The 72,089-nt window shown below is 44.8% G+C and overlaps 1 non-coding gene across 1 annotated transcript; it reads left to right on the top strand.

Moving 5' to 3' along the window:
* The first annotated feature begins 59,297 nt into the window (after positions 1-59,297).
* LOC135363940 (U6 spliceosomal RNA) lies at positions 59,298-59,399 on the top strand. The gene has a single exon (XR_010410385.1). It is a non-coding gene; the product is annotated as a U6 spliceosomal RNA (small nuclear RNA).
* Positions 59,400-72,089: the final 12,690 nt, after the last annotated feature.

Raw genomic sequence — 72,089 nt, 5'->3', positions numbered from 1 at the left:
AGCACAGGGCACTTCATGCAGGCATGGTATGGCCACCTGCTTGCCCAGTGCCCCAGGGCCCACTCGGTCTCGGTTGGTCCGCACCACCTGGATTCCCCCCAAGACCAAGGTGCCTTGGTCTGCTCTGTCTCTCTCAGGGGCTGTGGCTGAGGTCACATGCAGGGCTGGCTCCTACTGTGGGCCCCAGACGGGGGGTCCCCCCCCTCTGCCCCGGGGGCTATGCCTGCCCTGCCGGTTCCTCCACCTACACTGACCCAGGGCAGCTGTGAGTGAGTACCCTCCCCTGTCTGTGTATCGGGGGCTCCCCCTGTGTCTCAGCCTCTGGGCTCTCCGGGGAGGAGTCAAGCCGCTGAGTCCCAAACGACCCAGGCCAAAACAGCAGGGCCCAGAGGCGAGTAGTGGAAGCCCTTTGCTTGGGCTTCCCAGCTAGGGTGTTCGAGGGCTCCAGTCCCTGACTCTGTCCCAGGAAAGGGAGGGTGAGAAAGCAAACCCCACCGAGATGCCCTTCTTTAGTTTCCAAGGCCATTCCGTGTGGGGTGGCCAGATTTAGCAACTAAAAACCCAGTGAAGTATGAATTTCAGGTAAACAACAAATAAAGTTTTAGTATAAGTACGGCCCATGCACTATGTGGTAGTACTTCTTGTTTATTCATTGTTAATTGCTCCTTGTTTATCTAAAATTCAAATTTGACTGGACGCAGTGTACTTCGCCTGGCAACCTCAATCCTGTCTCCAGGACTGACACTCCCCTAACCCCCGACTGTGTCCCCACACCGGAGCCAATCAGATGTGTCCCACATGTTCCGTTGCCCAGGGTGAGGTGGGCAGAGAGCACAGGCCTGGACACTGCCCAGTGGCCCAGCCACCTAGACATGGCTCAGCCTCCTCCAGGAAGACACCTTGACCTACGTAGGCCTCATCAGACATAAGTCCAGGCCATAGCCCCCTGTCGGGGACGCTATCAGAGCTGCCCCTCCCCCAGCCAGCTTAAGGCCCAAGCGTGGGGCATGTGGAGGGGGGCGGGGGCCCCTGCTAGTGAGCTGAGAGCATTATCAAAGCGCACCCAGACCCTATCACCATGAACCTAAAGTCTGGGGCTCTGTGTCTCTGTGCAGCTGTGTGTTTCCCTATTACTGCCCCCCGGGCAGCGCCCATCCACGTGCATGCCCTGGGGGCTCCGAGGCCCTGAATGGAACTGGCCTTAGGGTCTCCAAGGAGACTCGCTGCCGCCTCTGTGAAGCAGGCACCTACCGCAGCCAGGCCCTGGATGCCCAGGCCTGCCAGCCCTGCCCCTCTGAATTCAGCTGCCACCACGGTGAGTTTGGGAAGCCTGGATGTGAGCAGGAGATGGGGGCTGGGGCCTTGAAATTGGGCAGAGCCCAGTGAGGAGGTTGGAGGTGGCAGGTGGGGAGGACCCACAGAGCCCCTAGTAGCATGCCGGGGAAAAGGCCTGTAATTTTTCCCAGCTAGGCCAGCCACCTGATTGCGAAAGACCCAACAGTGGGGGGGGGGGGGGGGGCCGGGCACACAGGTGAAAGAAGATTCAGAGAAAGTAGGGGCCACACCTGTCTTGATGTTAGGTTTAAAAGACCTAAAAATTATCGGCTGTGCATCACATCATACAATGAGCACGTTGGAGCCTGTCCTGGAAAACAGGACAGCCTACTGCCCGATGTGTTAGCAACGCTGGGTATGCCGGGAAGTGGGTTGTGCAGTGCCCAGAAGGCCAAGGGGACTGTCGCTGGGGGGGTGGGGGGGAGGATAAATACCCTAAAGCACAGAGACTCCACTGTCCTACTTACAATCTAGATTCTTCCCTGAACAGTATTTGCTTTGCTATCTCCCCTCCCACTCCCTACCCCACCTGAATCCTACTGGCAAGCTCATTCTTCCCCCGGACTCTGCCATTTCTCAGTCTGCGCCTCCGCTAGAGTTATGGCTCTGAATTTCCCCTCTGTTTCCCTCCAGGAACAGAGAGTTACCCCAGCCAGCCCTGCCCTGTGGGGCACTACTGTCCAGCCGGGACCCCCAGCCCCAGGCCCTGCCCATCGGGAACATTTAGAAAGAGCAGCCAGGCGGGGGCAGCCGGAGAGTGCTCGCCATGCCCCGCAGGCACCTTTGGTGCGCAGCCTGGCCAGGCTGGCTGCCTCCCCTGGGGGAGCTCTGTTTTCTCTCCCCCTGGTGAGTCTCCACTTGTGCCCCCCCCCCCCCCCCCCCGCCCCGCGGGCTAATCGTCCTTGTCTCCAGCTCTGGGCTCCAAATACACCATTTCTCCTGTCCCCTAAGTTTTGAGGATCAACAGTGTAAGGTTTCAGAAAACCACATTACCACCAATTGTGGTTGTTTCAAGAAAGCTGCAGTATGTGAGAAAATGGGCGACCCCGGGACTCCCACCATATGGGCGTGGTGTGTGTGCACGGATCAAATGCGTTTGCGCCTTGACTTCAACAAGCAGATGAGTGAATGTGAGGACACAAGCTCAGAGAGGTCCAGCGACTTGCCCCGGATGACTCGCCTAATGCAGGAGCCGGCACCTGGCACGGAGACCGGTGGAGGGCTCTGATGGCCCTGCTTGCTCCCGAAGACTGCGGCAGCCGCACCCCGCTTTCTCAGGCCCGCCTGCGTCTTAGAATCTGTGCCGCGGGACTCAGGCACGGACGCATAAAGCCAGGACTCGGCTGTGGCCCCCGGCTCCTTGCTGATCCCCTTGCCCTCTCCTCATTTCAGAGGTGGGCTCCTCGGGGTTTTTGCTCTGCGAACTACTCGTGCGTGGTCCACAGTGCAAGCAGGAAACCAAGCGGATAATCCAACAGCAGGAAATTTAAGTTGTTCGAATCATACATATTTAGCCTCAGTGGGGGCTCCCTCCAGCCCTGCTCCCTAATGAGGGCTGACCCCAGATCTCCACTGAAAAGAGCACCCACCGTATGCCAGCTGCCGTTGCAAGTGCCACCCTCATATCAATCCTCGTGATCCTTATACCAACTCTCTGAAATAGGCACAGTTACTATCATCCCTGTTTTATAAACACACCAACTGACTGCAGAGAGTTCAAATAACTTGTCCACGGTCTGAGAGTTAGTGGCAGAACCAGGATTTTAACCCAGTGTGGCTGACTCCCACATTCCTGTTCTTAACCACCATGCCACCTTCAAATGGCGTGATGTGAGGTTTACAGGGATTCTACCATCATTTCTTATCTCTGGTTAAGGCATTCTCTCTCTTAGGTGACCAAGCCCTGGATCCAGTGACCAGCCCTCGCCCCAGAACTTACAGATCAGGAGCTGAGTGAAGCAGGTCCCAATGGTTGTGTTGTCTAAATTGCATTTCACTGGCTTGTACATAACCACCTAGTACAGCCAGTTGCTTTAGTTACTGAGAAATATATTTTAACTGCTTTATCTTGGAATGATCATGAGGGAATTAGAGTTACACCTTTTATGGGCATGTGATTATAATTTTTGTGGTGAGATGACCTTTAGGTCACACTACTTTAATTTTTTTCAGGCTGCAGTTATTGCAAGCATTCTCTGTCCCATAGAACCCTGGGGCTATATTACTCTTCTTGGGCTGCATAACAAACTACAGAGACTTGGTGGCTTAAACGATAAAATTTTATTTTCTCACAGTTCTGGAGGCTAGAAGTCCAAGATCAAGGTGTTGGCAGATTTGCCTTCTTTTGAGGCCTCTCTCCTTTGCTTTCAGATGACTGCCCTCTCTGTGTGTCCTCACAAGACCTTTTCTCTGTGTGCAAGCATCCCTCGTATCTCTCTTCTGTGTCCACATTTCCTCTTGCAAATACACCAGTCAGATTGGATTGGCGCCACCCTAATGGCCTCATTTTAACTTAATCACCTTTTTAAAGGCCTCATCCCCAAATACAGTCACATTCTGAGGTACTGGGAGTTCAGACTTCAACATAAGAATTTGGGTGGACACCATTGAGCCCATAACACGGGCCTTGATCACCTCTAGGTCAAATTTTGGAATAAGCCAACATTCTCTTCAGGCTTGTGTTCTGATTAGCCTTCTCAACTTCTACAAGAAGAACTCTCACTCCAGTTAATATATTCTCCCATTTTATTTTCTAAAAGTTTTGTTGATTTATTGCCTAGGGTGTGAGTTTAGGGTCAAAATTCATTTTTCCCAAACAGATATCCAATTGGCATGGCGCCTTTATTGAAAGATCACTCATGTTTGTCATTAACCAAACATCCCATATACATGTGGGTCTGTTTATGAATCTCTATTCTGTCTATTGGTCTTTTTTCCTATCCTTGTAGTAATCATTGTCCTAATCATTGTAGTTTTATAATAAACCTTAATATCAATAGTCTATGTCTTCCAGCTTTGTTCCTTTGAAGATTGTCTTAGCTCTTGTGGTCCTTGATTTCTATATAATTGGATCATATCTACAAAGATACTTGCTGGAATTTTTATTGGATTGCATAGAAACAACAAATCCTTTCAGAGAGAAATGGCAATCTTTATTATATTGAGTCTTCTAGTCCTTGAACATGGCTTAGCTTTCCTTTTATTTATGTCTTCTTTACTCTTACAAGATTTTTGTTTTATTTTTATTTCTGGGTAGAGCCCTTGTATACATCTCATTACTAGGTACAGGCATACCTTATTTTATTGTGCTTCTCTTTATTGAGATTTGCAGATACTGCATTTTTTTACAGATTGAAGGTCTGTGGCAACCCTGCATGGAGCAAGACTATCAGCACCATTTTTCCAACAGCATTTGCTCGCTTCATGTCTCAGGGTCACGTTTTGGTAATTCTCTCAGTATTTCAAACTTCTTCTTTAATACTATATTTGTTATGATCTGTAATCAGTGATTATGACTTGCCGAAAGCTCAGATTATGATTAGCATCTTTTAGCAATAAAGTATTTTTAATTAAGGCGTATACATTGGGGTTTTTTTGGACATAATGCTATTAACACTTAATAGACTACAGTATAGTATAAACATAACTTTTATATGCACTGGGAAACCAAAAAAATCCATTTGAATTGCTTTATTTACTTTTTTGCATTGCTTTATTGCAATATTTGTTTTATTGTGGTGGTCTAGAACTGAAACCACAATATCTCTAAGCTATGCCTGAAGTTACTAATTTTTGAAGTTATTGCAAAAGCTGTTAGGTTTTTAAAATTTCATCTTCCAGTGTTTTGTTTATCTAAAATTTTCTTTTTTCAGTTCATCCTTGAAACATATTTTAGCTAAGCACAGAAATCTAGCTTGATAGTTGTTTTCTTTTAGCAATTCAAAGATACTTCCATGGCCTCTGCCTTTTGTTATTTTTGTTGAGAAGTGTTACATAAGTCTTATATTTGCTCTTAGGAGGTAAATATCCTTTTTCTCTGGTACTTTTAAGATTTCCTCATTGTCTTCAGTTTTGGGGAACATAACTATAGTTCTCTTCCTATAGTTTTTCTTTGTATTTATCTTCTTTGAGGTTCTTTAGCACTTCTTGTATCTGTAGTTTGGTGCACTTCATCAAGTTTGTGAAATTCTCAGCCATTATATTTTTAAAATTTTTTCTGCTCTACTCTCTTCTTTCCTCTTGACTCTCCAATTACATGTTATCTCTTTTTACCATACACATGTCTCTTGCACTATTTTCTGCATTTTTCATCTTTTATTTTCTCTTTCTGAGATTCAATCCAGATAGTTTTTTCAGACCTATATTCCACTTTATTTAATTTTTCTTCAGCTCCATACAATCTGCTATTAAATGCACCTATCAATATTTGATGTTTTTGCTATTGAATCTTTCAGGCCTAGAATTTATATTAGTCTTTTATAATTACCTGTTGAAATTTTTCTTTGATCTTGTCCTTTGATTTATCAAACATACTAATCAGTTTAAAGTACATGTCATGTCTTAAAACTCCAATATTTGGATCTCATAAGAGCCTGTAGCTAGTGTCTGGGTTTGTTTTGTTTTGTCTTTTGTCCTCTCTCTCCTTTGATTTCTTAAAAATTCTTGCTTTTTTGCATGCCTGGTTTTTGTTTTATTTATTTTGTTTTGTTTTGTTTCGTTTTTATTGAATGCTACACATTGTGAGTGAAAATTGTGGAGAAAATCTGAAATTCTGGATGTTGTTACCTTCCTCCATAGAAGAATTACTTCCTTTCTGGAAAGCGTTTATAGTAGGGACAAATCACCTCAGTTCATCAGGGATTCAGAAAATCAGTGCTAGGCTCCAGGTTTTGAGAAAGTTAGTTTCCTTATAGTCAAGCCACACTAAGGTGTAGCCCTTCATTGGTCCAACCTAGAAGCCTGTGATGTTTGTCAGAGACCCTTATTCTTGGTGGGCCCAATTTTTGTCCCCTTAGCCTTAGGAGACAACCTGAAGCTATGCTTCAGCCTCTCAATGGCACCTTTGAAGAGGTAAATACCTTTCGGGAAAATGTGGTGCCAAATGTGGGGCTCACCCCTCTGGATTTCCACTGTCTCCAAGATTTTTTTCACCATAAGTCCTCAGTTAAGTTCTTCACTCCTTCAAACAGATGTTTTTTATATTTTTCTGGTCTTTCTAGTTATATGTCATAGGAAGATTGGCCTAAAATAAGGTACTCTGCCATTGCCAAAGGTAGAAAAAAGTCTTGTAAGTAGATGCACTTTTGTAAACTGCCTCTTTCCCTCTTGGGAGGAGGTGGGGAGATTTTTAGTTCATTTATTTTAGAGGTTAGCTCACAAACACTAACCTCCAACTATTGTTAGTGCCACAAAGACACTATGGAAGATATGAAGACAAGTGCAATAGGAAGGAAGAAAAGAATATATAACAAATTGGTAGAAGTGTCAAGTGCCACAAGAAAAAAACAAAGAAGTCTGGATGGTTCGATATAGGAAGAAATTGTAGGATCAGGGAGACTTATGGGGAAGGTTGTAAATTTTTTTTGAGGCTTGATGCATGTTTATTTAAAACAAAAAACAATGGAAAGTTTATCATGCCATTTGCAGTGATCCAAGCAACATTTTCTAGCCATTACAAAACATAATAAAACAAAATTTCTAGATTGCCTTTGATTTTTATGCTTCTTTCTGAAAAGCTAATTTCACAAATATTCTTGGTTCCTCTAATACACTAGGGGCAATTCACATCAGAGAATAGGAACAGTAAACTCCGAGGTGAGTTGAAGGGAAGTTCCTGAGGTTGAAAGAGCAGATATGGATAAATGTAGAAATGAAAACCATTGTCAGGAAAGACATCTATTTTGTCAATTTTGGAAAAGTAAAGTGAGGAAAGGAACTAATGCCTTCTATGCTTGCAGGTACTTCAAGAGCTAGGCTAGATGCTTTAAACAGATGATTCCATCTTATCCAGAGTCTCAAAAAAAACCCTGTAAAATAGATACATCATATACATTTTTGTTTGTTTGCTTCAAGTTTTTGTTTAAATTCTACTTGGTTAACATATAGTATAATATTAGTTTCAGGAGTAGAATTTAGTGATTCATCACTTGCGTACAAGTGCCCCCCTTAATACCCATCACCCATTTAGCCCCCCCCATTTCCACTCTATCAACCCTAAAGTTTGTTCTTTATAGTTAAGAGTCTCTTATAGTTTGCCTCCCTCTCTTTTATTTTCCTCTTTCCCCTGTGTTCATCTGTTTTCTTTCTTAAATTCCACAAATGAGTGGAATCATAACGGTATTTGTCTTTCTCTGACTGACTTATTTTGCTTAGCATAATACACTCTAGCACCATCCACATCATTGCAAATGGCAACATTTCATCCCTTTTGATGGCTGAGTAATATTCCATGGAGAGGTTGTATTTACTTTATTTTTAAAAATAATTTTATAAGCATTTATCTTATTTTTTATTATTTATTATGTTCAATTAGCTGACATATAAAAAGGTTGTATTTAAACAGAAACTTGAAGATGAGTAAAATCTTGTTGGGTTGAGATGGTTGGGGGAAGATATTAAACAATGATTCTTTTAATATAGATCTGTGGTTATTTCTATAGTCATGGATGCCAGACTAAGAGTTCAGACTTTTGTCCAAAGTATTCTTTGGCAACAGAACACTTTTTCAAACTATTTCACATTTAGGAAACTAATGTGAAACATGTAAAAGCAGAGCAGTGCAGATCGAGCAAAGGTTGAGGTCTCACAACTGCTCCCATTGAGTCACTCCTTCACCCAAGAAGTCCCCAAGGCTCCCCTGTGGAACCAGGCGGAAGCCCAGTGCTCTGGACAATGAGATATGGAAGAGTCCCAGGGTCTCAGCAGGGAGCTGGTCTAGATGAGCCAAAGAATATACTGGAGTTCAGGATATTAGAGAGGGCTTCACCATCTAGAACCTGACTCGTGAGAGTTCTCTGTGTCACTTCAGTATTGAGTAATTCCCTTCCTTCTCTACAGTAGAAATAATTATTTCTCTTATTAATGGTCCCTAAATTCATTTGAGGAAAGAATATCACCACATTAGCAAAAGATGTCAACTTTCAGTCCATTCAACAAGTTCTGCTGAGTTCTTTTGGCTACTGTACACACCATACCTGTGAGTGATTATCTGCAGGAAGCAGACAAGGGCTAAACTTTAAATGAGTTTTTTATTCTCCCTGAGCAGATGACAGTTCCAACAGGGGCAAACAAGCTGGAATTGCAGTGAACCCTAGTCAACTACAAGGTCCCAATCTCTACCTCTCCCCCAACTGGCTCTCCCAGAAGAATAATCACCTAGATGCCTTCAGTCTCCCAAATAATACCTGAACTTTCCCCACTCATCACCTTCTTCTCAGCTGAGAATTCCTGTTCTCTTGGCTCTGTCTATCCAATCCAGATCATCCTTCAAGCTCCTTGAGAGGCCTTCAGTCTCTGCAGCTCTCTCTCTATTGTCTAGAGACAGAGGCCTGTGCCAGTTCTTGAGGACTGGCCCCACATGGCTTTGTGTGACAGAGAATAGGAACAACACTTTCCGTTCCATGAGGTGTCAAGTGCTTTCAACTACATCAGTAATTCTCAGCCACAGCTACACATTAAAGCACCCAAGGGACTTTTAAAAAGTAGATGTTCTGGCTTCACCTCAGAGGTTTCTATATAATTTGCCTGAAGAAGACTTGAACATCAATATTTTTTAAAAGCTTCTCAGATGAATCTAATGCAAAGTCAGGGTTGGGAGTCATTGACTCAGAAGATCTCATTCAATCCCCACAAAGACTCCTAAGATCAGTACTTTGGTAAAGGTGGGTGTCTGATCTGCCCACCAGGATCACAAACTCCCTATGGACAGGGACAGAGAGTTTACTCATGTCTCTGGCTCGGTATTAGGTGCCTGTGATGGGCTATGGGACTTCTCTATCCCCAGGGGCCTCCCCCTGCACGTGTCGGGGCCTGAACAGGGTCTTCCAGAAGTCGGATGGTTCCTGCATCTGCCAGGCAGGACATGAGTCCTACAGCAAGAGGGGCCTGGAAAGTGAGGAAAGCAACAGTGACGAGGACTGTCAGCCCCAGGTAACACCTTGGCCTCAAGAAAGGAAGGTTTGAGGAGAGTGAGGAGAGGTAGCATGTTTGGGTCCCTCTGCATGCCAGCCACTTTTTGTTGGCTATCTGGTTAATGTCCAGTCCATTGTGCTGGGTGGATTACGTCCTATACAAATGAGAAGACCTCAGAGAGCTCACCTGGCAAGACACACTTCTCCTTATCATAGACCCACAGAACTTCAGCATTCATTATAAAGGATCCAGTCTCCCCAAAGCTAGACCTCCCAATGATCTCGCCTAGTCAGCAAACTTGTTTCCTATTACTTATGTGGGTTCCCTCTATCCTCAAGCCTAACCCCAGTCTTAGGGCACTGACTAAGTGACCTCTCAGAGGAGCTTGGTTCCCCAGAGGCCCCACCATGTCTCTGGAATGTTCTCTGATGCTGAGAGTGCCTGGGCCAGCAGGGGGTGCCAGAGCCAGGACTCTTCTATATCCTCCCACAGGTGGCAGAGCGCTGCTGGGCTGGAGAAGTTTGCCTGGCTGCCACGCGCAAGTGTGTGTCCCCCCAACTGCATGACTGCTCCTCCTTCTGTCACCCAGTGGGTGGAGAGCTCAGTGCTGAACTGGGCATGTGAGTAATGAAAAGCTGCTGAAAACAAAAAGAATCCACCATCATCTGACTGGTTCTAACTGTCCCTAGAGAGCCCAGAAGAGTTGGGCAGGATCCAGCCCCGATGGGAGACTGAGCCAAATACAAGCTCCTTCCAGAAGCTGCTCCGTCAGCATTTCCCAAGAGGGGGAGGTAGGCCAACACCAGCCAGGTCAGGCAACCCAGAGCTGAGGAGGTGCTGCAGCAAGGCAGAGTGAGCTCAACACCCCAGGTCCCTGAGCCAACTGCTAGGAGTGACCCTGACTAGGTGCCAAGCCAAGAAGGATTCCAATTTTACCTGACACTCCGGTCTTCCACTTGACTTATGGACTGAACAGAATCTCCCCCAGCAGGCAAGGCTGGGGAGCCACTGTGCTGGGAGGTCCGCTGAATAGAGTATTCAGGCTGAACAACATTCTCTCTCCTCACTCTTGCCTCAGCAGGGCACCCAAAACAAAAATTCTGAGCCTCTCAACTAGGATTTGTCCCAAGCCCTGCTCCCATTTTGGGAGATGCTCAGGCTGGTACAGAAGCAGGGGCTAAGAGAGTGCATTTGAATGAGTCATCATGGACCTCCATTCAAAGTGCAGTCACTTCTCAGGAAGCATAGACACCTCATATCCTTCTGAAGAGACCTGTACTAGCATCGGGGTGTCAGGAGTGGGCAGCGGCTCCACACCCACCAGGGCAGACCTCCCATATTCTCCTCTCCCACAGCTGCCAGTGCCAGGCGTATGTCTCAGCAGAAGAGCTCTGTGATGCCCAGTGTCTGGCCAGGGCCCCCCAACTTTCCTTGGCCTGGGGTCCCAGCAGGGAGCTGATCCTCAGGGTGAAGAGTGAGGAGGGAGACAGCGACCAGAGGGTAAGCCCAGCTCAGGGAAGGGCTGGGTTGGAAGGGCAGCCTCTGTCGGCTGAGGACAAGGGAGAAAGAGCCTCCCAGGCACTCTGACTGCAGAAACCAGGCAGCAGAAGGAAAAGTGCATTTGATAACCAGTCTTTCCTAGTCTGTTGCTATCTGCATGAATTTCCATTCTGTAGGCTGGAGGGAAAGGCAGAAAGGAAGTAATAAGTGGTATTTCTTTTGATGATAATGTCAATCATCTGGTTTGAATGCCAGAAGGGAGCTGAGAAAGCATCAGCTTGGCTTTGCATAAGTGTGAAGTGAGGCCCAGGGGCATGAAAGCACCCGCTATGGTGACAAAAATGGTGTGAGCCCTGCTGGAACTGAGCCTGAGCCTCTCATCCCAGCCCAGACCTCTGGTCAGAGAACAGAGCCCTCTCTTGGCCACCATGATGTGGGCTGTGGCTTTCTTCAGGGTGTCGGCGTTTCATCAGGGTCCAAGGGGCAGAGGACCAGGGCTTGGACGCAGCGCAGGTCTGGCTCACCCTGGACGTTTGCCTACCAGAAGGTTTTAGGTGGCTGTCTGTTTGCCACTGAAAGGGGAGGGAGGCACTGGAGAGCAGATCTGGGGTGATAGGAAGATAAGTGTTCTGAAGAAGTTGTTCTGTTAGCAGGATTTTGCAAGTAGAGAGAAAAGGAGCAAACAATGACCCAGTACAAGGATCAGAATGGAGTCAGGGGTGTTTTCTGGAGATAAGGAGGAGCCCAGGGCATAGGAGACCACCTGGGCAAGTTTCAGTGAGATAGGAGACATGCCCTGATGGAGGTTGACAATGGGCATCCTTGAACCCAGCATCACCAGGGGCTGTGCTAAAGGGCTCAGTCTGGGTTTCTGGCCATCCATCATTGCAAGGCTCTCTGCACCTCCTGTCCTCCCCTGGTATATAATGCTGTGCTGCATGTTCTCAGGAAGTAGTGAGCACTCTGGGTCCAGACCGGTTCTTCCAAGGGAACGCCAGGGTCCATCTGGTCCAATGTGGCCCCCATGGCATCTTTGGCTTTGTCGTCTCCAGAGTGGACATGCTTGGCTCCTTCCTCCTTGGTAAGTGGAGGAGGAGGACCAATCCCAGGCTTTCCCAGAGAGTGGGAGGGTGAGGGGCATGGCTGCCTTCTTCCAGCAAGGGATGGGAAGCTGGGGACCCCACCTGTGGTCCCTCAGAAGTTTTTCAGCCCTGTGTTGGTGTTCAGGAGGTGAGAGTCTGGCAGGGACCGTGGAAGGCCATGTCCTTGGGGAGGCGAGGGCCCCAGAAGGGCTGCAACTACTCCTGAAAGGGAACCGAGACAGGATAGGGCCAGTAGGTGAGTGTGTGTACCTCCCCAGACAAGCCCAGCTTCCTCAGCTTTCCTTCCCCAAACCCTCCCAGGACCACCTGTATCCACACCCTGGTTGCAAAGGCACCATTGCACTACAGGACCGGAGCACTCTGCCCCTCATGACCCCCGCATCCATCCCTATATTCCAAATCCAGTGGTCTGCCTGGTAGAGGGGGATGTGATTCTTTTCCAGCTTCATAGTAAGTTCCCTACTTCAGGACCTTGGACCCTCCCTCTGGCCCTGGCTCTCTCATCCCTCCCCTGCCTGGCTATCCAGTGACATCACATACAGACCACACCTTTGAAGTAGCAAGTCACAGGTCTGTGCTGTCCGTCTGCTCTCAGCCTGATTGGTCACTTCACTGTGGGCCTCCATTCACTTCTCGGAGCAGATGTTCCGGCTCCAACATTCTGCACCTCTTCCCTGCAGCCCATGAGGGTCAGACTGCTGTGCCTTGGGTGGAGGCAGAGACTCACCCAGTGACTTCTGGTCTAAGCCAGCCCTCCCGCGTGTCTGTTCTGTGTCACACAGTCATCCGTCCAAGGCCTGAAGCCCCCCCTTGGCAGAATCCTCAACCCCTCCTGGCAGCCCCCGACATCTTCAGATGCCTTGGTTTATAAGAATTGTTTTCCTTGCAATGAGCAGAAGCCTGTCTCCCTGTGACTCCCATCCCTGGGAACCTCAGAGAACAAGACGGAGTTTTCCTCGCTGAGACAGTCTTTACTGATAGAAGAGGGGCTCATCCCTTCGGGGCTCAGTGCCACCTCCCATGCATTGAGCATGGTCTGGGCCCTCGGTAGACCTTAATTTCCTCCCCTTCCCCTGCCTGGTACTTCCCCAGGGCGCTGCTCTGGAAAGGATGGGCATTCCCCAGACACCCAGCCCCCCTGCTCACACACACATGACAGATGGTACAGTGCTATCCCACTAAGACGCCCCAGGGCACTAAATGGCTGGGCTGAGACAGGGACAGGTCTGCAGCTCGAAAGACATGAGAGAGGCAAGAGAGCAGCCAGCCCCAGGCGGGCTTTTTTTATTTTCTCCAACAGATTTTTTTTTTTTTTTTTTTTTTTTTTTTAAGGAATGGATTTTGAGGAGAAAAAACAAGGGGCAGAGCAGTATGGAATAGAAAATAAAGGCAGGGCCCCTGGGTGGCTCAGTTTGTTAGCCGACTGACTGCCTTCGGCTGAGGTCAGGTCCTGGAGTCCCTGGATCGAGTCCCGCATCAGGCTCCCTGCTCAGCGGGGTGTCTGCTTCTCTCTCTGACCCTCCCCCCTCTCATGCTCTCTCTCTCTCTCATTCTCTCTCTCTCAAATAAATAAAATCTTCAAAAAAAGAAAAGAAAAGAAAAGAAATGCAAATATAAGCTGTTTTGCTAATTGTTTTATAACCACAACAAATTAGTACAGATAATGCCCTGTACAAAGGACACAATAAAGGCTCAAAGATTAGGGTGCTCCCTCAGGCAATGCTGAAGACATCAGTCTCTGGTATCTGGAATTTATGCTGCACTGGGTATGTGGCACAGCCATGCTTTTAACCTGATTTAAACAGAAGAATGGTGCCTTGGCCCAGGTAGAAAGAGATGAAGTGTTTGGTTTCGCCTGCCACGAAACTACCAAAGTTCCTCCCCACAAAGCGGTGCTGAGGTGATGAGCATCAAAGGGGGAAATAAATCCTGGAAGAGGAACTCCAGACATTTGTGCCCTGGTTTCCAGGCCAGGTCTCCCATAAATCCACTGGCATCTGGGCAACCTCCGTCCTTTCTAAGCCTTGGTATTTCCATGTGTGGAGTGAACCCCGTTGCATTCCGCCTTCTCCACACAGAGGGGGAGGTGAGATCAGAGCCCCATCTTTCCCGGGGGGAAGGGAGTGCTTGGGAAGAACTGACACCTGTGCATGGGAAAGACCTCCTGTGCAGAAGGAATGGCCTAGCTCGGCCTGCCTGTTTCTGCCGGACTCCCCGTCTACCCCCGTAGCTGCTCATTCTCTCAGCCATCCCACAGCACGTATTGAATGCCTGCTGCACGCCCGCTCCGTGCACGCTGCTTGTCAGGGCTACAGAGTTGAACAGGTCCCACCTCTTAGAGTGCCAGGGCATCCAGCTGTGGTCTCCCACGAAAGGCATGGGGGCTTGGGGACCTCTGTTCACAGTGTTTCCACAATGTGCTGGTGCACTCACTTCCCAGGCTGTGGGGGAAAACGGTCTTGCCCTGGCACCAAGATTATTAAATGCATTCTTATTATATACATTAAAGGATAAAACATGTCATTTCATTGAAAACATGTCTTCTCAGTTTGCTCACTCTCCTGAGGACAGACACTGAGCTGCCAGGAAGTGAGCTGCCCAGGGCTGGGGCTGAGAAGGCCCCGGAAGCCAGCCCCACCCCCGGTTCATTCTCCAGATCGCTCAGCCAGTCACTATCCTGTGTACTAGATGCAGCATCTGTTCAACAGCAACCCCCGCTGGGACTCTGGGGCTTTCAGGAGACTCAGCCACCTGGTACAAGAGACTCACCTCAACTTCTCAAGGTAATCTCAGCTAAGCTGCCTGGGAACTTGGAGGGCCCATGGTTCCTCACGTGTAGGTCACAGCTGGGGAGGCACCCGGAGGACCAGAGGAGTATGGGAAGCTGCCAACCATGTGGGAGGTAAGGCCAGAAGAGACCAAGGGCAGGTGAGGCCTCCTGAGTACATGGAGGGGAGGGGTTTGGGAGTCATGGACAGCTTCCTTGGGCCACCTAATTCCTGTGCATGGGGAGGGGTCCTGCCACAGGTCAACGTCACTCACAGTTAGCCTGGTATGAACAGCTCAGCAAAGCTGACTCTCCCCATATTTTGGCCCTTTATCCCCCAGGTTTGCCCACCAGTTCCTAGATCCAGGCACATATGTGTTTCGAGACAACGGGCTGCCTGAAAGCATCATCGTGGTGTTGGCGAAGAAGAAAGGAGTGGCCTGCGATCCCGGTCTATCCCCCGTACAGCCCTCCTCCCCATATCAGCTTACCAGGCACAGGCTGCCAAACCTGGGCCCAGACTGGGTAGTGATCACAGGTACTGACCCTTGACCAGAGTAGCCAGGACCCAGAGGGGGGAATGGGAGAAGCCTTGCACAGCAGGACCTTCAAGTGTGTGTCCAGGCCTATCTGTTACTCTGGGCATAGCCCCAAAGACTACAGATGGGCACGAGGACCACCTTGTCCCTGAACTAGGGCTTCATTTGCCAGGTAAAGAAAATTGTATTTCCTTCTTGGGGTCCCCTTTCTCCCTGCCTCCCAAGCCCCTCAGTTTGGGGACATGTCCTTATGAACAGGGTCTCATGGTGAATAGGGGCCCCTGAGTAGAGTCATAGGCTCACAGAGATACCTCTTCTAACCTTCTCCGTGAGCTTTCCATCCATCCTCTTTCTTGCTTGTCTTTAAGTAATCTCACTGAGCTTTCCAGGCTGAGCCTCAGACAGTGGGTCTGTCATGGCCCCCTGCTCAGGAGGGCAGAGAGAAGGCGGCCCTGCAGTGGCTGAGGCATAAAGCCTGCAGATGCTCTGAGTGGTCGTCATCACGTGGCCCCTGTCCCTCTCCCCTGACCTTGCAGGAGTGCTACTGGCTATTGGCTTAGCAACCATGCTGCTGACAGGACTCGGCCTCCTACTGAGACCCCCGCTGGCCCAAGCCTGCCCTGCGAGGGCTTGGAGGCCCCAGTGGAGGGGTCTTGGAGAGCCTCATGTGCCCACTGAGTGTGTGCCCCTCAGAGACAGGTGAGTCCCCTTCTACCCTTCACTCCTTTCCCGGCCTAGGGGCCATGGCCATCCCCAGCCTGGCCCTGCCCACACTCATGACCCCAGTCCTGGCCCTGGAGACTCAGGAAAGAATGCCTTCCTACGCAGACCTGTGACGTTCATCGCTGGCACTCCTGGTCCATGTGAGCCCTATGCCCCCTGAGTGTGGGTGCTTCTTTCCAGCCTTCTGCCCCATGAAGACCTTAGTCCTCGGGGCTCTGGGGAAGGAGCTGATTCCAAGGAGAAAGCCATTACCTGGGGCACAGGGACCACACTTGTGTGCAACAACCCTCCTTCTCCTCTTCTCCTGCCCTCCACCCAAACCTGCACCCAGGTACACACTCTAGATAATATCTCATATTTCTACAGCATTGATGATTTATAAGACACTTCATGCTGTCCATCTGACCATCACAATCAAACACCTAGAAGTGGGTGTTTTCAGGTGTTGTACCATCCCCATTTTATACACAAAGAGACTGAGGCTCAAGGAAACGTGAGTGGCTTCCCTGAGATCCCCAAGTGGCAATTTTTAGAGTCGGTGCTGCTGGGCTTGAAGCGAGAGCTCTCTAATCTGAAAAGCTGCTTTCCCACCCCCTTCCCACCCGAAGAGCTGGTAGCTCAGGGACAGACCCCACCTGGGCTACAGAGAAAGGAAAGGAAGGCAAAGCTGGCTGTGCAGGAGCCGGGCCCAGGGTTGTTACCCTGAACGAGAACTCCTGCCTCACTTTGCCAGCATGAATGAGACTGCCCTCTCCCCTCTTGCACCCATCAGGCCTGGGAAAGAGTAGTGTAGGGTTGGCAGTGGACACTCACTCAGCTCCATGTTCACACTCCTGCAGGCCACTCTCTGAGCAAGCCCTAGGCCAGCACGGGCCCTCACACCACCTTCCTTCTTTCTTCCTCCTTCCTGCAAGACCCAGCTCCACAGGGAAAGACAGTTGGAAAGGTGCCCTCTTCACTCACATGTGTCCTAGCAGAGCAGAGTGGGTTTGAGGGAGAAGGAGGTCAAGGGGTTTAAGAGCCTCAGCCAAGGGACGCTCCTACAGGGAGTGCGAGAAGCCCACTGGGGTTCTAGCCCTGAAGCCTATAGGAGGCACCTCAGGCAGACAAGTACTTAGTGAGCCTCTGCTATCTGCCAGGCGCTGTGGGACACCTGAGGCTGAACAGGAGTCCACAGAGCAGTGGGGACAGGTGGGGCAAGAGCTGTTGAAGGTGAGCACAGAGTGGTTATGGGGACATGAGGACAGTGAGATGAACTCAGGGAGAGGGAAGGGGGGCAGAGGTTACTCAGCCGGACGTGGCCTGCGGGACCCAGCAAACAGCCTCCTCAGGGGGCTGCCATCCTGTCGAGGCCAGGGAGACCCACCCTCAGCAAAGCAGGGAGGCAGTGCCCACCACCCAACTCTGATGTGACACAAGGCCCAATGGACAGAGGCTGTAGGGCGCCTTGTCTGTCACACCCACACAGAAGAGGTTCTCTCCACAGCCGCTGCTACCTGCTGCTGGGAAGGTCTCCCGCCTCCTCCAGCTCCCGTCAAGCCTAACCCCTGCCCTTCCTGCCAGCACTAACCAACCCCCAGCCCCCACCCCCCGCCGTGCATGCTTTCTCTGCTTCCCTCAGTCCTTGCATACCTGCCTGCTAAACCCCAGAGGGAAGGAGAGAGCTGTAGAGCCCGCACCCACGGGCCCACCAGGCTCTGCTTCCCCCTCCATCCCACTGGCTCACGCCAAGCCCTCTTCCTGCAGGAGAGCCACTCCCTGTGAAGACCCTGGAGGACTTCAGCATCCGTACTCTCTACGACAAGCTCGAGGACCACAGCCTGCACATGGCGGCCCAGCTGAGCAAGCATAGGAGGGATGCAGTGGCCTTCTACAGGGGCGCCAGCCAGCAGCTCCAGGGCCTCGAGGTCAGCCGCAATTCCCAGACAACCAAGCCACCATCATCCCCACCCTCCCAGGGAACGGGGGCCCCCCCTCACCCACTTCTGGAAGTTGCCTGAACCAAGAAGAACACTCATGACCGAGATAGTGACACAGCCCTGGTTTTCCCAGGACATTCTGCAGAACTTCAGCACAGCTGAGCAGCAAGCTCTGGCCAGGCTGGAGACCCAGAGATGGAGGTCAAAGCTGCTGCCAGAACAGACACTGGGCAGAGTGAGGAATCTTGGGGCCGCCACACTGCATCTTCACCCAGGGAGCACTGGCAGCGTCCTCTAGGTGAGAGGCAGGTGCCCAGGGGTGGGACTATGATGGCAGGTGGAAAGTCATAATAGTAACTCTAACTTTGTATAGCACCTAACTGGGCATCTCATATTTATCATCTCACTGGGTGCTCCGAACGCCTGTCATAACTGGACAGCATCGACCCTGATCACAGAAGATGGTCCTGGGCCCAGGGAGGGACATGATTTGCCAGAGCCCGAGGGAGACCCAGATAACACATGGCAGAGCGGTGTTTGCCCCAGCCCTCCTGCTGGCCACACCCACCATTGTGTTTTAAGGGCTGTCCTTGTGTAGGATATCAGGGGGACAAGGGCCCTAAGGCTCTTGACAGTCTCCTTAGTTTAAACCTTTAGTGTTGTTTTTCTAAAGGACAAAAGCAATACATGCTCCTTCGAAAAGTTCCATCAGTACAAAAGAGTAAATAATGGAAAGCGAAAGTCCACTTGACCCCAAATCCCAGCAGCCTCACAGGTCTGTATGTGAATATTTATTTGCTCTTTTGTGGACTCTGTGGAAGCCCTTCCCACAACAGCCTATACTCTGAAATACTCCTGCCACCTGGTAGAGTCTCACATTTTCCAGGTGGTAAAGGCTTCTTCCTTTAGGACCTGGATGTTGAGCTTCACTGTAAAGAAGCATGTGTTAGGCAGGGCCTATGATGGAACAGGGACAGGGTGTGGAGGGACATCCCTGGGTCCCCCTACATGCTCTGACTTACAGCCACACTCAGGTATTAGAGAGCCCAAAACTGAGCATCGTCCTGCGTGGGTCTGGCAGATGGCAGCTCTGGGTGTGCAGTTTCCAAGCTACCCCTGAATGGCCCCGATGTCCCTGTGTTTGGGCCACTGAATAAAGCACAGCTCTAGTTGCCATGGTGGGTGACCCTGCTTCCATGTTGTAAGTGGTAAGGGTTGTCGTCCCCTTTGTTCCTGGCCCCTCTCCCTCCCTGTGAATGTCCAGTGGACGCCAGTCATGGGTGGGAGGGGGGCCACCAGGCTGCTCTCTGCAAGACTGTGTCCCCAGGCAGGAGAACTCAGCCAGCAACTCATACCAGCAGGCTTACCCGCAGTTCTCACTGGCCTGGCTGCATGCTTCTAGAGAGTAGGCAAGCCTTCTCCTCCACTCTAGAAATAGGCTAGTGTTCACTCCCATGCCAGGAGCCATGGACACTGGAGGAGGCTGTGTGCTTCCTGGAACAAGCACTCATGGGCTCAGCAAGGACTTCCCAGCCCCAAAGCATGCTCTGTGAAGGCCCAACCTCAAGGCAGAAAAACCCAAGCCTGTTGCGGCAAGTTATCTACATCCGAATCCAGACCTCAGCATAAAACCAGCTGACTTCCTTTTTTTTTCTTTTATTTACATTTTGTTAGTTAATATACAGTGCCATATTGGTTTCTGGAGTAGAATTCAGTGATTCATCACTTATATACAACACCCAGTGCTCTTCACAACAAGTGCCCTCTTTAATACCCATCACCCCTCCAGCCCACCCACTTCCCTCCATCAACCCGCAGTTTTCTAGCATTAAGAGTGACTTATGGCTTGTTTCCCTCTCTCCTTTTTTTTCTTTTCCTCCTTCCCATATGTTCATTTGTTTTCTTTCTTAAATTCCACATATGAATGGGATCATATGGAATTTGTCTTTCTCTGACTGACTCATTTCACTTAGCATAATACACTCTAGCTCCATCCACATCATTGCAAATGGCAAGATTTCATTCTTTTTGATGGCTGAATAATATTCCATTATATATATATACATATATATATGTATGACATCTTCTTTATTCATTCATCAGTCAATGGACATTTGGGCTCTCTCCATAGTTTGGCTATTGTTGATAATGCTACTATAAACATCGGGGTGCATGTACCCCTTCAAATCTTTCAAATTCAAATTTTTGTATCCTTTTACTAAATACCTAGTAGTGCAATTGCCAGATTGATTTTTAACTTTTTGAGGAACCTCCAAACTGTTCTCCAGAGTGACTGCACCAGTTTTCATTCCCACCAACAGTGCAAGAGGGTTCCCCTTTCTCCACATCCCTGCCAACCCCTGTTGTTTCTTGTGTATTTAATTTTAGCCATTCTGACAGGTGTGAGTTGGTATCTCATTGAAAATCAGCTGACTTTCCATCTCCTGGAGCGGTTTTCAAACTGCACATTGTAGTTTACTATAAATCAGTTGAATAAGTTGCAACAAGCATTTAAAAAAAAAAAAAAAAAACCTAGAAAGGAATAAATCAAAACTACCAGAAGCAACACATGTATAAAAAGTAATATGGCTTCATAAAACTCTTCTTGCAGTTTTATGCATACTTATATGGAGGAATATATGAACATTTAATTTCTTAGTGTACGTTGTGATTCTTAAGTATAGTATAGAAGCCACTGCCTAGAAGGAATCTAGTAATAGGACTTGCCCCAAGAAGCTCCCCTTAAATCAGAATCCCACTGGCCCTCCCAGCCTAGCCCCTCCTGCAGCTATTCTGTGAAACTGCTAAGACTCCCAAGCCCACCTGGTCAGCAAGTGCCTTTGGAGAAGTTCAGAGAATTTGTGTTTGCCTCCTCACAAGGGAAGAAAACTCAGATCCAAGAAGAAAGGGTCTCCTGGTTCTGGCCTAACATAGCCATTTTTAAGCTAAACCTGCAGAATTTACATTATGCCCCTCAGGACAACATCAAGTCATAGTAATGAGAATCAACTTGATGGATTCTTTGTTTATTCCCATAGGCCCCGAAGGGCACACCCTGTGTTCTCAAAACATCCCCGGGTGTGTTGTAAGGAAGGTAGGGGGAGGACAGCTCACTCACCCCCTTTAGAGGGGAAACACATGATTCTTAAGGCTGGTAGACAGTGCTTGCCTGGCTTAATGCTTCTTTAAATTTCTTCACGTTAAAGGAGTTATTTAGAGAAAGAAAACTTTTTTTAGCCTCTAATTTGGGCTGGAAAAAGAATTAAAACAGCCCATAACATGGCGGCATCTCATCAGGTAGCTATCTATTCTGTCTATTCAGTCTAATCAGAAAAATAAGCCCCTCCCTTAACTCAGCATTTAGAGCATTTGATGGAAGGCTCCTTAGAGGATGGCTCCCAGAGGCCTGCCTCAGCCGTTGGATACCAAGCCAGGATGCTGTCCTGTCAGATCAAGAGGGGGCCGAGGAGCATCCCCAGGAGATCTGCACACATGGGTCATCTGACCAAAGAAGGGAGCATGCCCCCGCCCTCCTGTGCACAGCTGCCTGGGGTTCTGGGGCTCCCACACACCTTTGCACAGCTGCCTGGAGTTCTGGGGGCTCTGGGACCCCAGCTTCTCCAAACGCTCTCCTCCACAGTCCTGAAGGCCATTGTAAACACTGGGCAAGCACTATCTCGTTTAGCCCATTCAATTCTGACAGGAAATCTGTGAGGGGCATTACCATCATTTTATAGATGAGGAAACAGTGTCTTCAAGAGGCTAAAAAGCCCACCATAGTTACAGGGAGAGTGACAGAGCAGGGCTAGCCAGAAGCCCAACCTCCACCACGTAGCCCTCACACACCTCTGCTGCCTCTAGCTAAAAGGGCATGAAGGAACGCACCTCACTAGACCTCAAGGGCCCACCACCCAGCCACCAGGCTCCATTTCCAAGAGCCCAGCCACAGTCCTTTCCACTGAGCTCCCTGGCCCTTCTGGGGAGACAGGCTGGCCAGGCTGGGCTGGGGTCTCACCCCTTGTTCTTCAGTATAGATCACTCTCCAGAAAGGAGTGGGTCACTGGAAGAATGTGTTTGAGGTTGAGATCCAAGCACTTACTTTTGCCATGATGACGGCCATGTGTCCTCAAAAGCCCTAAGGGAGAGGAGTCGGGGAGCAGTTCAGACAGATGCCAGAAACCTTGCCTGGCACACGGGTGTGTGTGTGTTCATGTGTACTTGTGTGCATGTGTGGTCTGTGAAACCATGGAGATGGAGCAATGTAGTTAAGAGCTTTCCTTGACCTTCTCTCAAAACCATTCCCACTTCTTAAGCTTCTCATCCATACACTTCTGGGCTGGGACATCTGGCCAAGTGATCACGAGAAAAAGGACCAAAAAAAGCTACCTTCCTCTGAAATTGGCCTGGGGCTAGGCTGTAAAAACTTCAGGTCCTCAAACTCCTCTCCATGGGCACTGACAGGAGCTGAAAGCAGAAGACTAAATGAAGCCTATTCCTTTCCTAGCTATTGCTAACTGAAGGCAGAGGCTTCCATTATTTCTCGATGGGGAGCACTTTTTTCCAAAAAATTACATGATGAAGGTTTAGCAAATTAAAAAGAAAAAAGCAATTAAATAATACTTTGGCAAAACTACCCTGCAGCCCAGGTTCCCTCTGGGTAAGTACTCCAACAAGTCACAGTGCAGTTCTTGGAGACTGCTGGGTGTGAACCCCAGCACAGCCTTGGTCTTGGCAGCAGGTATTCTAAGTTGGCCTGGTTGGGGGGGGGGGGGGGCGCAAGCAAAATGCAGCCCTCAAAAATGTTCAAGCAGTCAGAAGTAACAGATTACGTATGGAGATAAAAGATAGATCTTTAAACATTTCTGAATTTAAAAAAAGAAGAAACAGAAGGAGTTGTATGAGAAGGGAAGAGATCATGTATAAAAATGTAACTATTCACACATAAAAAGCCATGATGTAGTCTTCAAGGTTCAAGCCACATATATTTAACACATTGGAGAGACTGCTTGAAGGAAGGAGAGAGATGGAAGCGGGTTCTGGGATAGAGGTAGAAGTGGAATAAAAAGGCAAGAGGCTCACCAACAAGGCTTCAAAAATGGGAGAAAGTCAAGTAAATGTGAGGTGGGGCATCTGTGGTCAGATGAGGTGACTGTGTCTGAGGCTTTCATATGCTCTGTGCTCTCCTTCCCCAGGCTGCACTGCCAGTGTCTCACCCCTGGGCTTTCAGCCAGAGCTGGACAGAGTGATGGTGGCCCTGGCGTCAGCACTTTCTCCTGCATGTGGGCAACCAGCTGGAGCCAGCAGAAAGGTGAAAACCCCCCAGGGTGATAGAGTGTACCTGTGTATGCACACAGCTTCGTTGTCACCCCAACCTTGTGGAGACTCGTTTGGTGTGCACACGTGCACACACACAAACACACGCACGTGCATGCATGCACACTTTCATGCATGTACACACCACACACATGTGCACATCCACACACACAGAACACCACACTCATGCATACACACACATGTGCATATACCACACACACATACACACTTGCGCCTCCCACTCTTCAGGTTGCCCTGCATTCTATTCAGAAACCCAGGGGGTACTGTCTGTGCTCATAGGTTAACCCCTGTTTTCAGCTCTTTATCTTCTCCAAGTTGTATGTCAGAGACAATCTCCCCAGTGCCCTTGATGATGGGGCCTCTTACACAGAGCTCAGAAGGGAAGCACAATTCATGGATCCTACCCTGAGGGCAGCATGTCAAAGGGAGGAAAGACTCAGAGGGCCTCTGTTCAGGAGTCCCTGCCTGGTACATCCCCGGTGCAATAGGGCAGAATCCATTACAGCCACGGTTGTTCCCAAAGTGCCTGTGGGGCCATAGAAAAGGAGACCATGACGCATATCAGGTCTTATCTGCTACTGAGTAGGCACTTGGGGCCCCCAGGAGCACTAGGCAGTCAGTGGCCTGGCCACACCAAGACACAGAATCCCAAGCTCAGATCAGTGCAGGTGCCCATGTTGATTCAGCAATGATGCCCTTGTTCTTTTCTGGGCCCAAACCTGAAGGAAAGTTACAAGACTGTCTGTTACTCCAAGGCCTCTGGTCTGGTTGGTGAACAGCCTCTCCCTACCTGTCAACAAGACTCTCACCTGGCAAGTAACATGCCCCTGAAGCCACAGCCTCTACCCTTGGATGAGCAGCACCCAAGTACAAGGTGGGGGCAGGTATCAGCACCAAGTCTTGCACACAGCAGCTGCGTTCTTTGGTTGTGGTCCTTAGTACTGATGATGTAGGAAAGAACATTAGGGTTTGAAGCCGGCGGCCAAGAAAGAATTCTTGAGATGTCTTTGGTGCAAAAGGTGATTTTTTAAAGCACAGGGACAGGACCCATGGGCCGAAAGAGCTGCTGCACGGGGGTGTGAGGGGTGGCTGATTATATACTTGGGAATTGGTGGAGGTAAGGAAAAGGGGAGGTTTGGAAAGAACTTTCATATGCTAAAGAGGACCTACAAGATAATGGAAGCCTTGCCATTGTCGAGTTAAGGTTGTTTACCCCTCTGGTAAGGCATTAACATTAAGATAGGTGGGAGATTCCTGGAAGAATGTCACACGCGTCCCACCCAGGAGTAGGGGTGGGCGGGAGGTTGCAGGGTGTCAGCTTATGCTGTCTTCAGCCAGCCTTCTGTTCCCTCATCACAGAGAATCTTATTTTTCATAACCAGAACTTGATTTAAAGCCTTAACCCACTCAAATCCAGCTGAAGGCTTTGGGATGCTTTGCCCCTAGTAATTCACCCATTGTCCTGGCTACCTTGGTTTACCAAGGGGTTCGCTGGTTTGAGTAACTCATCAGAACTCATGTCATTTACTGGGTTTGCCCCCCGCCTGGGAAAAAGGCCACATTCACTCTGGCTGACTCCGGACTTCACCAGACTCCATCCCACCTCCTTCCAACTCTCCTTCTTCTGATACACCGTCTCCTCCAAGACGTAGCCACATGGTTGACTCGTTCTTCCTCCAAGTCGACCAAGAGGCTGAGATGGGTCTGTTTGCTTTGTTGACTTGATTTCTCTTCATGCACTTAGATGCATGATCTATTCCTCCCTTCATCCCCCTTTAATAATAGCAAGTGGTAATAGTCATATCGAATGCTTTGTATGTACTGGACTTGAGGTAATCACTTTATCTGCTCTCTAAATTAATCCTCACAATAACCCTATAAAGTAGAAACTATTGCTAGCTCCATTGTTCAAAGAGGCTAAGTTATATGATGCAGCTGGGATATCAGCTGGCTAAGTTATATGATGCAGCTGGGATATCAGCTCAGGGAGTCTCAGAGCCCACCCTGCACTAACCTCCCCATTAATCCCTCCACCAAAGCTACAACAGTCCTTCCTCCCAGAAACATTTCTTCCATCGGTTTCCTTGTTTAGGGTGCCTAGAAAACGCATACAATTAAAGTCTCCTGTGAGCAAGGGGAGAGGAATCTAGACTCTCCTGCTAAAGTCACCAGGCCTGGGTTCCTGGAGGATCAGGGACTCCAGAAAGGGGGATCACACAAAGACAAGTTAGTGTAGGGGCCAAGGGCAGACCCCCAAAGATGGGCAACTCTGGCATGAAGATTATTTTGAATTAGAAGCTACCAAAACCCAGCAGACTCATGAAAAGCTCTTTACCTTCCCTCTACTGCCTAAAAGAATTTGGGTAGAGGATCTGCTCCAGGAAGAGAGCTGTCACCATAGAAAACGACACTGTAATATGAACTAGGTATGGTAGACAGGGAGGAAACTAGCAAGGCCTGTTTGGTCAAAGTCTTCTATGTCTCATGTTTCTGTGGGCCCAGAAAACATTTGTTTACCAAACATTTACTCTCATTCTTCCTGTGAATTACTTTCTTCCTCTTTGAAGTCCCAGACCCTTACCCCTTCTCCTTAGTTCAGGATGATATATACACCTCATTTTCCCTGTCTTTGGAATCTCACATCCATGTGGATTCCCCATCCATATGAAACTAAATTTGATTTTCTCCTGTTAATCTGTGTTATGTCAATTTGATTTAGTCCAACTAGAAGGATTTTGAAGGGCAGAGGAAATTCTTCCTCTCTGACATTTAGAATCCAGAGACCTGGATTCTAGACTGGGCTCTGCTCTGAAAGTTGTGCATCTTGAGCAAACACTTCCTAGCCAGTGTCATGAGCTACAACCTGAGGATAATTTCACTCAGCAGATATTTATTGCTGTCTTTAATACAGAGCTGAGGGACTCAGGAAGAACAAATGATTGTAATAAAAGGCTCTAGAAACTCAAAGATGTCTGCAAGGATCAGGAAAGATTTTGTGATGGTGGTATCCTTTGAAATAGAATTTAAAATAAGAGTAGGGTCCTAACTGGAAGAGACATTGGGGAAGGGTGTTCCTAGAGGGGAACAGTGTTGACAAAGACATGGAGGTGAGAAAGTTCAGGTATGGCTCATGAACTGAGACCAGTCCCAGAGGCGAGGCCCAAAGGCTCACTGAGGATTGTCCAACCCTCTCATTTCAAGGGGCAGAAACTGAGATCAAGACTTGAGTTTCTCAAAGGGAGTCTGAACAGTATTACTGACCAGGATCCCAGCAGGAAGCAGCTTGCAATTTCTAGATGGAAAATTTGAGGGGAATATAATAAAGGAAGACATATAAAGGTGTGGGCAGGTACATGTACCCACAAAGGCTAGCACAGTACCTTGGGGCAAGTTGTACTGGGCCAACACCTCCCCCTCCCAAGCCTGAAGGGTAAGGGCACAGAGCAGTTACTAGACCCCAGAAGGAGAACCATTTGGGGCGGCCCTAAGGGATACAACCCACACAGGGCATGGCCAGCCTGATGTGGGGGGGTGGAATTCCTTTCCTCTACCCATCTTAGATTCTTGGCTGACAAAAGATCAACAAAAGAAAGAACAAATAGAAGTTCATTAACATGCACATGGCACATACACATGAAAGCACTCAGTGAAATGTAAAGGAAGGGTCCTTAGAATTAAGGCTTACACAGCATCTTAACAAAAGAACAGTAAATTTTTAGAGAGGTGACAAGACAAAAGAAAAGGTCTTTGAGTTTCTAGGGCATCAAATTGTGAGAAGGTAAATATATGGGGGAACTAGTGGAGAATAAGGGCTAGTTTTAACAAGGTTTTTGTGTAAATTCCTTTGTTGCCATCTCCAGGCTGATAAGCATCTAGCGTTGTCTCAGTGATTAACTCCTGTCCTTCCCAGAGCAGGGAGGAGTGCACCTTTAAAATGTATGTCCTGCTTTCAGGTAAATAGGGTGAGGGCAGAGAGCTTGCCTTATATCTGCTTCTTCTCAGTTGCCTTCAGCTCAAAATAATCAATATGCCAAGTTGGCATATTTTTGGATGGCATATTCTGTACCCATTACTGAGAATTCATTCACCTGCTGAGGCAGGGATGGCTGTGTGGGTGCAGTTTCAGGGAATCTATGCATATCTGTCCGTTTTTCTGTCATGTTAATAATCTCATCCTTCTCTAATCCCAGACACCTCAGGGAGGAGTTAAAAGTGGCCAAGATGTTCTTTTTCTGGTTAGGGAGATGTACTACCAGATAGCAGAGGCCTGAAAGGATGTCTCTCATTGCCTTTTCCCAGCTTCCAGCAGGACCTGGGACCTGGACAGCTGCCTCCGTGTGCCACCAAAGGAGGAGCTACCATGAGCTCAGGCTCTAGGTTGTGGATCCTCAGGGCTGGACACAGGCACAGAGCCTTTTCTGAGCTGCAGGTAGGAGTCTGACTCTGTGACCAAGGTCCTCTTCACCTCAGGAAGTGCTATGGGCCTCTGCCTCCTCCAAGGATTCTGAGCTGTTCAGCTGTCCCATCTTTCAGCCCTGCTTGTTACCTACACACTGTATGTGACTCTGGGGCTCAGAAATCACAGGGGTGGAGAAAACAGGACTGGGAGGGATATTTTGTGGAAAAAGAAATTAGGATCAGAGAATATTGGTCAAGAAAATCACTCATTAAGTGTTCACTGATTATCTATGTAGGGGAGGAAATCATTTTTTCTATGTCTTTCAAAATTCTTCTAGCTGGACCAAGAATTAAATTGACATGAGACAGACTAACAGGAGAAAATTAAATTTAATTCCATACATATGGAGAATCCACACAGACATGAGATTATAAAATCAGTCAGACAAAATAAGGTATATCCTGAACTAAGGATAAGGGGATAGGGAATTCAAAGGAAGAAATGGAATCTACAGGAAGAAGAAAAAGAGTAAATGTTTGGTCAACAAATGTTTGCTGAGTCATCCAGAAACAACAGGACATAGAGAGGACTTTGATGTAACAGGCCTTGCTCCATTCCTCCCTGTCCACCACACCTAGTTCATATTACAGGGTAGTTTTTTATGGTGACAGCTCTCTTCCTGGAGCAGGTCCTCTATCTAAATTATTTTAGGTGGTTGTGGGGGAAGGTCAAGTTCTTTGGGCCTTGATTGTTTTAAATTTGGCATAATCTCCATGCCAAGATGGCTGGCCTTGGTGGGGAGCTGTCCCTGGCCCCTACATCTATAATATCCATAAGGGCAAGAGGTGGGAGCCTGTGAAGGTTTAAAAGAATCTTCAAAACAATGAAAAAAAATCCTGAAGGCACGCAAAAGTAGGTATGATCACATAATAATGTAAAACAGGATTCTCTAGGTCAAATTTACCATCAACAGATACTTTTGCTCTATGAGAAAAAAAATATGTAAATGGCCCTAAGAGAAAGGAAATACCGACATGTAAAATTATATGAAAAATGTTCAAGAATCTGAGAAATGTTAATCAGACTAGATGCCCTTTTATATCTACCTAAAAGAGTTAACTAAAATACTAAGTATTTGTGAGGATGAAAGAGGTAGACACTCCCACATCCAGCAGATTGAGAATAAAAATTTAAAACCTTGCTGGAAAGCTATCTGGCACTTTGTGTCAAAAAGTCTCTAAAATATTCAGTCCACTCAGTATCTCCAATCCTAAGAATCTCTCTAAGGGGAAAAAAGTTTAAATACAGGCAAATATGAGGAAACAAGGACATTGAAATTTTTTATATTATAAAAATAAATGGAGATGATATAAATTTCTGATAATATAAGGGTTTACCTAAATTACGGTAGAGCTCTATCATGAGATATTAATGCCTTTACGAAAAATAAGGTTATAGAGAATTTTCAATGTTATTAAGGTACAAGATGAAGATAGGGAATTGTACATGTGGAATGATTTCATATGTGGGTATATATATTCTTAAAAAGACACATGAGAAAAACAGAAAGAGAGGGCCATAAAAGTAGTAGTGAGACTAGCTTGAGGGAAGAGAGAGAGAGAAACTGAAATGAGAAGGCCCCAAATGTAAGACGGATTACTGAGTATCAGTTAGCTTTTGCGGCAGGACTAACAACACAAATCTTCAGCAAAAAAGAACAATAAGCATTTATTGCTCCTGTGTCTGGGGGTTCAGCTAATTTGCTCTGGGCCTGCCCTATAGTTCTGGATCTCACAGGGCGTCTTCATTTCACCTGGGCCCCAGGTCCAGACTGGTCTTGCCTGAGACACTGTTTTGGGGCAACTGTTGTCAAGGGTCTCTCCTCCTTCTCCCAGGGACAGCAGGCTAGCCTGGACATGTCCTTCTTATAGTACTGACAGAATCACAAAAGGCCTCTTGAGGCCCAGGCTCAAAACTGGCACCAGGTGACTTCTGCCTATATTAATGGCCAAAGGAAGCCAGATGGTGAAGCTCAGCTTCAAGCTATGAGTAAAAAAAGCCCACACACAGTGGGAGGGCACTACAGAAGAACATGGTGAAGGGCATAGGTCCAGAGAAGGCAAAGAAGTAGGGCCCTCAGTGCGGTCCACCTCAGTGGGCTATCATGACATTAATGTACTCATTTATATATTTAAATGTTATATTTACTAATATTCTACAATGAACCAGGGTTACCTTTTACAATGAGAAAAATGAAAGTTGGGAGATTCTTTTGTTCTGGCATATTTTTGTTTTTCATTTCTTTTTAATCAAAAGATACTTGAGCAGAGCTGATAGTAAAGGGAATGGAAATGGGAAAGAAGCCTATGAAACATAATGTTTTGTCCATAAGGCATCCTCAGAGGTTACAGTTTCTGCTCATTCACTGAAAACAAGTGCCCCCACTATAAAGGTATAGCAACTCCTACAGATGTCACTGACACTATTCCCTCACACACCCCAGGATGGACACAGATTGGGAAATTCTTTCTATGGAAAGAACATTTTTCCCCTTTCCTTCTTCATGAAGGTAAAATAGCAGATACTGTGACAGTCCATGACATAATGGAGTTACATGACATGGGAAGCCGTTGGTATCCAAACTGGATAGTAATGATTTTAACCATCATCCCCACACACTAAGCCACGATTAATTTTCTCTCTGCCAAATACACAGGGAGTCACATCAATGACCAAGAAGGGCAGAAAGAAAAGGTGTTATTTGTTGAGAGCCTCTTATGAGCCAGGCCTGTGCTGGTTGCTTTCACAGAAAACACCCATGTGAACCTCAAAACAGCCCTCTGAGACAGACCCATTGACTCTTTAGCTGTGGAAGCTGAACCTCAGAGAGGGAGGTAACTTTGCCCAAGAGAGTTTCAAATCCCATTCTGTCCACATCAGAAACTTGTGCTTTTCCTTCTGTATCATGCTGCCTGATCTCATTCAGAAACACAAATGAGGAAGGGGAAGGAGATCTTGCCCTGATCCCCATATTTTTCAACCAGCGTCTACAGAAGAAGGGCTGAGTGTGAGGGAGCTAGGGATCCAAAGATATGTCAAATCCATTTCCCTTGCTCAAGGAACTGACAGCTCGGGAAGGCATCTTGGTGTCCAATGAGAAGGCAAAATGAACACACAATACAGACACTTGTAAAAATGTATATGCAAAAAGCACCATCTATTAATGGATATTGCTAGACAACACTTAAAATTTCGACCTCTGTATTTCTTCACTTCTCCTTTATGTTTCCCATCTATTTGCCTCTGGGTCCCAGATTCCAGGTAGTTTCCTCACAAGTTTCTACAAACTGACTACAGTTGGGTCTATATGTAAGCCATCAATCACATTGTTATTCTCTTCATATGTTTTCATTTCTAGATTTATTTTTCTCCATAATGCTCCTGTGCTTAATTTATGGATTCTATGCCTTCCTTTGTCTTCCTTCACACATTTTTTAAAAATATTTATTTATTTATTTTAGAAAGAGAAAGAGAGATAGAGTGCATGCACATGTTGGGGAAGGGTTAGAGGGAGAGGAGAGAGAGAATCTCAAGCAGACCCCCTGCTGAGCAAGGAGCTCCATGTGGGACTCAATCTCATGCCCATGAGAGAGCATGACCTGAGCTGAAATCAAGAGTCAGATGCTTAACTGACTGAGCCACCCAGGTACCCCTCGTCCTTCACACTTTAAACATGCTTATATGACAGTCATGCTCAGATCTCATTGTTATCTCTAATTTCTTGGGGGTATTTTCATCAAGTCTGCTCACTTTTGTGCCATTGGGTTTCCTTCCATATTTTGTGTTTTCATCCACAAGTCATCTTCAGGGGGATTGTCCTCTGTGCAGGCCACCCTGTGGGGCAACTGTGATTGTCTCCACTTGCACACTATGGAGTTTGTTGCTTCCAGTTCTCTTGGGAGGTTAGGTTTCCACATCCCTCATCTCTCTCTCTCTCTCATCTGGCCTCTTACAGTGTGCTCAACCTCATGGTTCCAATTTCTCACATCAAATCTGTTCCAGCCTCAGCCCTGAGCAACAAGCTTGCTCAGCAATGGGCCATGTGCTCAGGCCAGATGTAGGTTTTTAATTCAAGTTCAGAGAATAGAGAGCCACTTCCTGAGTCCAGACTTTACTCAGGCAGCCAGGGACCAGTTCTCAACATAAATGGCCTCATGACCTCAACACCTGCCCAAGATGGCAGTTAACACCTCAGCCTTTAAGAAAAAATACCTACATGCCATGTGCCTTCCGCTTCCTCCTACCACAAACTTGTCTCTTCATTTTTGGCGTCAAGAGTTCCCATTGAAATGTGGTCCTGCATTTGTATTTGTATTTTATCTGGCATTTCATGTGTGGAGCAAGAGGTGAACTTTCCATGACAGCCAAGTTGACCAGACAATTGGATGTTGTATTACCTGAGGGTATGCCCCACAAATTGCTTAAATGTAACATGTTCAAAAGCAAACCCATCAGCATCTGTGATCTACAAACTCTAGGATCTTTCTATCTTTCTGCTTCATAACCTTTAGCACATGACTTTCATCTTCATGGTCCCTGTGGTCACAAGATGGCTGCTGGAAAGGAGGGAAGGTAAAAGGGCACAGGCTGACTGAGTCAGCTCTCTTTTTAAAGAGGTTTTCTAAAATCCATCCTTTTCTTTTACATCTCATTGGCCGAAACTTAGTCATATGGTAATCTCAATCTACAAGAGAGTCTGAAATAAGCAGTTTTTCAGCTGAGCACACAACACTCCCAACAAATTGAATTCTATTAATAAGAAAGTCTCTGCCATAGTAGCTGAGACTAGTGCACGAGGCCCTTTGTGGCCCACTGTCTCTAGCCCCCGCATCACCTCCATTTCTCCAGCATCATCTCCTTCTACTTTTCCAAATAAATTCCAGGCTACCACCAAACTGAAGTTGGACTACTTCCTGTAGCACCCTTCCTACAGCAACCCACAGGTAACATTCACCACTCATAATTCCTTGTTTTAGGTCTGCCATTCTTCATAGACTGTAAACCCCGTGGAAGTTCACTAATGGAATTTCACAACTAATCATTGGATTGACACATACTGGGTGCTCAATAAATCTTTATGAGTGGATGGACAGATGGATGGACTGACAGATGGATGAATGTTCCCTTTCTCTCTCATATCTTTATGTTTTCATATATGCTGTTCCCTTTGCCTAGCATGCCCTTCTTCCATTGCCTACCCAGCTAATTCTTGTTTATCATTAAAATTCAGCTGAGATGTGCCCTCTTCAAGAAAGTTCTCCCTGGTCACACCTACCTGGATTAGGTGCCCTGCTTTTTGCTTTTGTGACCCCTGTGCATCCCTCCACAACAGCCTTTGCCATGTGTCTCTTTTTCTAGAGAAAGATATGGCAGGTGGAAGATACTTTGGATAAGCTGAATGAGGAGTTCTTTCAGCTTACTGCTCAAGCCCTAGAGATCCAGAAGGAAAAAGACAAACCAGGACAACTGCTCCCAAGTAAAGGCAATGCATTTGTGGTAAGCCCAGCAGACCTCCATCTCAGCTCCTGAGGTGGCCACAGACAGCTGGGTCTCACAGTCTTCCATAGAAGGGGTTGAGACCAGAACAACCAGTTCTGACCAGAAAGCCCACCAGCCAAAATTTGGTTTTGCTGTTTGCTTTGGCAAGTACTTTTAGAGACAGGGAAGTCCACTCAATCAGCTTGGGTTTGCAGGTCTTTAAGTAAATTGATGGCCTGGAAAGACTGAGGAAGAGCATGAAAAGGGAGCAATAAAAATAGCTGTTCAGATGCAGCCTAACCAGTAGCACGTGGTTCTGGAACAGGGACTTTTCTACGAGATGCATCAGTCATCTAGATTGCTCCCCCATCCTAACTTGGGTTTCTGGAGGTGTCAACATAGGGAAGGTTGGAGTGGACAAAGACAAGAGACAGAGGGATGATTCAGGTGTATCTGCACTGAGCTCAATAAAACTCTTTATTCACCAAAGCAGGCAGCCAACTTGTGGGCCTTAGTTTGCCACTTGGAGATTTTTAATACTGCATTAAAATACCATTTCTCTTGATCTGAGTTTTTTGGCATACTCTTAACTTTTGCACCCAAACCAGTGCCTCCGTCATCTCACCCTACTCCCTGCCTTAGTGAGTTGCTAAACACAGGCAATGCCCTGGGTGGTGGAGGAGCATGCATAGACACCTCCTCTCACCAGGCTTCCCAGAGTGGGCACCTGTGCCAGGATATCTGTGTCACCGAGGAATCCCCTCTTCAACTAGGAAGGGCCCTGGGAGTGAGGACCCAGGAGGAGCAGGGTTAGGGCACTGCAATGCTCCATAAATATAGAGAGTTCCATGAGAACATTGTATGTGCCTGGGCCTTAATGTTGGGAGGTCTGGGAAATCTGTTCTTGTTGGTCAAGCTGACTTCCCTCTTAAGACAAAAACAACAAGAAAGGGCACCTGTGCTCACAAACGACTAAAGGAAAATTTATCTTGTGTACAAACAAAGGCACAGCAGGGGCTGTGTAACAGCCATGAAACGCAGATGCCCTTCCCGGCAGGGCTGCAGGAACTGTCTCCTGAGGCCCAAAAGGTTCCCTGAACCCCCAAGGTGGGTCTTCCTCATGAAACCCAAATGCAGATGCCAACTTCCCATGTGTTCTTTCCCCAATGTGTCTATTGTTCCTTCCCTGAGCTTCATCTAGACTTTTCCCAAAAAAAGTCACACTAAGCTGTGGGGTCTCTACACAGCCACCCTCCAGTTCAGATAGGCAGCTATGATGTCAGTCCCACTGCAGAGGGACCTGGCACAGGGACCTATCATTGACTGCATTGAGGGGCTCAGATGATTTGGTGAAGATGAAGTAACAGGGATACTTCAAGATAAAGAGACATCGTATAAATATCTCTAGTGTTAAGGAAGGGAAAAACCAGGATGAGCTGAGGGGCTATAACATGCAGCAAGATTTAATTATTCAATAATTATTCCAGATTATTAACCATGATGATTATGTAATGATATAATTAGTTGTTGTGCATTAATGTAGCAACATAAACTCAGGAAACACTATGTCTTTATTAGTTAATTGTGAGGTTAGTCCCTGGAGGTAACCTGTTGGCATCTTCCCAAGTATTTGGATGGGTGGTAATGCCTAGAGACTGTCAGAGTGACAAGAGTCTTGCCAACGTCACATGGTGGATTCAGGAAAGGGTGAGTTTACAACTCTCAGGGGCCACATCTCCTTTTTCTTTTTGTGTCTTTTTCAGGAGGTTCCCAGCATCTTCCCTTGTGTGTGGCAGGAAGACAGACCCTATCCAGCAGAGGCAAGTGGCCCAGACGGAGAGAATCCGGGCCCTGGGTCCTGAGGAGTGAGCAGACCCTGATGCTGGGAGTGAGAAGAGCCCACCTGGCTCAGAGGATCGAAGACCTGGAGTGGGAGCTGTCCCTGCTCCTCCAGGTGAAAGATGGCAGTGTGTGTGCAGGAAGGAGCTGGCCCAGCCTGGGGAGACCCTGAGTCATACAGGATGCTGCGGTGGCCATCTGTAGGAGTGCCTTCTCCACAGAGAACACAACCAGGTTAATCTGCTCACTCCTGGTAGGAAGGAGTGGGTGTCTGAGGGACCACCAGGCCTGGAGCATGTGCTCAGTTTTATGACATGCTTCTTTTGGGTAATACCCACATTTCTTTCAGAGCCTGGACCTTGGCCTGTGCAGATTTCTATCTGCAATTCTTTGGGGTGAGGTAAAATAAAGTCATATAGGTTGAGAAAATTGACGTGTATTCCCATCACTGAGTCTATGCCTCATTCTCTCTTCAGGGTGCTGGTCACTGGGTGCTGTGGTCCAGGCCAAATGCCCCAACAGCTTTACTGGGGAGCCTGGCTTCAAGGGTGAGAAGTGCCTGGATGGGGACCATGAGAACTTAGGTATAGCCATAGCACAGCGCTTCCACATCCATCTTCCACCACTGCTGAGCCCTCAGGGGGATCCCCAGTGGGCCACATTCCCTGCCTGGTTTCGTTGACCTCCTGGAGCACAGAAAGGCAGGCCAGGCCATGCTGGCAAGCCCCAGCCTCCTGTGCCACACTGAAGGCCTCAGCCCCAGAGGGGACTCTGCTTCCCCAGGACAGCCTGTGCCCTCTGTGCCTCCGCACAAGCAGCTCTCTTCCCAGAAGGTCCCTCCTCCCTCTGTCTCCTTACTCCAGTGGAAGCTCTTCTCACCCTCCGAGACCTGGCCCAGAGGTGCCTGGCTCCATGCAGCAATTCTCCACCCCCTTCCCCATCTTTCTCTCCTTTGAATCCTCATGTTGTCTTGTCTCTATTATTCATCATATTCCCACTTTAGCTGTTTGTGCCATGCTTTACCCTTCCTTCTAGACTTTAAGTTCCTTAAAGTCAGAGTGTGTCTCTCTCTCTCACACACACACACACACACACACACACCCCACTCAGCACACTGCTTTGCACGTACAGGGTACCAGGTGAGCCAGAAATGTTTCATGAGTGTAACTGACTATACAGACAAAGCCACTAACCCTGAAGCCACACAGTCATGCTGGGGTGACCAACACATGGGAAACTGAACACCACTAAGACCGAGGGAGGCACTCAGACTCAAAGAAGCAGAGCTCCAGGGCTGGAGCCCTGGGACAAATTCAAGGAGGGGCTAGGACCTGAACCAAGCCTTCAAGGGTGTGAAACATGGATTGTGGGTGAGGGACCCCAAAAAGGGAGAGCATTTCTGGCTGGTTAAGTAGCTGGTAAAAGAGAGACATGAAAGAGAAGAGCATGCAAGATATTAGCCAAAATGAATCAGGACAGAATCCATTTAGGAAGAGGAAACCACAGGGTGAAATAAGGATGGGAAGAGTGTCCTAAGTGCCAGGAATCTCTGCTCCTGGGGCTCCCCTCCCCATCCTCAGCTAGTGCTCTTTGGCCCACAGCCATGCTGTGGCTAAGGCTGCCAGGCCAGGTCACGCCACGGAATTGTGTCCAACCATTTCTGACAACCAGCGTTGGGTTGCAGTCCTCGGTCCTCACCACAGCTAGGTGGAACCACACCTGGACTCTGAGATCTTGTCGATTTGATCAAACATGGGCAGGCCTGCCTCTCCATGGACCTGAACCTGGGGGTCCCAAGCAGATATTAACCCAGGGCCTGAAGAAGCAGACCCCTCCCTGCTGTTCACTGGGTCTGTCAGGGTAGCCACCCACTGCTGTGCCTCCAACACTTTAGGAGGGAGCTTTCTCACGTGACAGCTCCTAACCAGGAGCTGCCCCTGCCATAGGGGGTGTAGGTCTCCAAGTCTCTTCTGCTTGTGAGATCCTACAGTTCAGAGCTCCAGGCCACTGAAGAAAAATAAATTGTCACAGGGGCCAAAGTCCCCCATCAAGTCCTCACTAGGGCATGGGATGAGAGGAGGTGCTCTGCTGACAACCAGCTGGTTTTTGCTTTTCTGGCTGGTTCTGAAATGCTCATCATTCTCCACAGAGGTGAGTGACTGCTGTCCCTTTTAGTAGCAGCAAGTCTCTGGCCTAGGACAGAAGAAGGGCTGCTTCCCATTGAGACTGAAAAAGAAAAAGCACCAGTGATGCTATATTTCCACTGCCCCCTGGGCCTCCAGGCAACTCTCCATGTATTCAAACTACTTCCTAGTGTGGCCTCTGGGATTGACATTGCTCACCCTGAGAGACCTAGAAATCCTATTTCTGCTACCATCAAACACCAAAACACAACCCAAATGAGTGTCTGTCTGACAATATTCATGGATGGATACAAGGTTCAGAGAGGACCAAGGCCCAGAACCGAGCGGTAAGCAAGAGGCCTGGGGGTCTTCACTAGCCATGTGTCTGTGGGATGGTTCCTGCCTGTGGGTCTGAAGGATCAGCTTGGAAAGAGTCAACATGGGGGCTCATTCACTGGAGGTCTATCTACCCAGAGCTGAGCCCAAGGCCACCTCTCCTGAATCCTAAATCAACCATCAGAACAGCCAGACATTTAGCAAACTCAGAGACTACCCTTCATTCATGGGAGGGGATCCAGAAGGGTGAGAGGCTGGTCCAGGCTTTCCTAGTGCTGGGTATTTTGTGCCAGGAGGAGTGCAACCCTTGAGGTCAGAAAGAGTGGGCTAGTGCATCTCAAACTGCACATGCAGGAAAATTGCCAGGAGTCTTGTTAAAAAGCAGCTTCCAATTCTAGGGGTCCAGAGTGTCTATGTTTCTAACAAGCTCCAGGAGAGACACCTGGGCTGCTGGTCTGTGGACCTCACTTTGAGTCCAAGGTCATAGGCCCTGGTAAGGAAAGGCAATAGTATTTTAAGGTCATTAACTAGGAGAATAATATGATCTGGGGGTCCACAGCATTGGGAGGTCAGTGGGTCTTAAATTCTGTTTGTTCCTGAGTTTGAGCGGCTACTAGACACCCAGATCTGCTACAAGCTGTACATGTGAGCCTGGAGTTCGGGTGACATGGGAGCTGGACACAGGAGAGCCTCCAAAGGACACTGCTGTCCTGGAGAGCATGCAGCCCTCAGCAGCCTGCATGGCACTCAGCCCTTGGCAGCCCTGCCCAAAGGAGTTGCTCCTACTCCCCCTTCAAAAGTACTTTCTAAATGTCAAAGCTTTAAATACATAATATCATTTCATTTTCACAGGAATCATATTGCTTAGGTGTCACCATTTCCAGTCCACAGATGAGGAAACGGAGGGCAAAGAACAGTGATCAGGAACTGTGTGGCAGGGTTCATGTTCAGATCTTGGTCTATCTGCCAACAAAACCCATGTTCCAACCACCATGTTACAGTGCTGACTACCCAGGGAACATTCTGAAATCCTCAGGCAGTTAGTAATGAACTGCCCAGCACATACTCACAGCGTCCCAAATGAAGGCCATCTTTGACTTGCCGGGGCCAGTGGCTTCTAATGCAAAACCTCCTCTGAATCCTACGGACCTGCCGGTATCAGAGAGTTCTACAAGGATTCACTTCAGTTTTTTAAGTACAACTTAACTATTCTAAAACTAAAAATTAAGAAAATATATTCAAAGAGACAGCAGCCAACATACAAATCATTGGAAACCACCCAGGTCTCAACTGCCGGGTTAGTGTGTTTTAACGTGGACTTCAAAAATTAATCTCCTGCCGTCTTAATTTTAAAATATCCTGAAATTGCAAAGCAAAACATTTTTAAACTTTTGAAATTTGTAATAGTTGATCTGTATGAATCCAGATTTTTCTCAAAAATGTGTCACAAAATAACAGAGGTAAGTGAGGTGCTGGCTTGCGTATATGTCGGCCAAAGCCATCTGTGCCTCCCATTAAAATGTTTGTATTTGGCAGAAAAGCCTCATTGGTTTTGTTGACCAGTTCACAGTAATTTATAAAATAACTTACACTACTAAAAGGCGGCCTTTTTTCTACTTCATATACTGCCTCTTCGTAGATTTTGTTGGCAGTAAGATTCCCTTACTTAAAGAGAGCCCCTGCCTGCCCGTGGGCCCCATCGGAGCCCTGAGGCTCTGGGGCTGGGCTCTGGCAGAGTGACCTGCCCTGCCCCTCAGGGGATGGCCTGGGCCTTGGCAATCTTTGTTAATAAGGCCTGTCATTTCCCTGGCGTGGGCAGCATGTCTGGGGAAAATACCTCAGCATTTCCGTGTTTGATGGTGCTACCAGCCCCGGTCTGGCCCTACCACAAAAAAGGGGCTGCCCCAGAGCTCAGTAGGCCTGCCCCATCCCGCCCTGCATTCCTTCTTTCCAGTGTTGTTGACAATGATAATGCTTGGCACTGACACGTCAAGGACACTCCAACGTCCCGGCTTGTTCCCACTTTCCCAAGCACTGCGAGGGCATCAGGAAGATCAGAGAACAGACACAAAGATGTGCTCTCCACCACCTTCTTAATCACTGCAAACCACTCTCAACTCAAGAGGAAGGGGTGCCTAACTCTTGCAGCTCCTGCATTTAGGTTTACCCTAAGGGAGATGACCTGCCGCAGTAGAGAAGCTTGAAGGGCCTGTGCTGCACAAAACAATGATGCTCCCACGTGGGCAATGCGCAAATGAGAGAGGCGTCTGCATTCATGCACAGATGGAGCTGGAAGCAAAGGAAAACTCCCCACAGCCTAAGAACTGCAAAGACCTGCAGCCTGAGACAGAGCCAGCTTACTGCCAGCTCTGTCACCTCCTGGTAAAGCAACAGTGAGCGAGCTACGTGAACTGTACTTCAGGTTCGCAGTCAGTGAAGCAAAGGTGATCAGCACTTGCTTTGCAGGGTTGCTGCTGGAATTAGAAATACTATGCATTAAGTTTTCGATGAGTGACTGGCGTTCTATAAATGGCAAGCTGGTTAGTTTATCTTTTTAACTCTGAAAAGGTTGTGAGATTGTGGTGTAAGGCCCACAGGCGAGTTGTCCCCAAATGTGCCACTTTCGAATGCAGGTTATTTCAAGCTGAGGACAATCAAGTCCTGAAAGATTCAGGAAGGAACTTTGACCTTCCCCCTAAATGCCTGAAAGAATTTAGGAACATTTTTCCTTACCAGCTGTAGAAAGTGAGGGATCCTTTCCCTAATATGAAAGTTGGGGCCACACAGCCAGGGAGAGAGACAGGAGGAATTTGGATTGAGGTGACCAGTCCTCCCAGGCTTTGCATAGAGGCTTGCGAGTGTCCACCACCCATTCATGTGCATGTATCTGGGGTCTGGAGAAGCCTCAGCAAGGCACTGGCCTTGCCTCAAAGCCCCAGCTCCACATCCATGAACGGTTCAACTTTGATGTTGTCAAGGCAGAAGAATTTCCTCTACCCTCAAAGGTCTTTCTAGCTAGACTGAGAACTAGATGACATGAGGCAGATTAACAGAGGGAAATCAAATTTCATTTCATGCATACAGGGAATCCACACAGACATGGAAATTCCAAAGACAATCAGACAAAATGAGGTGTATGTGTCATTCGGAACTAAGGAGAAGGGGATAGGGAATTCAAAGGAAGAAATGCAATTCACAGGAAGATGAAAAAGAGTAAATGTTTGGTCAATAAATATTTGCTGGGCCATCCAGAAACAACAGGACACAGAGAGGACTTTGTTCAAACAGGCTTTGTTCCATTTCTTCCTGTCCACCATACCTAGTTCATATTAGAGTGTAGTTATCAATGGTGACAGCTCTCTTCCTGGAGCAGGTCCTCTATCTAAATTCTTGTAGACATTTATCTATTTCTTCCACATTGCCTAATTTGTTGGCATAGGATTGCTTATAATATTCTCTTATAATTGTTTGTATTTCTGTGGTGTTGGTTGTGATTTCTCCTCTTTCATTCATGATTTTATTTATGTGTGTCCCTTCTCTTCTCTTTTTGATGTCTGGCTAGGGGTTTATCAATTCTTTTAATTCTTTCAAAGAACCAGCTCCTAGTTTTGTTGATCTCTTCTACTGCTGTTTTTTGTTTTTATTTCTAGGTCGTTGATTTCTGCTCTAATCTTAATTATCTCTCTTCTCCTGCTGGATTTAGGTTTTATTTGCTGTTCTTTTTCCAGCTCCTTTAGGTGTAGCGTTAGGTTGCGTATTTGAGACTTTTCTTGCTTCTTGAGGAAGGCCTATATTGTTATAAAATACTCTCCTCTTAGGACTGCCTTTGCTGTATCCCAAAGGTTTTGGACTGTCATGTTTTCATTTTCATTTGCTTCCATGTATTTTTTTTTTTAAGATTTTTATTTATTTATTTAACAGAGATAGAGAGAGAACCCAGTAGGCAGAGCGGCAGGCAGAGGGAGAGGGAGAAGCAGGCTCTCTGCTGAGCAGGGAGCCTGATGGGGGGCTCCATCCCAGGACCCTGGGATCATGACCTGAGCCGAAGGCAGACACTTAACGACTGAGCCACCCAGGCGCCCCTCCATGTATTTTTTTTTTATTTAATTTAATTTTATTATGTTATGTTAGTCACCATACAATACATCATTAGTTTTTGATGTAGTGTTCCACAATTCATTGTTTTCATATAACACCCAGTGCTCCATGCAGAATGTGCCCTCTTTAATACCCATCACCGGGCTAACCCATCCCCTGAACCCCCTCCCCTCTAAAACCCTCAGTTTGTTTCTCAGAGTCTGTCATGGTTCCTCTCCCGCTCTGATTCCCCCCGCCTTCATTTTTCCCTTCCTTCTCCTAATGTCCTCCATGCTGTACCATAAGGAGTATGATATGGACATAACCATATGATAATTGACTTTCTCTGCTTGACTTATTTCACTTAGCATAATCTCCTCCAGTCCCATTCGTGTTGATGTAAAAGTTAGGTATTCATCCTTTCTGATGGCTGAGTAATATTCCATTGTATATATCGACCACATCTTCTTTATCCATTCATCTGTTGAAGGGCATCTCAGGTCTTTCCACAGTTTGGCTATTGCAGACATTGCTGCTATGAACACTGGAGTGCATATGGCCCTTCTTTCACTACATCTGTGTCTTTGCGGTAAATTGCTGGGTCATAGGGTAGCTCTATTTTTAATTTTTTGAGGAACCTCCACACTGTTTTCCAAAGTGGCTGTACCAACTTGCATTCCCACCAACTGTGTAAGAGGGTTCCCCTTTCTCCACAACCTCTCCAACATTTGTTGTTTCTTTCCCTGTCCATTTTTGCCATTCTAACTGGTGTAAGGTGGTATCTCAATGTGGTTTTGATTTGAATTTCCCTGATGGCTAATGATGATGAACATTTTTTCATGTGTCTGTTAGCCATTTGTCTGTCTTCTTTGGAGAAATGTCTGTTCATGTCTTCTGCCCATATTTTGACTTGATTATTTGTTTTTTGGGGTGTTGAGTTTGAGAAGTTCTTTATAGATCTTGAAAATCAGTGCTTTGTCTGTAGTGTCATTTGCAAATTCTTCTCCCATTCTGTGGGTTGCCTCTTTGTTTTTGTTGACTGTTTACTTTGCTGTGCAGAAACTTTTTATCTTGATGAAGTCCCAAAAGTTCATTTTTGCTTTTTTAACTCTTCTTTAATTTTCTGGTGAGCCCATTCATTCTTTTTTTTTTTTTTAAGACCTTATTTATTTATTTATTTTTGAGAGAGTAACTGCATGAGCAGGAGGGAAGGGAGAGGGAGAAGGAGACTCCCTGCTGAGTGGGGAGCTCGATCTCAGGACCCCGGGATCATGATGGAGCCAAAGGCAGACGCTTAACCAACTGAGCCATCCAGGCGCCCCAAGAGACTTTTTATAATAACGGGAGAACCTAATACATACAGATTGAATCCAGCAAAACGACCACATCTTTGCAGGGTCTGCAACGCCTTGCAGGGTCCAGGCCGACTCTGAGGGCTCAAGCCCTACTTTTTTCCCACCTGTTCTTGAGGCTCCAGCCACAGTGCCTTGCTTGGACTAACTCTCCATCCACAAGGCTCATTCCTACAAGGTCACCTGCTCAGAAGGTCCTGTCCCTACAATGCCACCTCATCCCCAGTCTCCGTCAGTTGAAATCACGACGCGAAGTTCAACGCCCTTCATAGATTCGGGCTGTGTGACCCTGCGGCCAGGCCCGACATGTCCTCCCCACAGGCTCTGGTTGGTTTGCTTCTTCTCTGGAGCTTCATGGTGGCGAGTCCAAAGCACTCCTTTGCAGAAGTGAGCTGGGCTGGCTGTGTGGGGCTCCTCCGAGGAGCTGGCATAGAGTAGGTTGACCCTTGCTGCCTCCTCCCAGAGGCTTGATGAGCAGGACCAGGGAAGCTGAGACTTTGCTTTTCACCTGGCTTTCCAGGTGTGTGGTCAAGAGCCCATTCATTCTTTAGCCTCCATGTGTTTGTGGTCTTTCCAAATGTTTTCTTGTGGTTGACTTCAAGTTTCATAGCATTGTGGTCTGAAAATATACATGGTATTATTTCAATCTTTTTGTAACAGTCAAGGCCCGATTTATGACTCAGTATGTGACCTATTCTGGAGAATGTTCCGTGTGTACTTGAAAAGAATGTGTATTCTGCTGCTTTAGGGTGAAATGCTCTGACTATATCTGTTAAGTCCATCTGAGACATTCTCTTGTTAGTCCTTATTTGATTTTTCTAGTTTTACTTATGTGAATAGTGCTATGATGAATGTCTTTAAAATGAGTAGCTGTTTTTTTCTCTCAATTATTTTATTGTAATGTGTTTTTCTAAGGTGGCATTACTAGGTCAAAGGGTTTGAGTGGCTTTTCAGCTTTGGTTACATTAACAGGCTGCTTCTCAAAATGATTGTGCCTAATGATGTCTGACCCTTGAACCTATATCGGGTCCCCCACCTGAGAGAGAACACAGCCAAGATGATGCTCCAAAGAGACCACGGTGTGCAAATAATCCTTGCCAGCTGGGCCTTCTCTTCTGTGAACGACCTCTGCACCAGGCATCGGGGACTCAGTGTGAGCTTGGTTCATTCTGTTTTGAGGCATGTGTCTTCTCAACCTAGCTCTTTGGTGAAAGGAGGAAAATAAAATTGTTTAAGTGTCTGTAATGGGAATAGCCCTGTTTCATTTTTAGAAAAAAAAAAAAAAGAGGTCATTCTCATCCCCATTTCTGAAGATGAAAACACTGAAGTTCATGGATATTTCATAACTTGCCAAGGCCCCAGAAGCACCAAAGGACTGGGTGGAAATCTGTTAGTCAAGCTAATCTGAATCCATTTCAACTCTCTATTGCTCTACAAAGGTCTGAAAAGGATGATGCTCATGCTGAAGGTGGTGACAAAGGAAGGAGAAGCAGTGGTGTTGGTGGTGTCGGGCATCCTTAGCAGTTGGGACAGAATGAGATGTGTCTCCTAGTTAGGAATCACTGGCTATAGCACTGATTTCCAGACCCTTCATCTTTTGCCTTGACTTTTGCTCCATCTTATGGGCCATGATAAACAGGGAAAATGTACAAAAGATATTCTGAACTGCCCTTTGGAACTTCTCTAGGGGCAGGGATTTGCTGAAATTGCTTATGGACTTCTAAAACTCTTTTTATTTTTGTTTTTTCAAACCAGCTAAAACCATCAGTAGATCAGTTTCTTATGAAAGACTATAAATTTTGACTCTTCTACTTCTACATGAATAAGTTTTAAGACTGGAGCTGCAGTGTGATATAAGACATAAAGTCCAATAACAAAGTGTAAACAACTCATGTCAAAGAAAAGCAGACACTGTGTTCTCTCCCAGCACCAACCTGCCCTCCTCCCCTTTATCAAATGCCATGGATTTCCCTGCTTTGGTTGTTATTCAAGCTATTCTTGAAAAGCTTAGTGTGTATGGAGAATCTGTGGAAGAAACAAAGCAATGGAGAAGTTATAGAAAAATAAGCAGCTTGGGGGAGTTGCCAAGGGATGAAAATTCCCAGACAGACAGTGCGGTACTAGCACAAAAACAGACACATAGATCGATGGGACCGAACTAAGAGTCCAGAAATAAACCCACAGCTCTATGGCCAATTAATATATGACAAAGGAGGCAAGAATACTCAATGGGAAAATGGCAGTCTCTTCAACAAATGGTGTTAGGAAAACTGGATAGCCACATGCAAAAGAATGAAATTGGACCACTTTCTTACACCATACACAAAAATAAATTCAAAATGGATTAAAGACCTAAATGTGAGACCTGAAACCATAAAAATCATAGAAGAGAACACAGGCAGTAATTTCTCTGACATCAGCCATAGCAACATTATTCGAGATATGTCTCCTGAGGCAAGGGAAACAAAAGCAAAAAGAAACTATTGGGTCTATATCAAAATAGAAAGCTTCTGCATAGCGAAAGAAATAATCAACAAAACAAAAAGACAACCTACTGAATGGGAGAATGTAGCAAATGACATATCCGATAAGGGGTTAGTATTCAAAATATATAAAGAATTTATACAATTCAACACCCAAAACCCAAATAATCCAATTTAAAAGTTGGCGGAAGATGTGAGCAGACATTTCTCCAAAGAAAAGATACAGGTAATCAACAGACACATGACAAGATGCTCAACATCAATCATCAAAGAAATGCAAATCAAAACCGCAATAAGATATCACCTCACACCTACCAGAGTGGCTAAAATCAAAAACATAAGAAACAACAAGTGTTGGAGAGGATGTGGAGAAAAAGGAACCCTCTTGCCCTGTTGGTGGGAATGCAAACTGGTACAGCTGTTGTGGAAAACAATATGGAGTTTCCTTAAAAAATTATAGAATTACTGTATGATACAGTGATTCCACTAATAGGTGTTTACCCAAAGAACCCAAAACACTAATTCAAAAATATATATGCACCCCTATGTTTAATGCAGCATTATTTACAATAGCAGAAAATGGATATCCAAATAATATCCCTCAATAGATGAATAGATAAAGATATATACATACAATGGAATATTACCAGCCATAAAAAAAAGAATGAAATCTTGCCATTTGCAACAACATGGATGGATCTAGAAGATATAATGCTAAGTGAAGTAAGTCAGTCAGAGAAAGACAAATACCATATGATTTCACTCATATGTGGAATTTAAGAAACAAACAAAACAAAGAAAAAAAGAGACAGAAAAACAAACAAAAGAAACAGACTCAAATACAGAGAACCAACTTGTGGTTACCAGACGAGAGGTGGGTGAGGGGATGGGTGAAACAGGTGAAGGGGATTAAGAGTACACCTACTATGATGAGCACTAAGTAATGTAGAGAATTGTTGAATCACTATATTGTACACCTGAAATTAATATACTGTATTAATTAATATACTGTATTAATTAATTAATAAATTAATATACTGTATTAATATACTGGAATTTTAAAAAGAAATTTAGAAAAAGAAAGTTCCCAGACAGTGGTGGCCTGCCTTCAGAGATAGAGATCAAAAATTCTCAATAGATTTCTTACTTTTAATATCCAAACTATTTTAGAACACAGAGTATAATGGCTCTGTTGAGGTTAAGGCCTTGGATAGAGGAGAGAAGACAGAGGTCTGGCCCAAATGTCCCAGGCTTCCTGGCTGTAGGATAGACACACTTGATCATCTCCCGGGCACAGTAGGCCATGCTGGAGCAGCTCAGACAATAGGACCTGCAGTCCTGGAAACAGAGACATCGCTAACCAGCAGCATCCCAACCACAGGCTGCAAAACATTAGAAATGTGCTTGAATTTAAAAAGAGTCTTCTTTTGTATTCAGAGGAATTAACACTCATGAGGAGAAAATTTTGATCACCCTGGATGTACCCAGGAGGGTAGATGAGTGAAGGGATTAAATATAACCCATTCACTGCCCCAACACGCAGTTGGCTCCTGACCTTGAAAATGCTCTCCTGGCTTTGTGCTTCTCCTGTTCTGGTCCTTTAAAAGATGAAGGCAAGGAAGGGAGCCCCTGGGTGCCATCAAAGGCAAGAAGATGTGTGGGGACAGCAACAAAAGAAAGCAGAAGCTTTCTCCTCCCTTTCTTTCATACTGCTACCTCAAGAGAGATCAGCCTTCATTTCCAAGCTCGTTCTGGGCTAAGGACCAGAGCAAGCACCAGCCTTCAGCAGAGTTATTGCCCATCTCTAGCCAAAAGCAAGACCAGCAAAGTCAGAGGCTGGCTTTGCTCCAACTGAGCCTACTTCTGGAGTGGAGGTTTCTTTCTAGTAGTAGGAAATATACAACTCTTAGAATTCAGGGACTTGTCCCTGCCTTACAAGGAAAGTAGTTCAAAGCAAGCTCTGCCCCTTACTAGCTAGATGACCCTGAACAAGTTTCTTATCCTCCTCAACTTCAATTTTCTCATCTCTAAGATGTGGACAGTGACAGGACCCACCTCACAGGTTGGTGGTAGGGCTGGGTAGATGAACAAAGCTTTCAGAACAACACTTGGCACATGGAAAGTGTTGACAAATGTTAACCATTACTATTTTATTTGGTCCATAATAAGAATTCAATTAGATAAGCATTTCTATTATTATAAATAATAAACCTGATGTTTATTGAGAATCTGATGTATATAAGGCATTTTTCTAGATATACTGGGCTTGCCATCCATAGACCATGAGGCTGACATGAGTGTAGTAAGAAGAACACTCAGCAGATTGTGGTGAATGCTCTTTTTTTTAAGTACAGGAATGGGCTATGGAAACACAAGGGAGGAAGAGTCCAGGAGGGATCTTGAAAATCTTTGTGGACAACTTGACACTTAAGCTGGACCTTGAAGTTGGAATTCTATAGTTGGAAATGGTGGAAGCAGATGGAATTTTCCAGGCAGAGACAGCATATACCAGGGCCTGGAAGCTGGGGAGGGAGTATGTTCAGGGAATCATGCTTTGGTGCGGGATGCAAGCCCTGAGCAGATTCAGTGGGACATATGGAGGTGTACTGAACAAGGCAGGACCCGCGTCCAAGGGAGTTGGTTTGAGAATGGGTTTTGCTACTTACTGGGACCTTAGGTGAATTATTTAGTATCTGATCTTCTGACTATTCAGATGTAAAATGGGTGCTATAACACCTTCACCTTACCAGGTGATTGCAAAGACCAAATGCTTGGCTGTGTTTAAGAAGCACTGTATAAACTGTAAAGCATTATGCAAACATTGGTAATCTCTCTGCTGTGTGCCCTCCCAGGAGTCTGAGGAAGGCAGGAGCAGGTGGCCTTCTGGGAATCCATTGCAACACCGAGGAGAGGAGAGAAGCCACCTGGGCCTACTCAATCTGTGAGCATTTCCAGCTGCTGTGGGACACTCCCATTCACTGCTATTACCCCAAACGCTGGTGCTGGTCCATGAGGCAAAGCTATGAGCAGCCTATGTTTGTCACCTGAATTTCCATGCTGGCTTAGAGTCCTCAGTTTCAGTGCACACATATAGAAGACAGCAAAACCCTGGAAGAAACTCGGAGTATGTGAGATAAGCTTGGACAGGGGAGTGAGCGCCATATTATAATGGGTCTAAGGCAAAAGGCAAAGGAGTACCTCCTTGATGCAGCCACAGGCAGTCCTCTCAAGTGCTTGGCAAGGCAGAAAATGGCATTTTGGGGAAAACAGCATGAGGCCTGAACCAATACCCTCTAGGCTTCCAGCCTGGTTTGGAAGAGGGTAGTGTATATTGGTTGATTTCCTTTCAGCCTGTGCCTTCAGACTAACTTCTATATGAAAGGTCCCTGTGGTGCAGATTTTCCACGCAAGAGCAGAAGAAAAGCAGTAGGGATGTGTGTGTGTGTACGGGGGTGTTGGAGGTAAGAAAGGGTGGAAGAGAATGGTGAGATGAGGGAAAAGACACACAGGAAATGGTGAGGGGCATAGGAAGGAAGGGAAGGGAACATCTCACCACCTATACTGTCAGCCCTCTGGGAGCACGATGCTGTGCACACAGTAGATATGTGGCAGAGATAGCTAGAGGCAGCCACCAAAGAGCCATGCTCCCCTTCAGAATGAAGAGCTTTTCCCAGCCAGGCATTTCATTTCCCAGGCTTCTTGCAGCTAGATGGAAACATGGAAGTGAGTCTGGGCCACCAAGAGTGGGCTGACATGAGTAGCCCATGACACCCTCCTCAGAAATCTTCCTGCTCTCTCTTCCTCCTTCCCCCATTTGGTTGTTGACACACAGGGCGAGGCCACGTAGCAAAGCCTCCCTCACCCAGGTTCCGGAACCACTGTAAGGAAATCCCCTCCCTCCCACCCTACTTCTTGCCTCCCACCCTGGACTTCACAGGAGAAATCAACTTCAATCATGGAAGCTTGGGGGTTTAGCAAACACAGAAGGAAGGTTTTGATAAATCTGCTGAATTGGTATGAATTTAACCAAATTTTTTGTGCCTGTGGAGTTTTATATGTATGTTTTATAATGTATGTTTATATAGCTGTCCTTCTAGCTAAGTCTAGTTAGAAGGAGGGTTAAAGCATTGATCTTCCTGACAGCTCAGCCTGTATATTAAAATAAAATGTGAACTTGGAGGACTCCAGGGTCTCAATCACCACCATGCGGATTGCCCAAGGTAGCTGGGTTTGGCCTCCTTAAATAATCTCTGATAATTTTCTTAAAGTCTGATCTCTAAGACTTTTTACAAGATGGCAAGTCAGAGAAATTATGTGGCATAAGATTTTGAATTGCCATCATACTTTAAAGCACTTATAGGCCAGGGGAATTCTCCTTGGATCCTTCTCTATCCAGCATTCTTCTAGAGAGAACAGGTCATCCATGAATTCAAACTCTAAATTAAGCATTAAAGGTGATAATTGAGCAAGATACTTCCACACAGCCAAAAGGTTTCTGGGAAGTCATATAAAAGGCAGAAAAGATCATTTTTACCCCTTTCCACACAAAGAATCAAGGGTTCATGGCCCTTGAGGTCCCCCAAATGGTTCAAATTAATGAGAAGTCAGAAAACCATCTCTAGCCCTTTATAGAGAAAATCATTCATGCTCATTCTTTTTAAGCCAAACTACCTACCCAGCCTTTTTCTCTCCAGCTCTTTACCAAAAATCAGCATGGTAGGGCATTCTTGTGGGGTGCCATCCAAAGTAAATTATTCTTACTTGACTTCTCTGGCACAGAAGGAAGAGGAAGAAAGCATTCTAGACATAAGGAGTAGAAAGACAAATCATAGAAACAATGAGGTATTTATAAATACCAGAAATTAAAGGAAATTAGTGTCAGGCCTAATAAATATCAGGAATTTTGGTTAATAGCACCCAGCACAACCCTGGTGCAAAATCAGCTCTTAATAAGTATTAATACCTTGCATCACCTTCCTATCTTGCTTGGTTTCATAAGACTTTCACGTGATGATTTGTGAGGTAAAGGGACACTGGAGATGGTCCACCAGAAATCTGTATTCTCCTAAAACTTGAGTCAGGAGAATCCTAGAAGCTGGAGCTGAAAGATACCCTAAAGTGACTTCCCTGAGCTCACACAGTTTATTAGAGGAGGAGGAGAGCCTGGACCACAGGTCTCTTGACTGGGCTCTCCAAGATGATAAGGAGCCAAGAGACAATGGACAAAGACACCTTTGGAATCATGTACTCGTACATGCTGTGTCTCCTCCTCCTTGGGCACATCCCTTAGTTTCTCTGACCCTCAGCTTCCCATCTGTAAAAATGGCATGTTAATATGTACAGTGTAGAAACTTTGGGAAGATGGGTGGGCACATGGAGTGCCTGGCACAACTTGGTACAGTGTGGCTGTTACCAGGAAGAGGAGGAAACACTGAGGAGGTGGTAGATAGATGCAAACATTGCAAAGCTGGGGAATCTGAGTAACTGACTGATGTTCCAAACTATTTTTGGAGCTCTATATCAATGTCCCAAGCGAGTTTGTCCTGGTTTTATGTAAAAGGTTCATCTACTAGAGCCACTTGAGAAGGAAGAATTGCTTTATCCCTCACAATTCTCCCTTATTTCCCCCTCCTGTTGAAATGAAAATGCCAGGTTCACGATTCTTATGCAAAGTAAGAAGAGAATCAAGTCAGTTTCCACACCCTCTGCCAGCTTCTCTGGCAGAAGCAGAGTCCAGGCCTTCCCCATTACCAGCCCAAAGTGACTCAACTTTCCTCAGGGCCTCTCTGCCCACTGTAGGGCGGGTCTTGAGTCAGGGCTTCGGCACAGCTGCTCATGTTCCCTGTGCAGGATAGAAAGATAGAAAAGATGGAGACAATGTCCCCATTCTCAGGTACACACACACAGCAAAACTATTACTGCTAAACCAGAAACTTAGGCCCTGACTTCCTGTGGCCACACATGGAGTCACTTCCTGCAGGTTGTGCCACTGTCTCCTACCTTGCTGTATAGGTGCCTCATTTCTCCTTCCTACTTTCATTCATTCCATTCAGCCCAGCCTTCTCTGACTGGTGTTGTGGGTGAGTCCCAGAACGCAGGAAGGAATGCATGGGCCCTGCCTGCAGAGGGCTCACATTTCCTATAGAAACCCCATGTGCCATTCTGTGTGGGCATTTCCACATTCATCCTGCACAATCACGACATAAGTAGGTTGTTCATATCTTCATTTTATTTTTTTTAAAGATTTATTTATTTATTTTTAGAGAGAGAATGCACATGGGGTTAGGGGCAGAGGGAGAGGGAGAATCCCAAGCCGACTCCCTGCTGAGCATGGAGCCCAACGTGGGTCTTGATCCCACAACCATGAGATTATAACCTGAAGCGAAATCAAGAGTCGGACACTTAACTGACTGAGCCACCCAGGCACAGCCATTCATATCCCCATTTTACAGCAAAGGAAAATGAGTCTTGGAGAAGCTGTCACATACCCATGGCCAACAAGCAGCAGAGCCAGATTTAGGCCTGAGGCTCTGAACCTGAAGCCTGTGGCCTCCTCATTCTCCAACACTGACTCACCTTGGATGACTCAGATGACAAATAAAAAGGGGGAGAGTCAGAAAGTTGGATTCAAAGCTGAGGTGTTGGTGAGCTTAGAAATGGTTTTATCTGAGGAAACTACACTGAATGCTGCAGCAGAGAGAAATAGATCAAAAATATGCCAATAATGTTAGAGACATGGAAACTAGAACGAAATAGTCCATTGCACTAACACGCATTGCAGAAGGAGCATATAGGCAAGGGGCCATATTCCAAGAGATATTGGCAGAGAAATTCAAAAAGTTTAAGTCTCAAACAGTATAAATAGTTATAAACACACACACACGGAATATTACGTGACAACACGGACGGCCCTACAGGGTATTATACTAAGTGAAATAAGTCAGACTGAGAAAGACAAATACCATATGATTTCACATATATGTGGAAGCTTAAAAAAAAAAAGTGAGTAAACAAGCAGCAAGAATCAGACCTATAAATACAGAGAACAGACTGTTGGTTGCCAGAGGGGAGGGGCTGGGGGCGATGATCAAAATGGGTGAAGGGGAGTAGGAGTTACAGGCTTCCAGTTTTGGAATGAAACAAGCCACCGGAATGAAAGGTGCAGCATAGGGAATACAGTCAATGATACTGTAATAGTGTTGTCTGGTGACAGATGGGAGCCACACTTGTGATGAGCACAGCACAATATACAGAATTCGTGAATCGCTGTGTGGTACACCTGAAAGTAATGTAACATCGTGTGTCAACTATACTCAAATTAAAAAAAAAAAACCTTTTTAAAACAGCATAAATAGAAATGTAAAAGTTTTGTTTTGGGGTTTTTATTTTATTTTTTTATTGTTATGTTAATCCCCATACATTACATCATTAGTTCTAGATGTAGTGTTCCATGATTCATTGTTTGTGCGTAACACCCAGTGCTCCATGCAGAACGTGCCCTCCTCAATACCCATCACCAGGCTAACCCATCCTCCCAGCCCCCTCCCCTCTAGAACCCTGTTTGTTTTTCAGAGTCCATCGTCTCTCATGGTTCGTCTACCCCTCCGATTTCCCCCCCTTCATCCTTCCCCTCCTGCTACCTTCTTTTTTTTTTTTTTTTTTTCTCTTAACATATATTGCATTATTTGTTAGACACTGGGGAGGGTATGTGCTCTGGTAAGCGCTGTGAATTGTGCAAGACTGTTGAATCTCAGATCTGTACCTTGGGTTTTTTTGTTTTTTTTTTTTAACATTTTATTTATTTATTTGACAGAGAGAGACACAGCAAGAGAAGGAACACAAGCAGGGGGAGTGGGAGAGGGAGAAGCCGGCTTCCCGCTTAGCAAGGAGCCTGATGAGGGGCTCGATCCCAGGATCCCGGGATCATGACCCAAGCCAAAGGCAGACGCCCAACGACTGAGCCACCCGGGCGCCCCAGAAATGCAAAAGTTTGTAATGGATGGTCGCCCGGGTGGCTCAGTCGCCTAAGCATCTGCCTTCAGCTCAGGTCATGATCCTGGGGTCCTGGGATCCAGTCCCGTGCAGGTCTCCCTGCTCCGCGGGGAGCCTGCTTCTCTGTCTGCGTGTTCCGCCTGCCGCTCCCCCTGCTTGTGCTCTCTTCTCTGACAGATAAATAAGTAAAATCTTTTTTTAAAAAAAGGTTTTTAATGGACTAAAACGTGAAGAAAAGAGGAAGCACTTTTTTTTTTTAAATATATTTATTTCAGAGAGAGAGCGAGGGGAGGGGGCGCAGAGGGAGAAGAGAATCTTAAGCAGACTCCCCACTGGGTGCAGAGCCCAGTGCAGGCTCCACTTGGGGCTCCACCCCAGGACCCTGAGATGACCTGAACTGAAACCAAGAGTTGGTGGCTCAATTGACTGCACCACCCAGGCGCCCCAGAGGAAGCACATTTTAAATTGTAACAGGCACACTTCAAAACCTTAATCAACGGCTTTATTGACCAGGTATATCTCTGTTCCCTACACTAAAGATGAATTTCTGTTTTTGTCATCAGCAGGACATACTTTAAGTGTAGTAGAACGGTCAAGGAGTAGGAAATTTGAGTAGAGGGAAGCTCCTTGAAAGCAGACGGGGCGGCAGGGGGAAGGTAGAGAAGGAAGGTGGGGAAGGTGAGGTCTTGGAGGGAAAAGTATTAGAAGAAGAAAGCCTAAGGCGTTTCTGAGCAGAGGGAGGGGCTTTCTCTGAAGGTGCTGCTGAGACTGGGTGTAAGAAAAGAATAAAGCAATGTGTAGGGGAGGATAGGTGAGGGAACAATAGCATGGTTTAATAAAAATAAATCACACAGGGCGCCTGGGTGGCTCAGTCGTTAAGTGTCTGCCATCGGCTCAGGTCATGATCCCAGCGTCCTGGGATCGGCCCCCGCATCGGGCTCCCTGCTCAGCGGGAAGCCTGCTTCTCCCTCTCCCACTCCCCCTGCTTGTGTTCCCTCTCTTGCTGTGTCTCTCTCTGTCAAATAAATGAATAAAATCTTTTAAAAAAATAAATAAATAAAAATAAAAATAAATCACACATTTTCATTAGTATTTACCAAATCTTTATTACTGGGAAAGGGGCTTTCCTCTTTGCCATACTTACTGTGTTTCCATTAGGATTATTAATGGTCTTTATTCCTACATGTCTGTGGGAAAGTACTGGTGGTATTGCTGCTGACAGTTTTTAAGATGACTGATTCACCCTCAACTTGCACCCCCATTTCACACTGGAGAAAGTGTAACTGTTTTCACTCAAGCTTTGTTATCAGCAAAGTGAATGAGTGCAGTTTCCCACAGAAAGGGCACGTGGGCACAGCTATTTGTCGTCGTAATGTCATTTTTCCTGTTCGGGCCATGAACATACAAGGTCAGTACTCACGTTCAAAACTATCCACACATTCCCTCCCCGCAAGTTCTTTCCACTTTTTTCCCCAAAAAATGGTTTTCTAATTTGAGGACAACTATTTGGTTAAGAACTGGTTTGCACTGAAAATTAATATAGAGTAATAGTCTTGGAATAAACTATTTAAAAGTTATACTCAAATTTGCCCTCTTTATTCTGTCATAGGAGCATAGGCATAGACAACATTCTAGAGCAATCACCCAACAAGAACAGAGATCCTGGTTTGATCCTCTTTAAAATTCCCTAGGACAGATCATCTATGAGAATGACTTTAATAGCCCTTTTGACATTGTCAAATATCAAATATGCTCCCGTTTAATGACAGTGGAAATCCTGTACCTTAACATCAGGAGTTCAATAAAGCGAATCAAAGAAACGTTCTCATTACTCAGCCTTTGATTTTATATGTTCTAGTCCAATATTGACTTTTGTTCATTTAACAAAAGTAATAAGCATATATTTCAGGCATATCTAGCTTTTGTCCTATCATAAAACGCAAGACTATATATCATCCTTGTCCCCAAAATGGCCTCTATAGAGATCTTTATGTTTAAATGAAGTCATGCTTAAATGACTGCATATAAATATATTTCCACTTATATCACAAGGATTTCAGTAAGAGAAAGCATTTCTTTCTGAAATCAATTCACAAGTTGATCTGATCACTTTCATATGTAGAGTAACTGCTGCCATTTTGACACAGATTTTTTTGAGATGTACATATTACCCATCATGACTCTTTTGCATGCCATATTAAGGGACATTTAGGCTTATAGTCTACAAAAGACACAATAATAGCTACATTGACAAGTGCTTACTACCTCCCAGACCCCGTGCTGATGCATTCCTGGGAGGTGAGTATGTTGGCCCCATTCTACAGATGAGGAAAGAAAGGTTGCGAAAGGGTCCCCTGTGGAGGCGGCTCTGAACCTGCACTGAATATGCCTCTTCATAAAGCATGACAAATATGGTTCCAATTTCTGTATCTCAACCATTTAGGGCTAGAAAGAATTTATGTACAGCAAAATACAAAGAATCCAGAGAAGTACTTGAGGCTCTTTCCCATCTCACTGCAGACTATTAAGTTGAGAGGAGTATCATAAGCATAAGATGGCTCACTATTTCTGTGTAATAAGCAGAGTCCCAACACACAGCCCAAGTGACTCTTGGACATTTCCTTCATACACCTGAGTTCTGTATTAGTCTAGAGGACTGAACTGATAGGGGTGATGTGGAGCCTGGCAGAACTGTCTACATCAGAGCCTTCAGGAAGAAAATGCTAAAAACAGGAGGTCACTGTTGCTTAAGTTAAGCCTAAGATAGGAGAGCCAGGAAGTGCTGCAGCCCCTGTGGGAAAACCCACTGGTTCTCTAAGGTTCACTCAACAAAGGATCATTACACAGCTATTAAACTGTCTTAAATGCAGCCCAGGACAGTATTTCTACACAATATCCTCTCCTGCCGGGAGCATTGCATAGCAATCTGGGTCAACTCAGTTATCAGGATAAGCTGAACCATAAATTAATTTTCTATTCCCTGGCCATTCCTTGGGTTCAAAGCTATTTTTTTTTTTTTTTTTTAAGTTGAGAGTAGAGCAACGCACAAAAGAATATTTTCTGCTGCAGATTTAAGGGGCTAAGAAATGGAGAGGAAAACCACTGTTGGTAAACAATTATTCGTAAAAATTATGCAAATGTTTTACTTGTGAGCCCTCAAATGGGGTGGGACAGGGAAGCAATGTGTGAATGTCATCTAGAGGTGAGGTGCTGAAAGAAACCTGACAGTGGGAAGAGGGAGGAGGGACACCTGCTAAATGCCTCTGTGGTTTATGCTTACGTGTGTACCTGGGGGTGGCTGCGGGCGTGCCCAAGAGTGGGTTCCAGGAGGCATATCTCTGTGGGTTGTTTGTTGAGGCAGACTCTCCCTATGCCTGAACTAGTGAGTTCTTAACTCTTAGGGTCACCGCTTAATAGTTTGGAACTAAATAGGTAGTTAGAGCATGCTACAGTCAGCCTCTTTGCAAACACATGCCTTTGGTGAGTAGAAGGCTGAATCCCCCAGGGCTGTTACTAGGTGGCACTTACCGCTGGCCTGACACACTTGTCCCGCCCGTGGGGTTGGTCGGCACCCCTTCTGCGATGCTACATGTTTTTAATATTAACCCTGACCCCATTGTCCCTACAGAGGGGAAGGTAGGTCCACACTAGCACCATTCCCCAACTGAAAACGAGGCTCACCACTGCCTCTGATGTTCAGGGAGCACCCTTCCCTGCCTGTGAGGCTCTGCTTTCTGACTCTTCATAGAATATCCCCACCTGTCCTAGGCTGCTGCTCAACCCTACTGTCCTCACACTCCTGCATCTTATTCCTGAGAACCTTCTGCCTATACCAGGTTGACGATCATTGTTCCTCCCAGGAAATCCAGCCTGTCTTGACAGCAAGTCCCAGACTCTTCCTCAGCTTGGCTTGATGCACTCGTGTCCTTTGCACTTTAGTTGGACAAGCAGAGCAGACTTCTTTCAACACACTCATGATGGCCACAAGCAATAATAGCAGTTTCAAGTCCACCGAGGCTATCATTATGCACATTTTGCCATCTCTTGCTACTAATGTACAACAGGACACAATGTCCACGTATGTTCCAGGTCCTCAAACGCACTCAAGGAAAGCTGAGGCTTGTTCTGATTTAACTTTACACCAGTGTTTGCTCTTTTGCTTACTAACCTTGTTTCTATTTCCTCAAAACAAAATTTAAAGAGAGCTCTTTAATAACGTATTCTAGACTTTTTCAGGGAGTGACCATCTCCCAGAATCTAGCCTTTCCTCCCTTTTGAATTTGGACATTTGTTCTTCTTTCCCCTCTCCTGTGGAGTCTCCTTCCCACACAAAAGGCCCACTGCTCTCCTGCCTCTCTAAGGTGGCAGTTGGCTCCCAGCCTCAAGGGAGAGCCTCCATGCCTTCCCTGTCATAGGAAGTCAGTCCCTCTGACTGACCCTGCCTCAAGCTGTCCACTATCAGAACAGTACCATGCCTTTTTATTCAGGAAAAACTGCATTGAACAAAAGGGTTTAAGATGCTCTACTAAGAACTGAGGAGGATACAAAGAATTCTGTCCCTCAAATAACTGACAGACTAGTTTCTCAGGCCTTGACCGTGACAAGCTTACTATTTCTGACAAACTCACATTCAGAACTAAAGACTGCATGTGTTATCCTCCCAGAGACATTAGCTTTTTAAAAGACTTAGCATGACATACCTGACAAATGGCTTAAAAAGTTTCTAGTGAGAATCCTGAATCATAATGCTAGTAATGTGAACAGAAGCCAACAAAAAGAAAATGGACAAGCTGATAATTCTACTTCAAGTTCAAGCTTTCTACAAAGTTGCACTATGAAGTAAAAACCATGAGTTTGAGCCCCACGTTGGGTGTAGAATTAACTTAAAACAACAGCAACAACAACAACAACAACAACAACAACAAGGAGCGTCTGGATGGCACAGTTGGTAGAACATGCAACTCTTGATCTCGGGGTCATGAGTTCACTTAAGAAAAATAATAATCATTTAAAAACAAATAAATAAAAAGAATCTTAAAGAAAAAAACCACAATGATAATTCTACACTTGATCTTAGCCAAAAGGCCAAGAGCCGATCAACATAATGATAATTCTAATGAGGTTAGCCAAGAAGTAAATGGCAAAAAAATGTGAATCATCTAAGAAAACCATTTCAAATATGGCTTTATATATATTACCCTTAATGATGAATTGCATGCTATGTGTTGCCTTGATGTATTAGCTAATAAATGCATGAAGATATCATTACTGATATTATTTAAAGTGAAAAGTCACTTTATCTTTAATTTATTTAATTTAATTCATGTGTTTATAGCATATCTCATGTATTAGCACATCCATTGTGGTCTGTTGCACAAAACTTTTTTAGTGATAATGGTGTGAGATCACAAGACATTAGAAGAACACAGGTTGGGACCATGGAGAGTCTATTTGGCTCATAAACTCTTGAAGGTGAAATTTATCCCTTCTCCTGACATTGCCCTGTCAGGCTTAGTGGGCCTTCAAAATTTGTACAAGAATGCTTCTGACAGCAACAAATAATTAAAAATAGCTTCTGAAGGAAGCTTCTGAAGGATCAAAGTCCAGTTCTAAACAGTGGAAAACAAAACTGCGTGCTCACCTCTCTTCTTTTTAACTTACATTTAAATAACCTGCTAAGCCTATTGGGTGAGTTACCTGTATGCCTGTTTGGCCTCCTTTTCTGTTCAAACCAGAAACAACCTAAACTGGATCTGTTGGCCTGTCACTGAGAAGAGCATGATACCTGGTAGCTAAAACGGAAGTCCATGATGTTCGCTTCCACAGCACATGATTGGAACAATATGGAGAAGACTGTCATGGCCCCAGCACAAGGATGACACACAAATTCATGAAGTGTTCCATGTTAAAAAAAAAAAAAAATGGAAGAGCATGTATTGAGCAAAGTTTCCTCAAGTTTAACGGATACAACTAAGTAACTTCATTCAACAGTTTAAACACCTTGGGGGTAAAACAATGATATTGTCTACAGCTACATTATAAGACATTATATAAAATCAACATGAACAGATATTTTTCCAAAGAAGACATCCAAATGGCCAACAGACACAGGAAAAAGTGCTCAACATCACTCGGCATCAGGGAAATTCAAATCAAAACCTCAATGAGATACCACCTCACACCAGTCAGAATGGCTAAAATTAACAAGTCAGGAAATGACAGATGTTGGCAAGGATGCGGAGAAAGGGGAACCCTCCTACACTGTTGGTGGGAATGCAAGCTGGTGCAGCCACTCTGCAAAACAGTATGGAGGTTCCTCAAGAAGTTGAAAATAGAGCTACCAAAAGACCTAGCAATTGCACTACTGGGTATTTACCCCCAAGATACAAATGTAGGGATTCGAAGGGATACGTGCACCCTGATGTTTATAGCAGCAATGTCCACAGTAGCCAAACTGTGGAAAGAGCCAAGATGTCCATCGACAGATGGATGGATAGAGAAGATGTGGTATATATATACAATGGAATATTATGCAGCCATCAAAAGGGATGAGATCTTGCCATTTGCAACGATGTGGATGGAACTGGAGGGTATTATGCTGAGCGAAGTAAGTCAATCAGAGAAAGACATGTATCATATGACCACACTGATATGAGGAATTCTTAATCTCAGGAAACAAACTGAGGGTTGCTGGAGTGGTGGGGGGTGGGAGGGATGGGGTGGCTGCGTGATAGACTTTGGGGAGGGTATGTGCTATGGTGAGCGCTGTGAATTGTGCAAGACTGCTGATTCACAGATCTGTACCTCTGAAACAAATAATACATTATATGTTAAAAAAAAAAGAAGAAGATAGCAGGAAGGGAAAAATGAAGGGGGGGAAATCGGAGGGGGAGATGAACCATGAGAGACTATGGACTCTGAAAAACAAACTGAGGGTTCTAGAGGGGAGGGGGGTGGGGGAATGGGTTAGCCTGGTGATGGGTATTAAAGACGGCACGTACTGCATGGAGCACTGGGTGTTATACGCAAACAATGAATCATGGAACACTACATCAAAAACTAATGATGTAATGTATGGTGATTAACATAACATAATAAAAAAAAGGAAAAAAATCATATCTACCTCAAGGGCCAGGTTTTGATGTGATAATGGTTAAGGGTAAATTGGTAACATTTGTTCTAATATTTACAGACTAAAATGGACTCTTTCATGTTAACAGCACAGAACTCTAGAATTTGGTCAAATATTTAACTAAGAGCTTCAACAGATTGTAGGTCTTTATTGAAAAAAGCTGACCCTCTCCATTGGCACTCTGATCATTAATGGGCTTCTATTTAGGCTAAAAGATACCTTAGGCTCTTGGATTTACAAAACAGAATGTTTATTCCAATGCGTACAATTTGGAGTCTAAAGCATGTGAATGTTAACAACCAAGGATAATAGTATTTCAAACACTTAGCTTATCAGAAGTTTAAGGGAAGTTAAGAAACTTGCTTTTGTACCCAACCTTAGTAGCCAGGGAAACTTCCCTTCCACCATTCCATAATATTCCCTAATATTACATACTGAGCAATAATACAAACAGCACTAGGATTCACAGAACACACTCTGGTAAATGCTGCTCCTGACAAAATTCCTCGCTGCTTTTACCTGAACTGTGTAACCTGATTGTTTTCCTTTTGTTCCGACTTACAGATCCTTAAATCTGTTTCTTTTAAACTCTCAATAAGTCATTTATTTGAGGTGTCTAGTACATATGTCTCTTTATTCTTGCTGATGTTTTAGAGATATTTTCTATTTGCAAAACTAATGCATGTTTATTGTAGAAAAGTTGGTTTAAAAGAACATAAGGAAGAAAATATAAATCTACAATTTTCACACTGAGATGATCACTGTTAAAATATTGTTATGTTTATTTCCAATCTTGTTCGTATAGTACGCATATATTTTGTTTGTTTAAGAAATTAGAAATAAATTTTATATAAACTTATAGGTTGCTTTTTCCACTGACCATCAATATTGACTATTTCCCTCATGACAACTAAATATATCTGCAAAATATGATCTCCACTAGCTGCATAAGTCTATAATATGAATATACCTTCACTGATTTACTTGTTACTCAGTTTTTTCGCTTTTAACTATTATAAATTTTAATATAATAGGAATAATTTTTGGAGAGAGAGAGAGAGACAGCATGTGTGTATGCGACGCCGGGGGGGGGGGGTGGGGGGGGCAAAGGGAGAGGGAGAGAGAATCTTAAGCAGGCTCCATGCCCAGCGCAGGGCTAGATCTCACAACCCTGTGATCATGAACTGAGCAGAAATCAAGAATTGGATGCTTAACCAACTGAACCACCCAGGCGCCACTAGGTATAAATTTTTTAAAAGGCATTATCAAATTGTTTTCCAGAAATTTTTGCCCATCTACACTTCTACCAGCAATGGATGAGAATACCTATCTCATCACACCCTCACCAGTATTGAATAATACAGGTTTTTGTTTTATTTTAACTTCACCAATTTAGTAGGTAAAAAACAGCATCTCATTTTAATTTGCATACACTTGCTAGTTATATAATGTTTCTTTGTTTGTTAATATCTAATATGTATTTCTTCTCTGCTCATTGTCTTTCTCCTATATGAATCATTTCATTGATTTAAAAGAGTTATTTAGATAATGATAATTTTAATACGTTCTCTTTCAATATTGTGCATATATTTTCATTTGTTTGATATTAGAAATTTGTAAATTTTTATCGACAAATCTATTGATGTTTCCTTTTGTGGTTTCTTCAATTGCTTATACCATCCTTCCCTATCCCAAGATTAGCTGTATTTCCTGTGTTTTTGTTTCTTTTGTTTGTATGTGGTATGAGGAAGGAATCTAATTTAATTTTTATGTATATCAATTCTCTACCAATTTGTAATACCTCTGCTATCTTACATGTATCTGTTTTCTATTCCATTGATCTATTTTTGATCTCTTCTATTTTCATTTGTCTTTTTTGATTCAGTACCACTGTGTTGTAGGTACTATAGCTTCATGATAATTTCTTACACCCAATAGTTCAAGTCCTTTTTCTTAATTTCTTTTTTCACTAATCCTTTAGCTATTCTTGGATCATTTATTCTTTCACATGAATTTTAAGAATAGTTTGTGACATTCTTGGAATTTTTATTCTAAGATTTTCTTGGAATTTTTATTCGAATTGCATTGGATATAGAAATCAGTTTGTGGGACGCCTGGGTGGCTCAGTTGGTTAAGTGGCTGCCTTCAGCCCGGGTCATGATCCCAGGGTCCTGGGATCGAGTCCCACATCGGGCTCCTTGCTCAGTGGGGAGCCTGCTTCTCTCTCTCTCTCCCTCTGCTTGTGCTCTCTCTGTCAAATAAATAAAACCTTTAAAAAAAAAAAAGAAATCAGTTTATGTAGAATTTGCATCTCTTTGGTACTGATCTCTACATTCATGAAACTTGGTCTATTTCTCTATTTTTGGATCTTCCATGTCTTTCAATATTTTTTTTCTTTAGAGAGGGAGAGAGATGGGGGAGGGGCAGAGGGAGAGGGAGAAAAAAATCTTTTTTTTTTAATATTTTATTTATTTATTTGACACAGAGAGAGAGAGACAAGCAGGGGGAGGAGCAGGCAGAGGGAGAGGGAGAAGCAGCCTCCTCACTGAGCAAGGAGCCTCATGTGGGACTTGATCCCAGGACCCTGGGATCATGACCCGAGCTAAAGGCAGATGTTTAACAAGCTGAGCCACCCAGGCACCCCATGAGGCAGCATGAGAATCTTAAGCAGCCTCCACACCCAGTGTGGAGCCTGACTCAGGGCTCGGTCTCACAACCCTGAGATCATAACCTGAGCCAAAATCAAGAATCCGACACCCAGCTGACTGAGCCACCCATATGTCCCCCATGTCTTTTAATTATTTATAAGTGATTCCATAAAGTTCTTGCACACTTTTGTTCATTTTAATTTGAAGTATCCTGTAGTTTGTTGCTATCATCTTTTTCTATTACATTTTCTAGTTGGTTGTTGCATAAAAATGTTATTAATTTTTTAAAAACAATTTCATTAAAGTATAACATAAAATAAAATGCACACACTTTAAGTGTACAGTTAGATGAGTTTTGAGAAACACATACCGTCATGTAACCAACACCTCAGTCATGATACAGAATGTTTCCATTACCCCACATGGTTCCCATTCTCTACCCATGGCGACCCCAAGCACCATGGACTCACTGATAGCTTTGTAGCACTATGGATCAGATTTGTATTTCCTAGAATTTTGTATAAATGGAATAAAACAGCATATATTCTTTTGTGTCTGGCTTCCTTTTCTCAGCATTATGTTTTTAAAAGCCATCCAGATTGTGTGTATCAGTAATTAATTTCTTTACATTGCTTCCACTGTATAGATGTACTATATATTTTATATGCGTTCACCCCCAGACATTTGGGTTGTTTTCAGTTTGGGGCTATTTTGAATAAAGCTGCCATGAACAAGTCTTCTGTGAACATGCATTTTCATTTCTCTTGACTAAATAATGCCAAACTGTTTTCCAAAACAGTAGTGCTATTTTATATCTCCATCTGTAATGCATTCAGTTGCCCTATCTCTGCTAGCGGTTGGTGATTTGAATCTTTAGTAATTTGGTAATTTGAATCTTTCAGCAAACTCATCTATTGCATTTAAGTTTTCAAAATTATTGAATTTTAATATCTATTATCCTTTAATGTCTCTAGGATCATATTGATATCCTCTTTTTTATTTTTCTTTCTTGACCAGTCTAGCTAGATTTATTCACTTTACTGATTAAAAAAACAAAACAAAACTTTTATGTTGTATTTTTTGTAGTGCTTAACTGTTTTGTATTTCACTGATTTCTATTCTTGGCTTGATTATTCCATTCCTAATTTGTGTTTAACTTATTCTTTTAGCACCTTAAGTTGGCAGCATGTTGATTTTAGACCTGTTCTTCCTAATATAAACATTAAAAGCTACAGATTTCTCTCTCAGTGCTACTTTCATGCTGCATCTCACAAATAATATGTTGTGTTTTTATTTTCATTTTTATTCAGCTCAAAATATTTCCTAATTTCCTTTGTGACTTCTTTTACCCATGGGTTATTTAAAAATATTGTTGCTAAACATCCCTAACTGGTTCAGTCAGTAGAGTATCTGACACTTGATCCCAGGGTTATGAGTTCAAGCCCCACATTGGGCATGGGGCCTGCTTAGAAAGAAAGAAAGAAGGAAAGAAAGAAAGAAGAAAGAAAGAAAGAAAGAAAGAAAGAAAGAAAGAAAGAAAGAAAGAAAGAAAGAAAGAAAGAAAGAAAGAAAGAAAGAAAGAAAGAAAGAAGGAAAGAAAGAAAGAAAGAAAGAAAGAAAGAAAGAAATATTGTTGCTTAATTTCAAAATATTTGAGGATTTTCCAAATATCTTTCTGTTACTGAATTTATAAATGATTTATACATAAGTTGTTCAGCTCACTTATCAGTAGTTTATAGCTCATAGCCAGATTTTCTTGGCTTTTCCCTATAGGCAAATATTTCATATGACAGTACAAATTTTACAGCGGCTAGGACATCCAGTGTATTATTAAATTGTGAGGCAATAACAGGGATATTGCAAGTCTCATTTTAATGAGACTCTTCTAGCATTTCACTCTTTAATATGATATTTGCTATAGATTTTGAGGCAATATACTTTAACAAATTAAAGAGTATTTATATGAGCAAAAATTGGACATTTTCTACATCTGCTGATGTAACGATAGTATGATTTTTTTCTCTTTTAATTTTGTCAAAGTGATGAATTACATTGAAGATTTGCCTAATATTGTATCATCTTTGCAATCCTGAGATAAAACTTATTGCTCATTTTTTAAAATACAATTTTGGACTCATTTTTGCTTGCTTTGTTGTATTTTGATAGTGATTTTAATATATCTGAAATTTGTTTGGGGATATGATATGAGGTGAGAACCAAAATATATTCTGTAGGTAACTTTTCCTCTATCATTAGTTGAAAAATATATGTATTTCTTATTGGTGAGTAAGCTAAATAATTTTTGGTCTTTCTTTTTAAATATTTTAATTGTTCTGTGGTTTTAATTAATGTTTTTTTTTGAGATTTATTTATTTATTTATTTGTCCGCGAGCAAGCAAGAGCACAAACGGGGAGCGGCAGAGGGAGAGGAAGAAGCAAACTCCCCGCTGAGCAGGGAGCCCGAAGTGGGCTCCATCCCAGGACTCTGGGATCACGACCTGAGCCGAAGGTAGTCGCCCAACCAACTGAGCCACCCAGGCACCTTTAATTATTTTTTTTTTAAAGATTTTATTGATTTATCTGACAGAGACAGAATAGTGAGAGCAGGAACACAAGCAGGAGGAGTGGGAGAGGGAGAAGCAGGCTTCCTGCCGAGCAGGAAGCCCCATGCGGGACTCGATCCCAGGACCCCGGCATCATGACCCGAGCCAAAGGCAGACACCCAACGACTGAGCCACCCAGGCGCCCCTAATTAATGTATTTTAATGTTATTGTACATTTCAGATTTTTCTTGAAAGTAGTCTGGGTATAAACAGTTGTTTTGTTTTGTTTTGTTTTACTCCAATAAAGGATTTTCTCATTTAAGAAAACTAAAAATATCACTCTCAAAAGGATGTCTATGTCTTGACCAGAAATATTTTTACTCAGTGAAAAATAATTTTTGATGAAAGAGAGCTCTGCTTATCTTTGCAAGGGGATTTACTACCTTCTATTGCCACAAATGCATTTCAATTGATGGGAAAGCAAGCCAGTCCACCTAGATGATAACCAAGGTTGGAATCCAGTTTGAGCTGCGCTTGGGGAAAGAAGCAGGCTTAGGTGACAGAAATAATCTGGTTCGGCTCCATTCTCCTCAAAAGCTCTCCAAGGCCTTGACCTTGGAGAGCAGGTAAGATTGTGGCCAGTCCCAAGCCCTTTGCCCAGATGTAGCTACTGCTACCAGTTTGTGTGTGTCCTTCCTTCCTAGGATGCATTCAAATACGTCTGTGTGTGTCTATATGTGTGTGCCTTCAGGACTATAGAGTTTACAGGTATGGATGTGTGTTGCTTTACACAAGTGGTATCACATGTCCTTGATGTTTTTACTCAACAGTGCCTTGGAGCTCTTTCCATGTGAATAACGGCCGAATGGTATACCATAGATGGGCAGCATCGTAACTTACTTATCTATCCTCTCATTGATGGGCATCAAGGTGGTTGGCAATTTTTCACCATTACATTGTAACAGCACCTTTTCAAGATAAAGTTTAAGGGTGTTCAATGGCATTGAGGTTCTCTACAGTGTGTCCTCCGTCTATCTCTGAAGTCTCACCTCTACTTATGTACCCTCCCCAAATAGTACACTCAGTCAAACTAGACTAACAGGATTTTCTGGCCTTTTCTTTTGAGATTAATTTATTTATTTATGAGGGGGGCACAGGGGAGTGAGGAGCAGAGGGAGAGAGAGAAACTCAAGTAGACGCCACATTGAGCGCAAAGCCCAATGTGGGTCTCGATCTTATGATCCACAAGATCATGACCTGAGCCAAAACCAGGTCAGATGCTTAACCAGCTGTGCCACCTAGGTGCCCCAGGATTTTCTGAACTTAAAACCTTTGTGCACATCAGTCCTTCCACCAGAAGGCCCTCTCCTCCCATCTTTCTAAATCTGACGTATGTTAGAAGGCCATCTCATATGCCCATTCTTCTGTGAAGACTTTCTTCTTCCCTGGTCTTCCAGCCTATCATAATCTCTTTTTTCCAAATATTTATTTTATTCTGCACTACATTTAATATTTGTATAATCTTTGGTATAATATTTCATGAGATTAGTAATCCTGATGTCTCCAGCCAGAAGCTAAGTACTTAAAGTCAGAGAAATTCTCTTGCCTTTCAGTTGAACTTCCCAGCTCTATTTTCTTTCCTCTCCAGGAATCCCTTCCTCCAAATCCAAACATAGTTGTCCATGTTACTCCACTTTTCACAAACGGATGGTGATGATGACATCATCCTTAACAGTTCCCTCATGATTGACACCACCAGTTTCCTCATTAAGTAGTCAGAACAAGGAGTGTCTTACAAGGTGATTCCTGACTGAGGCCTACAAACCCCTCCTTTTCCATTCCTCCACTCCCAATAACTCACCCTCTCTGCTGCCTGTGAGCCTGTATTAGTCAGGACAAGCTAGGCTAGTGGGAACAAGTAAATCCCCAAATCTTAGTGGTATAATACAACAGAGGATTTTCTCATCACATCACATTTGGCCATGGGTCAGAGTGGTCTCCTTGGCTCCTCCTTTAGCACCTCTGCCATCCTGTTGTCTTCACGTGTAACCACTCAGGTGAAAGAGTGTGTGTTGAAGACACACTGGCCTACCCAGAAGTGACCTACAACTCTTCCACTCATAGCCCAGTAGACACTGTTTGTGTCACAGGGCCCAACACAACTGGAAAAGAGAGTAGGAAGTGTAGGGGCCCACAAAGAATATTTGGAGAGTACGACTGTCTCTGTTGTAATAAATTTAGAGCTTTAAGAAATGGAGGCAGCAAGACACCATAAAAGGCAAAAACAGAAATTTGAACTCTTCAGGGGAAGGGTTTCCACAGAAGCCTGGATGGAGTCTCTGACCAAAAGTATCTACCAAAAATATCTGACAATCTTGACTAGGTCACTCTGCCTAAAATTCTACCAATGAGAGAGGCATTTGGCTTAACAAATTTTCTTCTTGAAAACTGCAGATACGCAGAGAAATCTAAGTGGGTGTATTACCAACCACTTATAATTCAGATGGAGAACATTGATAGGACATTCAATTTGAATGTTGAATTATTCTATTTGACTTAATTCAGATAATTAATTATCTGATAAGGTATTATCTGATTATTATCAAATAAGGTTTTCCCCACAATCCCTAAGTGAGGTCAGTGAGAGAAGAGGGGAAAATAAAGAGGTGATTTTGGGGCAGGGATTAGTTTAGAAAGTGGGCATGCCTGGGGAATTTCCCAGTACCATGCCTGTGGAAGAAGCCAGCTACCATGCTTGGGGAAGGTGCCAGCTACCATGCCTGGGGAAGGAGCCAACTACCATGCCCGGGGAAGGTGCCAGCTACCATGCCTGGGGAAGGAGCCAGCTACCATGCCTGGGGAAGGTGCCAGCTACCATGCCTGGGGAAAGAGCTTAAGGTAACGGGAGAGAGGAAGAGTAGCAAAATGGAGGGATAGAGGAAGCCCCTATTTCCACATTTTTACTTCATTCACCTCTGGAAAGGGGGCAGATACTCCTCCTAGTTCTCTTTCTTATCACTTCCTCAGTCCTACCTTACCTTGCAGATTTCAGGCTGGCTTCATAGTGAGACGTAAATCTCTTTGAGAAGCATGGCAGAGTTAATAACTAATTAGATTAGCCTTATATTTTCAACTACTTTGTGGGTTATATAGGATTTTATAATCTCATCTGGGGATCAAAACAGCCATTTTAACTGTTTGTATAGAAAAAAAATTATAATGTTCTAAGTTCCAAACCCCAGGATTACATTTTTTACAATAAGATATACTATTTTTTTTCTGATTATAAAAGTAATGCGTGTAATAATAAACTTGGAAAAATATAGGAAAATATAAAGAAGCTAATTTAAGTCCTCCATAGTTTCACATTAGAAACACAGCCCATTTTTTAGCTGGGGCAGGACACAGTGCCAGCTCCTAGCCAGAATTTACGTTTTTGCCACCCTGGGTACAGACCTGGAGCTCATTTCCTCTGCTGCTGTCAGATGTAGCCATGTAACCAAATCCTAGCCAATGAATGTAAGTAGAAGTTATACTTCTGGGCCTGGCCCATAAAAAGCTCCCACACCTGCACTTCCATACTCCCTTCCTTTCCAGCTAGCTAGAATGAAAATGGTCTCCAAGGCAACCTCGGAGGCCATGCATTCAGGATAGAAGTATCCCTATCAGCCTCCGTCCTGCAGTAGTTTTACAGAGGAGGGGCCTATGTCAATCTGTACATCCACCCAGTAGTGCTAAGGAAAGAAAAACAATCTTCTCTTGTATTAGTCTTCATACTTTTGTGTCTACCCCTTCCTACATTTAACCTGCCCTATTAATATAGCTAGGGATTGGGTAGATTTCCCTAGTAATCTGTAAACTATCTACCATGGGCCTCTCATACAGCATAGGCCCTCCACAAATATTTCTTGTTTGATTATAGATCAATTGGTTGACTGAACATATACATTTTCAATGCAATGATTCCTACAGGATCCCTTCCTTTTCACTACTAGAGTTGAGGCCTTGCTATCCAAGAGCCCCATTGCCAGCATCACTGGGATACTTTTGGTGGGCTATAGAATTTTCCATTTTTTCCTCTCCTCCACTGGGAAACAAGACCATAAATCTCTCAAAGCACAGTGAGATCTAATAAAGAAAGAGTTTAATATCTATTTTACAAATCCAGACTGTCCAGAGGAATGTCCTATCATCACATCTAAATTCTAACTAGTTGGCACCTGGGTGGCTCAGTTGTTAAGCATCTGCTTTCGGCTCAGGTCATGATCTCAGGGTCCTGGGATCGAGCCCTGCATCCCGCTCCCTGCTCTGCGGGAAGCCTGCTTCTCCCTCTCCCACTCCCCCGGTTTGTGTTCCCTCTCTTACTGTCTCTCTCTCAAAAAATAAATAAAATCTTTAAAAAATAAATAAATAAATAAATTCTAACTAGTATCTTTGGCAGGAGTTTCAGCACAATAAGCGTGCATTAATAAATCAATCTAAATACAATTTTCCCTGCCTAAAGCACATGTTGGTTCCAAGCAAGGAGACAGGCGACTTTTAAAACATCCATAATAAGCAAATATCCCCCACAAGTAAAGAAAAAGAACAAGGGGAAAGTGAAATTAGAGGACTGAAAATGAAGAGCAAGAAAATAAAAGAAAGGAAATGCTTAAACTGAAAAGATTTAGAAACGGACAAATGTATGTTAAAGAAAAATGAAAAGATGAGACAAAAAAGGTGAAAAGAAAGCTAGAGATCCAGGTAAGAGCCCTGAGACTTTTCAGCTTCTCTGTTGCCACTGGCTTGGTGACCTGGATGGAGTCTGATTCAGATTTGCAAAGGGTGGCCTTCCCACAGTTGCTAGATTTAATGGGTGTCCCCAAGACCTTTCATTCACTTCCCCCTCAATTAACATATCTCAGTGTGGAATTATGCTAATTATTCTGGAATTGCCTCTTCAAACCAGATTAACAGTTTCCTTGTGCCAGAGTGATGTAGTGCTGAGATTAATGGAAACCAGAAATGGTGTCAGATTATCACTCTTATGTGTTACACCTCTGCCACTGAACAGACATAAAGGGCATCTTGCAAGGGGACTTGTTGCCCAAAACCCACCCCTCTACCCTGCAAGTCAGACCCTGACAAAGGCCACTGTTGGGCCAGGTGGGACACTAATGACTATGTCAATGAAAAGCTGGTGGTATTGAGCTGGTCTTAGCAGTCACCATCAAACACTAACTTCTTGAAACACTAGAAGGACATATGTCAGTATCTAAGTAAACTGTCATACCAGATAGCAATCTTGAGAAAGAAGAACAAAGTTGAAGGTATCATAATCCCAGATTTCAAGATATACTACAAAGCTATAGTAAACAAAACAGTATGGTACTGACACAAAAATAGACACAGAGATTAATGGAACAGGACAGAGAGCCCAGAAATAAACCCACAACTATACAGTCAATTAACCTATGACAAAGGAGGAAAGAATATACAATAGCAGAAAGACAGTCTTTTCAATAAATGGTGCTGGGAAACCTGGACAGCTACATGCAAAAGAATGAAACTAGACCACTTTCTTACACCAACACAAAAATAAACTCAAAATGAATTAAAGAACTAAATGTGATACCTGAAACCATAAAACCCCCTAAAAAAAAACATAGGCAGTGATCTCTTGGACACAGCCCTTAACAGCATATTCATAGACCTGTCTGTTCAGGCAAGGGAAGCAACACAAAAATAAACTGTGGGGCTACATCAAAATTAAAAGCTTTTGCACAGCAAAGAAAACCATGAGCAAAACCAAAAGGCAACCTACTGAATGAGAAAAGGCATTTGCCAACAGCATATCCAATAAGGGGTTAGTCTCCAAAATACATAAAGAACATATACAACTCAACACCAAAAACATCAAACAATCCAAGTTAAAAATGGGCAAAGGATCTGAAGAGACATTTTTTTCCAAAGAAGACATACAGATGACCAATGGACACATGCAAATATGCTCAATATCACTCATCAGCAGGGAAATGCAAATAAAAACTACAATGAGATGAACCTCATGCCAGTCAGAATGGCTAGTATCAAAAAGATAACAAGATAACAGGTGTTGGGGAGGATGTAGAGAAGACAACCCTCATACCCTATTGGTGGGAATATAAATTACGTACGAAAGTAAATTGGTACATTGATGGGAATGCAAATTGGAGATTCCTCAAAAAATTAAAAGTATGACCCAGTAATTCCACTACAAGATATGATCCAACAGTTCCACTACTGAGTATTTACCCAA

The sequence above is a fragment of the Mirounga angustirostris genome, unplaced genomic scaffold, assembly GCF_029215605.1.
Source record: "Mirounga angustirostris isolate CCGP_5_RB_7025 unplaced genomic scaffold, mMirAng1.0.hap1 SCAF_3, whole genome shotgun sequence".
NCBI classification, from domain to species: Eukaryota; Metazoa; Chordata; class Mammalia; order Carnivora; family Phocidae; genus Mirounga; species Mirounga angustirostris.
Note: the sequence above shows the minus strand (reverse complement) of the source record. Positions and strands in the feature narration are given on the sequence as shown.